A 72,089-nucleotide genomic window follows, 5' to 3' on the forward strand; every position below is an offset into this window, starting at 1 on the left:
TCTTGCGTGGTGCAGTCGAATTCATATCTACTCAGTTGTAGCCACAGAATCTCCTGCACTGGTTTCAGTTCTTGCTACTGCACCATTAAATCTAGAGTTACCTCGAGGATTTATCCATAACGCACCCCCCCTCCAACCTTTTTTGGACACTAAGGGCAATTTAGCATGGTCAATCCATCTAATCTGCACATTTTTGGACTGTGGGAGGAAACCGCAGAACCCGGAGGAAACCCACAAAGGCACGGGGAGAACGTGCAGACTCCACACAGACAGTGGCCCAAGCTGGAATCAAACTTGGGATCCTAGAGCTGTGAAGCAACAGTGTTCACCACTGTGCTACCGTGCCGCCCATCAGCTTTCCTCTTCACTATCAACATCTTCTGAAAATTTAATCCCACATTTAAGTCCAAATAATTAACATATACAACAAGGACCCCAACACTGAGCATGTGGAAATCCACTGGAAATCGCTTTCCATTCACAAAATCATCCATCAACTATAACCCTTTTGTTTCCTGTCACTGAGCCAATTTTGGATCCATTTCAACACTTTTCCTTTATTCCATGTCATTTCACTTTTTTGACCAGTCTGCCATGTGGGGCCTCAACAGATGCCTTACTGAAGTCCATGCAGACAACATCCACTGCACTACCCTCATCAACCCTCCTCGTTACTTCCTCAGGAAATTCAATGAAGTTAGTGAGACACAATCTTCCCCGAATGAAACCATGCTGACTTTCCTGATCAATCTGTGCCTTTCTAAGTGATGATTTATCATGTATCTCTGAATTTTATCATGTTTCTCAGAATTAATTCCATTTAAAAGGGATCAAGCTTGTTACCTGAAGTGCTGTATTCTGCAAGTCTTTGTAGCAGGAGCTGGAAAGTGGGATTAAAATGAGTGGCTAGTTTTTTTGCTCTTTTTGGCCAGCACAAACAGGAGGGCTGAATGGCCTCTTTCTGTGCTGTAACTTTTCTATGGTTCGATGAATACTTTCTAGATGCTGCCTGGCCTGCTGAGTAATTTCAGCTTTTCTGTTTTCTTTCAGATTTCTGCATCTGCAGCATTTAGTTTAAGTAGAATTTTCGCCCTTCTTCTTTAAAATTTCAGCAGGGAGTTCAAGGTGTGGGACTTCAAAGTAAAGTTGCCAACTTTTGTGAGGGCCACAAAGAATCCAGCACGAGTTTGTAGAGTCAAACAGAAAGCAACTTTATTTACAAGGGCCAGTGGTTCACTATTGGTTCCCTCTCTAGCTGGTACCACACTGGCCAACTCTATTTATACAAATGTGCCCCAGCTCTCTCTCATTGGGGGAGCTCACATTCCACAAGTAGCATGGGGTAACCAATTGTCCCCAGCCAACAGGATCCGGGCAGGTTATAACATCCCTCCCCCCAAAGGTCTGAGGCATCCGCTGAAGACCATGGCAAAGGAAGGTGCGGACTCGCTTGACAACAGGCTGGGCATCAGGCACACGAGGCGCCGGATTAGGCAGTATATAATGACAAGGTGAACGGCACTTCCGGGATGAATGCCGTAACGGCTGCAAGTCAGTGGGTTGTGGAACCGAGGGTTTCCCCTCGGAGGCTTCCTGTGTGTCCATCTTGGAGTCGGAGTCGAAAACCTCGTCATCTCTGTGTCCCTATTTTCGTGGGATTTTGTAAGTGACCCGAGCGGGCCATGAGCGCGGTGCCAGTGGGAGATCTTGAGGATGTGCATTATCCAAATCATCTGGATACTGTAGCTGCTACGGCTAGAGAAGCGTATTCCGGCGACGAGGAATCTGCGGACGAGGTGGCTTCTGAATCTAATGTGGTCCAAATGCTTACATTGAACATGGCCCTGGGCTTGCACCTGGTAAGAAATTGGCCCTGTTTGACAAAGGATAACGGCGGAGACCGACTGAGCGCCGCCAGCAAAACTACAAACAAACATCGGGTCCCCGGGCGCAAACTGCCGGACTGAGTGCAGAAGGGAAATGCCCCTGTCATTCCTGATTTTGGTGTACTTTTGCGTCAATGTCTGGAAAAACTATACTAATGTAGGTACGAAGCCTGCGGCCCATTAGGAGTTCCGCAGGAGCGACCCAAGTCATCGCATGTGGAGTGGTCCTATAACAACAAAAAACTAGTGCCCCTGGACCGGAAGACTGTTTCCTGAGGCCCCGCTTTAATGACTGGACTGCAAAGCCATTGGAAGCTGTCTGGTATGGAGCGGTGCGAATATGTCATATACCGTTCATCGTCAAGAAACCTGAAAACTCCTCACTCGTGAAAGTAGTGCCAAACACCTCAGGGAGGCCATGCGTGAAAAAAGATAAAGCATCTTCTCCATGGTTGCACGGGATGTTGATCCTGCCATCCAATGTGCCTGAAGCCACTTTGAATGGGCATCAACCAATAAGACGAACGTCGATCCTTGAAAAGGCCTGGCAAGTTTGGCTTGTATTCGTGCCCTAGGCTGGCCTGGCCATTCCCAGTGAAGCAGGGGTGTGGCTGGCAGAGGCGTCTGATGCTCCTGGCAAATGGAGCAGCATTGTACCATCTTCATAATGTCGGTATCGAGGCCTGGCCACCAGACATAACACTGCGCCACCATTTTCATTTTGGTCACACCCGGATGACCATTGTGGAGGTCCTTTAGTATCAGCTCCTGCCCTTTATCTGGGATGAACATATGTGTCCACCACAACAGGATACAGTCTTCAACACTGAATTTTGACAGCTTGGAGGAAAATGCCTGCAACTCGCCTGGAAGCTCTTGCTGTCCTTGGATAGGACCGGGTCTGTCTGGGTCCACTCACGGATCCACAATGCCGTGACAGGTAACAAGTCCATAAAATCAGGGTCGCGACTGTGGTGTTGGGTGCTCTGGTGCACAGATGAGCCAACACAGTTGTATGTGGTACAACTCTATTTTATTATAACTCTTATAATACAGTTCGTTCTGGATACTCTGCACGTGCTGTCTCCCTAAGTGTGTTTGGCAACAGATGTGTCCTGGTTCTCCTCTGCAGCTAATACTGACCACCGGGGGTCGTGTCTGTGCTTTTATATCTTTCTGTCATTGGTTGTGGTGTTGTGTGTTCTGATTTGTCTGTTGGTGTGTCTATCATGATGTGTGTGTTTGAATATCATGACATCCCCCCTTTTTACAAAGATATGTGCCTACGTGGTTATAAATATAATTGTGTCGTGAGTGCATCGAAGAGTGTGTGTGTGTGTTATGTACAGCGTGTGTATATGACGTAACTATTTACATGGGGCGATGTCGGGTGCGTCACACTAACAAGGTTGTACCATAACAAAACTTGGATGCGAGAGAAAAAAAACTTGAACATTGGTCTGGTCAGACGATATCTGGAACAATAAACAACAACAGGTTATAATACAGAAGTGTTTGACTTTTTGAACGTATGAACAGCGTTATAAGTCCAGTCTAATGGGTGACCGCCTCAAGAATGGGCTGGTCCTCAAGCCGGTTCAGCTGTGGAGATTTGGTTCTGGTGGCGATGGAAGGGGCATGATCCGTGGCATCTCCACGAAGTCATCCTTGGGAACCAGTGGAGGATCCGGCGTGTGCGTACGGTTCAGTTGCGAGCGTGGAAGGCGGCGCAAAGCTCGCTGATTGCGCCTACGCACCAATCCATCCGCCCTGCATGCCAGGAACAAGGTGGAGTCTTTTTCTTTTTATGTTTGTGGTGGACGGCATCTTGTAGCCGATGGGTCGTCGCCATCGAAGTAGCACCATCACTAATATCATGCAAGGCGATGACTGTGCCAGATGTGGAAGTTGGCCGAGACCGTGTACGCTGGTTCCGGCCACCTGCTGTGCCGGAAGGGCGACTCCGCAGAGAAACGTCGAAGCATGTCGCCTTGGAGAGAGAATTGTTGCTCGCATCAACGTCTGGCGATGGCGCGAATTGGTGTGTCCATCTTGGACCGCCGGTGCTGGTTGCCACTGCCGACCCAGTGGGACTGCCACGCGATCCATTCCCTGTCGCCGTGGCATCCGCTGTCACCCTGAGCGTGCCATCACCGAGGCCGCGACACCGCCCGTCCGGAGCAAGGTCTGGCGTGCGCGAATCAGAGTCGGCGCTTGGCTGCTCCCCATCTGGAGTCCGGTCTGCCTTCCGTCGATGCCCCCCGTCCGGAGTCCCAACAGGTTCACTGGAGGCAGCCGAGATTCCCTGAAGCTGCACTTCTGGAGTCGGAACATGCAGGAATGCACCAACCAGTGGAGAGGGTCGAGCCATCGAGGGTGGAAGCGGTGCGCCGCCACCGCAGTCGTCAGTGGTCCCACCGTGATCGTCGAGTGCCTCGGTACGCACTAGGCGAGGTCCGTCACCTTGCACCTTTTGCATGGGAAGTGGGATGCTGTCGTCACTCGTCTCACATCCCGTGGATAGATCCTCATTAGCAGCTTGCTGTTCACTAGGGTTGGGTAAATTGTCAGAGTTTTCATCTGGTGGTGCACACCATGTCGGTGGACTGTCATTGTCTTGCCGTTGTCCTTCATTTGGGCTTTTCTTCTTTGGAATTTTAAATCTTCCCCCAGACATTGCAGAACCTTGTTTATTACCCCCAAATTCTCCCATAGGTATGGTCTCGAATATAGGATCCAATGTTTCTATCGACATTGTACTATTTTCCAAAGAACATTCCGTTTCACTTTTCTTCTCAGGTGCCTCATATGTATCTTTGTCTAATGTACATGCCTGCATGATCTCTGGGTCTGATTTTGCTGGGACTGGCATGGTCACAGTCTCTCTTTTACTGTTCTCAATTGCCCACATTATACTCCCCATACATAACTGCTTAATCACTGGGGTTAGTGTGGTACAATGGATAATCGGGTCGACCTTATCTGCATCTTCACCATTAGTGGAAAGCACACTTGGTTCACTTGAAACTGCTGTGGGTTTTAAATTCGTTATCTGGCTACTCGATGTCGGTGTCCTCAGGATTCTTGCTCCAATGTTCTGCTCAATAATCAGTGGAGCGTGTATAGGTTCAATGCAATTAATGTTCCCCTCAAGGTTTGAAGAGTCATTACTGACTAACTGCTGGTCTCCGAAGTTGGGATTTTGCGGTGTTGTGTTGAAGGGAGACATTTGTCCCTGCTGTAGATATGATTCAGGTTGTGTTATTTCCATTACCTGAGGATCAATGTCTTGTCCATTTTTTCGATCCGTACTAAAACACTGGCAATTCTCAGTCTGCTCCTTGCAAGTTAAACATTCAATTAATTTTGTTAGCAAATCCTCAGCATCCTTCTGTGGCCGTGCAGCATTATTAATCTCTGTTCGGCTATAATGATCTTGAAGGTCAGCGCATAAACCTTTTTTCTTCGGGCTTGGACGAGGCGATTCCTTTGGCTTGTCTTCAGTTGGGCTTGAACAGTCTTCAGCGCTGTGCCCTTCATTGTAGCATGAGAGACCGTCATGTTCATGCTGCTGTGTAGTGGAGCATGGTAGGCTGTTATAGCCTTGTTGCTGTTCACGTGAGCATGGCAGACTTGCATCGTCTGCCGCTGGTTGGTCAGGAGAGGTTGCTAGACCCTCATGGTCTTGTTCCTGCAAGGACTGCGCTCTGGAGTCTTGCGTTCCTTCCATCGTGGAGTCCGTCCACGAGCTCTCTGTGGAGGCTTGTGACACTGGAGTCACTTCTTGTTCGTGCAAGGACTGCGCTCTGGAGTCTTGCGTTGCTTCTATCGTGGAGGCTGTCCACGAGCTCTCTGTGGAGGCTTGTGACACTGGAGTCACTTCTTGTTCGTGCAAGGACTGCGCTCTGGAGTCTTGCGTTGCTTCTATCGTGGAGGCTGTCCACGAGCTCTCTGTGGAGGCTTGTGACACTGGAGTCACTTCTTGTTCGTGCAAGGACTGCGCTCTGGAGTCTTGCATTTCTGCAATTGTGGAGTCTGTCCACGAGCTTGCTGTGGAAGCTTGTGACACTGGAGTCACTTCTGGTTCATGCGAGGACTGCACTCTGGAGTCTTGCATGTCTTCTTTCATAGAGTCGGGAACGTTGAGCGGGACGTGGACCACGCTCTGTGTGGCAGCAGGGCACTCTCCGTGTGCTTGCACCGCTCCCTGTCTGTTAATGTCAGGCTGCAGCATCATCCGGTACTGATAAGTTGGAACGTCGTATCTGCTGGATTGAAGATCCTCAAATCCGAAAAATGAATCCGCATCTGCGTCGGATTCAATGTGGGGGCCGCCAATGTGCAACACGAAAGGTTCGTCCGAGTCATAGTCATATAGGACCACGGAGCTATCATTGGGCTCGCGAGGTCCGGAAACACTGTAAAGATCGTCATCGAAGTATTCAAGGTCGGAATCATCGGCTTGTGCGTAGGTAACTGCTTGTCGGAGGGTTCTTCGGAGGTCAAATTCATCTCCTGGGTCAATTTGCGGCACTGTGCTGTCATTCCAGGTGAGGGAAGGTTGTTTTACAGCTTTAACAGATTTTTGTTTTTTTGATTTGGGACGTTTCCCTTTTAAATTGGATTTGGGACGTTTCCCTTTTAAATTGGTGCAGTCTGGGGCCTCTGACATCCTGACGCTCGGTATGTAGCACGTAGGAAGCGACTGCGCATGCTCAGATCGCTGTTCCTTTACCGATGGCCGTTTTCTTGACTGCGCATGCGCAGCATCTCGCGCATGCGCAAACGAAACGTCCGGTTCTGCGCACTGCTCGCGCAACTGTGCTAGCGTGATACCTTTAGCAAGATGGCCGCCGACCTCGACCCAGCCTTCTCTCAGGCCCGGGATTTCGGCCTCTGGGAATTCGGGCTCCGGGATCCCAGCCACGAGGTGAGTACTGCAGCTTTTCTTACCTTTATGTGCCGATTGGATTGCGTTTTCTTCACAGTACTTGGAGAATTTGCCCAGGACTGCCTGGTAATCGTACCTTTGCTGCCTCCTGAAGAACCTGAACCTTCTGAATATTTCTCTTGCCCTTGCACCGGCGATGGTGAGGAGAAATTCAATTTTTTCCCTATCATCCAGGTCTTGGAGTTCAGCTGCCACCAGGAACAATTCGAACATTTGCCGGAATCGCCGCCAGTTTTCGCGGAGGTCGCCGTGGCACTGGAGCGGCTGCGGAACCGGGAGCTCGTACATCATGCCTGGGCACTGCTGGTTGTCTGTGTACACGGAGGTATGCCGGCAGGTATCGATCCACTCCTGTACCATGTGGTGTTGGGTGCTCTGGTGCACAGATGAGCCAACACAGTTGTATGTGGTACAACTCTATTTTATTATAACTCTTATAATACAGTTCGTTCTGGATACTCTGCACGTGCTGTCTCCCTAAGTGTGTTTGGCAACAGATGTGTCCTGGTTCTCCTCTGCAGCTAATACTGACCACCGGGGGTCGTGTCTGTGCTTTTATATCTTTCTGTCATTGGTTGTGGTGTTGTGTGTTCTGATTTGTCTGTTGGTGTGTCTATCATGATGTGTGTGTTTGAATATCATGACAGCGACCACCTCGCCCATTGTGGGGGTCAAGAAGGGGCCAGTTGACAAAGGCAACCAGCTCAGTACATCGGCATTTGCAATTTGTGTCCCTGGCTTATGCTCCAAAGAATACCTGCAGGCAGCAGCGGATCCCGCAGCAAGGCCCAGTGCTGGATCCGCACGGAAGCAATGGACAGGCGGAATTGGCTAATCCTTTCTAAAATGTCTGAGCAGAGTTCACGATAGTAAAGTGGCAGCCATAAACATATTGATGGAAACATTTCACCGCAAAGACCACCACCAGGCCCTCCTTTTCAGTCTGTATGTACTTCTTTTCTGCTGCAGTCAACGATGACCGGGAAGCACCCCGACTGGTGTCCGTAAGTGACAGGGGTCATCGTAATCCCAGCAATGTCTAAAGGTTCCCCCGTATAAATGGCCAACCTGGCCTGTGTATCAATCAATGCAAGGGAGGCAAATCTATCAGCCGCTCCCCTCTGTCTTCACCTTGTGGGACAGGACGGCCTCAATACCATAGGGGGAGGCATTGCACGCAATGAGCAAATTATCATAGTGGGTTAGTAATCCGGATGACAACAACTGCTGCTTTACCGGCCGCAGTTTATTGCGGCCGACCCCAAACCCAGACGTGTTTCTTCTTCAACAAAAGGTGCAATGGGGCCAGCGTGGTCACCAGATTGGGGAGAAACTTCCTGTAGTAATTTACGAAGCCTAGAAAAGAACGAAGACTTGAAGCATCCATTGGGGTGGGGGCCTGTTGGATTGCACACACCTTCTCCACGATGGGGTGCAATCCACCTGATAACCAAGGTAGATCACTTCCTACGCCTGAAAGATGCACTTTGAGATATGTAAACGGTCTCCAATCTCTGAGTAGCGTTTAAGCACAGCCGCCAAAATGCTCTTGCTCCGAAACTCCCGAGTTCAAGACGTTGTTGAAATAAACAGCAACACATGGCAACCCTCGCATCTTGTTCTCCATTGTGTGTTGAAAAATAGCACAGCAAGAGCAAACTTCAAAAGGCAACCTGTCACGTGAGAGTACCCTTTAAGAAATGGGTGTTTAAGAAATGTACCAAAATGGAGCTGCCCATGTTACTGGAGTGATGTCAGAGTGTGGGTGGAGCTGAGCTCTACTTCTGCTTTTTGTGTTTCAGTTTGAGAAAGAGCTTGTGTGTGTCTGGGTTTTTCGGTGAGCTGAATCTGAAGTTAAAAGTGAGCTGCACTGCTGTTGATCTATGCTATCCAAAGACTATCTATGGATCATTTGGCGAACTCAGAATTGTAAAAAGGTCTCAGTATTAAATGTAACCCTAATGTGTTCCTGTTTGAAGGTTTGTTAAGTTTTTGGATGTTAAAAGAACAGCATACAGATTCTCAGTGTTGTATTCTTTGGGGGGTGTATTTGAATTAATGGTTGCTACGAGATTCACTGTTTTAAAAAGGTTAACTTGAGTTCATAGAATAAACATTGTTTTGTTTTAAAAACCACTGGTCCATGTGTGCTGTACCATACCTGTAGAGTGAGCCGTGTGCTCCCCATACCACAATCTATTAAAAGTTGTGGGTCAGGTGAACTCCATGATACACTTTGGGGTTCTCTAAACCCTGGCCCATAACAACCGTGTATACTTATTCAGACTCCTGTGCGTATTTAAAGTAACATACTGTCGGGAGGCAGGATCCAAATCCAACTGCAGATAGGTGTGACTCATATCCAATTTTGTGAACGAGAGTTTGCCCACAAGCTTCGTGAAGAGATCCTCTATGCAGGACATGGGGTATTGGTCAAGCCGGCAATCTGTAAGTTTATAGTCGCTGCACAAGCGAACCGTGCTACCTGGCTTCATTACCGGTAAGACTGGTGCTGCCCAGTCGGTGAAACGGACAGGTCTGATAATACCCAGGGATTCCAAAAGAGTGAGCTCTGCTTCTACCTTCTCCAGCAAGGCATAAGGAACTGGGCACGCCCAGAAATACCATGGCACGGCTTCCGGGTCAACCTGAATACTGGCTACGGCCCCTTTTATCTTCTGCAAACCAGGCTAAAACACGTCTGGTATCTTCCTAGTACCTCAGTCAAACCACCAGGACGCTTTTGAAGAACATGTTGCCAATGCAGCCACCTATGGCGCAACCAGTCCCAACCCAACAGGCTGGGTCCATGACCTTGCACCACGATGAGTGGAAGGCATCCCGACTGGCATCCGTAAGTGACAAGGGTCATTGTAGTCCTAGCAATGTCTAAAGGATCCCCCTTATAGGTGGCCAACCTGGCATGTGTATCAGTCAACGGAAGGGTCTGTATACCCCGCTTGATGCAGTCAAACGTCCTCTGTCCAACCACAGTAACCGCTGCGCAGGTGTCCAACTGCATTTCAAGCGAGTGACCATTTACCCATACCGTCACCTTAATGGGTGCCACTGGGGGGGGCAGCCACGCAATGTAGTTGCAGGCAGTCATCCTCCCTTCCCTCAGCCTCGGGTTTATCCAAATGGAAAATTCGGGCACTGGGTTGGCCCCGGCTTGTTTTTAAAAAAATGTTTTCATTGAGTTTTTGGTACACAAAACAGATGCAAATATGAACAAACATTAGGAGATTAAAAAAAGGAGTAAGCAAAAAAAAGTTAAACGAAAACTATTTACACATAGATCAGCTTCGACTATTTACATACGTACATCGCAGTTTCCTTTCTTTTTCCTCCTTACAGTATTTGCAGTGGCAATTGTGGTCCCCTGCATTTCGCTTCCCACTGGTTTTCTCTGGTTTTCTCCTCCCTTTGGTTCAGGTTGTTGCACCTGCCCCCCCCCCCCCCCCTCCTTTGTCTCATGTTTCTCTTGTTGGGCTTGGTTGAGGTTCTTGTTTTCCTGACCCCCCTCCCCCCACCTTCCTTACTATCTCGTGGCTATCCCTCCTGTTCTTTGACTTTGAGCTGTTGGCTACAAACAGGTCTTGGAACAACCGAGTGAATGGCTCCCACATTTTGTGGAAGCCTTCTCCCGACCCTCCGATGGCGAATTTAATTTTTTCCATTTGGAGAAATTCCGACAGGTCGGACAGCCAGTTTCCATTTTGAGTGGTTCTGCTGAATGCCAGCCGAGCAGGATTCTCAAGCATGAACCAAAGCATAGGGCAACAGAGGCGAAAACTTGAAAAGGGAAAGCAAAATAAGATGATGAACAAAATGTCAATTATCTGAATAAAGTGTGAAATGTTTTAAATAATGTTGAAAACAAAATAATTCCAAAAATTTGAAGAACGAATTTCACTTTATTTCTTTTTGATTTTGAGATAGTCCTAAAAATGCCCAGGATCTCTAACCAATCGTGCCAACTGTAATTAGCTTAACTGTGGATTCATGTCCAGTAGGAATTGGGTTAAAGTTGGCCAAATGTATTTCACTTCCTGACCATCATAAACAAGAATTAATTTTATGCGCGTTTTATGCCAGGGATTTTGAAGCAGAATATGGTCAGGTTCACAGTACATGTCGACTGAGTTTTCCTCCAAGAGAAATGAGAAAAAAAAATTCAAAACAGAGCCAACCCTCCCCTGACGTACTACCACCTGTAATAATGATACAACTACCAACTGATTAGAATGGCTATGGTTGGCACAGGGCGAGCACTCCTGTTTTGTAGTACTTGGATGTGGAAAACATCAACACCAAGCTTGTGGAAATTCGAACATCCTTTTGGATTGTATATGATGCACGATCAATTGCACAAAGACGAGCGTTGAATACAACTGAGGTTTTATTACTCTAAGATGTGTGGCCTCCCACAGCAGCTGGCGAAACTGGCTGCAGCATGGAGGACACACATATTTATACTCAGCCTATTGGGTGGAGCCAGCAGGCAGGGACTACCGTCGTACCTGTAGTACAGGTCCTACCGTACACCACCTGATAGAGGTGCAACAGTGGTTTACCACATTCACCCCCTGTTAAAATTGAGTCCGGCGGGGGTGGTGGAGAACTATATACAACAAATGTTTTTTTTTCTTTTACATGTACATTTACAATCTTTGACAGACAGAAAAGAAAAGTGTCTTTTGAAGTCCAGTGGACCAGCTAGAGGTTCAACCGGTCTGGGGCCTTGATGTGCCGCTGGGAGTGACGTAGTGGTGGCAGGCTGATGCTGGTGTGATGTTCGGTGACTCCGGGTGCGTGCCGAAATCCTCTTCATCCTCGGGCGTGGGCAGAGGAGGATGGATGGTCCTGGGGGGGTTGCTGCTGGGAGCGCAGGGGGAGGGTAGGTCGGCTGTGTGGAACCTGCTGGTGCCAGGTCACTGAGGGAGACAGTATCCTGGCAGCCGTCAGGGTACGCTACGTAGGCATACTGGGGTTTGCATGGAGCAATTGCACCCTTTCCACCAACGGGTCCGCCTTGTGGAGTCGGACGTGCCTACGGAGAAGGACGGGTCCTGGAGCTGTGAACCAAGTCGGGAGCGACACCCCGGATGTGGACTTCCTGGGGAAGGCAAAAAGACATTCATGGGGTGTGTTGTTGGTGGCGGTGCACAGCAGTGACCGAATGGAGTGGAGTGCATCAAGGAGGACCTCCTGCCAGCGGGAGGCCGGGAGGTGCCTGGACCGTAGGGCCAGTTGGACGGCCCTCCAGACCGTCCCGTTCTCCGTCTCTACCTGTCCGTTTTCCCGGGGGTTGTAGCTTGTCGTCCTGCTGGAGGCGATACCCCTGCTGAGCAGGAACTGATGCAGCTCATCACTCATAAAGGAGGATCCCCTGTCACTGTGGATGTAGGCAGGGAAACCGAACAGAGCGAAGATAGTGTTGAGGGCTTTGATGACGGTGGCAGACGTCATTTCAGGGCATGAGATGGCGAAGGGGAATCTGGAGTATTCATCGACCACACTGTGAAAATACATGTTATGGTCGGTGGAGGGGAGGGGCCCTTTGAAATCTACGCTGAGGCGTTCAAAGGGGCGGGAGGCCTTCACCAGGCACGCAAGGTCCGGCCGGTAGAAGTGCGGCTTGCACTCCGCACATATCCAGCAGTCCCTGATGATTATCCGTACTTCCTTCGACGGAGTAGGGCAGATTGTGGGTCATTATAAAATGGTACAATCGTGTGACTCCCGGGTGAAAAAGGCTGTCATGCAGGGTCCGGAGACGGCCTACCTGTGCGCTGGCACATGTACCTTGGGATAGGGCATCTGGGGCTCATTGAGCTTACCGGGGCGATACAAAATCTCGTAATTGTAGGTGGAGAGCTCGATCCTCCACCTCAAGATCTTATCATTCTTGATCTTGCCCCGCTGTGTGTTATTGAACATGAAGGCTACCGACCGTTGGTCAGTGGAGAGTGAATCTCCTACCGGCCAGGTAATGCCTCCAATGCCACACAGCTTCAACGATAGCTTGGGCCTCTTTTTCGACGGATGAGTACTGAATTTCTGAGGCATGAAGGGTGCGGGAAAAGAATGCCACGGGTCTACCTGCCTGATTGAGGGTGGCGGCTAGGGCGATGTCCGATGTGTCACTCTCTACTTGAAAGGGCAGTGTCTTGTCTACTGCGTGCATCCCAGCCTTGGTGATATCGGCTCTGATATCGGCCGTCAGGGGAAAATGGGTTGACTGTATGAGTGGGCGGGCCTTGTCTGCATAGTTTGGGACCCACTGAGTATAGCATGAAAAGAACCCCAGGCAGAGTTTGAGGGCCTTGGGGCAGTGGGGGAGGGGGAGCTCCATGAGGGGATGCTTGCGGTTGGGATCGGGCCCCAGAACTCCGTTCTGGACCACATAGCCGAGGATGGCTAAGTGGGTCGTGCTAAACACGCACTTCTCCTTGTTGTCGGTGAGGTTTAGGAGAGTGGCGGTGTGGAGAAATTTGGCAAGGTTGGTGTGTGGTCCTGCTGATCGTGGCTGCAGATGGTAACATTGTCTAGGTACGTAAAGGTGGCCCGCAAGCCATACCGGTCGACCATTCGGTCCATCTCCCTTTCGAAGACCGAGACCCCATTGGTGACGCCGAAGGGAACCCTGAGGAAGTGATAGAGGCGACCGTCTGCCACAAAGGCAGTGTATGGACGGTCTGATTTACGAATGGGGAGCTGGTGGTAGGCGGATTTGAGGTCTACCGTTGAGAAGACCCAGTACTGTGCAATCTGATTGACCATATCAGATATACGTGGGAGGGGGTACGTGTCGAGCTGCGTGTACCGATTGATGGTCTGGCTGTAGTCCACGACCATTCTGTGATTCTCCCCAGTTTTAACTACTACCACTTGGGCTCTCCAGGGCCTGTTGCTGGCTTTGATGATGCCTTCCCGAAGCAGCCGCTGGACCTCGGATTAAGGTCCTTATCTGGGTGCTGTACTGCCTGCTCCTGGTGGCGACGGGTTTGCAATCCGAGGTTAGAATAGCGAAGAGGGAAGGCGGATCGACTTTAGGGTCGTGAGGCCACACACAGTGAGGAGTGGTGGGGGCCCGCCAAATTTCAGGGTCAGGCTCTGGAGGTTGCACTGGAAGTCCAGGCTGAGTAGTAGGGCAGCGCAGAGGTTAGGGAGGATGTCGAGGCGGAAGCCGCTGAATTCTATGCCCTGGACCGTGAGTGTGACCGTACAGTACCCCCCGGATCACCACAGAATGGGATCAAGAGGCCAGGGAGATTCTCTGGTTGGCGGGGTGTACCGCGAGGGAGCAGCGCCTTACCGTATCCGGGTGGATGAAGCAGCAGGCAAGGGGTCACGTGTCCGTTGATTTTAACGCTGGTCGACGCAGTGGCCAGGTTGTGCGGACGAGACTGGTCGATGGTCACTGAGGCAAGTCGTGGTCGGTGGTCGCTGGCGTCGGAAGACGGGGAGCCCGGGGGGGCACATGTCCTGGAACGCTGGTGGTGCCCATGTGCCATGGGGAAGACAAGATGGCGGCGACTGCAGATCTTGAGGAGGACAAAATGGCGGCGCCCATGGGCCGCACGTGGTGCTCGGAGGGGAAGATGGCGACGCCCACTGGCCGCGCTTGGTCTGAGGGGGAGAAGATGGCGGCGCCCACTGGCCGCGCGTGGTCTGAGGGGGAGAAGATGGCGGCGCCCACTGGCTGCGCGTGGTCTGAGGGGGAGAAGATGGCAGCGCCCACTGGCCGTGTGTGGTCCGGGGAGGTGAAGATGGCGGCGCCCATTGTCCGTAAACGAGGGGGGTGGGGGCGATAGCGGCGACTGCATGGGCCTGGCACACCGTGGTGAAGTGCCCCTTCTTCCCACAAGCCTTACAAAGGGCAGCACGGGCTGGGCAGCGTTGGCGGGGGTGTTTCTGCTGGCTGCAAAAGTAACATCGGGGACCCCCGGGGTTGGCTGGCTGGTGCGTGGCGCAGGCATATTGGCTGGGTAAGGCCCCCTCTGGGGTGGCCGTCTGTGGGGTCCACGATGCGTAGGAGGAGTGGGCCGCGCGGCTGGGGATGTAGGCCTGAACGTTGCGCGAGGCGACCGCCATAGAGAACGCTAGTTTCTTTATCTCTGCTAGGTCGAGCGTGGCCCCTTCTAACAGTCGCTGGCGTATGAGGTCCGACCCAATCCCCATAACAAACGCGTCCCGCATAATGAGGTTTGAATGTTCAGTGGCCGTAACGGCCTGACAGTCACAGTCCCGGACGAGTGGGATTAGGGCCCGCCAGAAGTCTTCTATGGACTCACCAGGGATTTGAGAGCGAGTGGCGAGTACGTGCCTGGCGAAGAACGTGTTCGGCTTCTGAGCGTAATTCTCTTTGAGAAGTGTCATGGCTTTGGCGTAGTTCGGCGCATCCTAGATTAGTGGAAAGACGCTGGAGCTCAACCTGGAGTACAGGATCTGGATCTTCTGAGCCTCCGAGACAGGGCTGGGCGCTGAGTTGATGTACGCCTTGAAACAAGCTAGCCAGTGTTGAAAGTCATTTTTGGCATCGCTTGAATGCGAATCCAGCTGCAGGCGATCAGGTTTGATACGGAGGTCCATCTTTTGAAAATCTTCGAGCAATAAATTGATACACGATCAATTGCACAAAGACGAGAGTTGAATACAACTGAGGCTTTATTGCTCTAAGATGTGTGGCCTCCCACAGCAGCTGGCGAAACTGGCTGCAGCATGGAGGACACACATATTTATACTCCGCCTACTGGGTGGAGCCAGCAGGCAGGTACTACCGTCGTACCTGTAGTACAGGTCCTACCGTACACCACCTGATAGAGGTGCAACAGTGGTTTACCACAGTATATTAAATGAGCATCGTATTTTTCTGATTTTCAAATAAAAAATGCAGGTTTGCATTTTTGTACAGTTATTGCAAATTTACTTCCTCAGTATTTGTGGGAGCGTGCAGTGATGCTGAGCATGCTGACTTTGTTTTATATACAGGCACCCAACGTTAAAATATTTTCATAATTTGATAAATATCATTAATATTGAAAATATCAACACCAAGCATGTGTCTGTTATAGCAACACCCTGAGTACTGTGTCACATTTATACTGGAAATAATAATAATAATCTTTATTGCCACAAGTAGGCATACTTTAACACTGCAATGAAGTTACTGTGAAAAGCCCCTAGTCGCCACACTCCGCGCCTGTTCGGGTACACAGGGAGAATTCAGAATGTCCAATTCACCTAACAGCACTTCTTTCGTGATTTGTGGGAGGAAACCGGAGCACCCGGAGGAAACCCATGTAGACAAAGGGAGAACGTGCAGACTCCGCACAGAAGTGACCCAAGCAGGGAATTGAATCTGGGACCCTGGAGCTGTGAAGCAATAGTGCTACCCACTGTGCTACTGTGCTGCCCATGGAGTATAACTGTGGGGAGAGGAAGGGTGGGTGCAGAATTTCCACCTGGGTGGAGGTGGAGGGTAAAAGTAAACTCATGAAGGTGGTTGAGAAGCAGTGTGGCATTAAGATTTAGGGGGGCATGGTGGCACAGTGGTTAAGCACTGCTGCCTCACAGCGCCAGGGACCAGGGTTCAATTCTGGCTTTGGGTTACTGTCTTTGTGGAGTTTACACGTTCTCCCCGTGTCTGGGTGGATTTCCTTCGGGTGCTCCGATTTCCTCCCACAGTCCAAAAATGTGCATGTAAGGTGGATTCAGAGGGCGGTGCAGATTCTATGGCCCGAATGGCCTCCTTCGGGATTCAATGATGATTTAATCAGTGGCTTAAAAGGGCAATGGGAGCATTGGAAGAGGAGTTGGAAATTCTTAAATGATAGTAGTAACAAGGGTAGCAAGAACAAAAAGTCCCTGTTGTAACGTGACCTTTTAAATTTCGCAACAGCAAAGTCATATCTTTCAGAATTACAAGCTGCCTGCCCTATTTACCTCATATTTCTTCAAGCATTTAGGGCACGGTCCTACGGTCACGCTGCACCCGGAAAGCATCTTACCGTGGCGCAGTGTGGCCGTTGACAGCCGTGAGACACTGCTCCTGGCATCCACCCTGCTCGCAACATCACAAGAGATTCAACGCAATTCCGCGAGATGAATCCTGCCCACAATGGATGGGATCACTTTTGGGCAAATCCACATATTAGAGTGAAGCAGTAAGCCTCACCGTAATGTGCAGATTCCCAAGGTACCTGAGGCTTTGGGATTCAACCCATTCACCTCAGACAAGCGCCTTTTGGTACTGGTCGCCACATACGGGGACCAGAGGGATCGTAACTTGTGGGGGTCTCCAAGGGGATTGGAGGCCCTTAGCTGCATGCCCTTTGGGCACAGTGGTGCTCTGATGCTTCTGGTGCCAACAGGGTATCCTGGCAGTGCCAGCTGATACCTTGGCAGTGCTACCTGGGTGCCGGCCTGGCACTGCCAAGGGGCTGGGTGGCACTGCGAGCTGGTGGGGCATGGTCAAGTGGACAGTGCCATGTTGGCACTGCCAAGATGGCAAGCTGACATTTTGTGCACACGTGCGATTGGCGTGGGTGTTGGTGAGAGTGCGGGGGCTGAGGGGGGGGGGGGGGTGAACATCGTGGATCTTTTCGGGGCCTCGAAGATCAGGATGTCATTTAAAAATGGTGTCCCAATCTCTCACTACAATGGGGAGTTCCAGCGAACGGAGCTCCCCATTGTAAAAGACGGGGCGATGTGCCGCCTCAGCCACACGTCCCCATTCAGACTCCTTATTCAGTGCGAGTTCAGTGCAGCTAAATGCACTCGCTCGGGGACTTTGTTCCTTTTTAAGAAGATCGTGCATTTAGTTTACAAAAAACAGAACTAAAAGAAACTGACTTATAACATCCTAGGTTATCCTGGTCTCTTTCATGAAGCTCTACCTTTCAGTGCCCCAGTATATTTTATTGTCCACAAAATTAGGGAAAATTGCAGAGGCCGGAACTTTCCGGCCATTCACCTCCGGCGGGATCTTCCATTCCTGACAACGGCACATCTCTGCTGCGGCATTCACAGTGACGAGGGGTTCACACAACGGGAAACCCCATTGACAATGATGGGACCAGAAGATCCCGCCGCCAGCCAATGGTGAGCCGCCACTGCGTGTTGTGCAGAAAATTCCGCCCAGAGTATCTGTATTACATTTCTGGATTTAATGTCAGATACTCTGCTGGCATTTAGCATCACCAACTAGTCGCCTCACTAGGATTTACATTTTCTGTAATGGGAGTGTGCCCATTCTTTACCTACATAATATCTCATTATAATGAGAGTCAGAGATTAAACAGATAATTGTTGCAATTGTACGCTCTCTTACCATAAATTACCATGTGATTTTCCCTTTATTGGGCAAGATGACTGAAATACATGCTCCATCAGATAAAAACTCAGACTATAAACCCAAAACTTCCTTATCAAAGAATCTAATGAACAGTAATCAGAATGAAATAGTGGGCCTAAAATTGTCAGAACCAAGGCATAAGTACAGATGCAGCTAATTATGTAGCCTTGGTCTCTGAGTAACAAATCTCTCGTTCTCCTTAAAGGTCAAAAGACAATGGCATGGCTTACTGTGCAGGAAGAACGCATCGTAGCTGCTGACAGGTTTGGGGGCATTCATGATGTATTGTGCATGGTTTCAAACCAATTGCACTTTCATAGAATAGAACCCTTGTGATTGTTGTACAATTCGTTGTTGACATTGGGGGCCCACCGAACTAGGTACGATAGTCGTTGATGTCGTGCAGCAGCAGGAATCCTGTTGTCTTGGCAAAGTCATGTGCTCACTTATCCAGCTTATCGTTAATAAGGGAGCATTGTGGATAGCACAATTGCTTCACAGCTCCAGGGTCCCAGGTTCGATTCCGGCTTGGGTCACTGTCTGTGCGGAGTCTGCACATCCTCCCCGTGTGTGCGTGGGTTTCCTCCGGGTGCTCCGGTTTCCTCCCACAGTCCAAAGACGTGCAGGTTAGGTGGATTGGCCATGATAAATTGCCCTTAGTGTCCAAAATTGCCCTTAGTGTTGGGTGGGGTTACTGGGTTATGGGGATAGGATGGATGTGTTGACCTTGGGTAGGGGCTCTTTCCAAGAGCCGGTGTTGACTCGATGGGCCGAATGGCCTCCTTCTGCACTGTAAATTCTATGAAATAGTGTACTCATCTCTTCTGGAATAGATGTAATCCTTGACTTCCTGAATGTTTTGATAGGTCTGTACTAGGCAATGTTCAGGATGTCACGCACTGCCAGGTGGAAAGACCTGGACACATAAACATTCAATGCACTGGTGGCCTTTATAGCCAGTGGCAGTGCCTTCCACACCTTGATGCAAGCAGGGTTCAAGATGCGTGGGATTGAGTGAAGAATTCCCCCTCAAAAGCCACCAAATATCCTGCAAAACCTCAATGATGGGGGCAACAATTGACAAAAGTCACCCTTGCAATGGGACAGACAGAATCCGTGAGGAGATGCTCGGCCAGTCATAGATTCTGTCTCTCCCATGATCACTGCTCCAGTTCCTCCAATTACAGCTTCCCTCTCCTGCTCTTGAAACTCCTTAAGAAACAGAGAGTGGAATTTTCAAAACAAATGTCATTTTCGGCAAGACAATTGGAGCGATTTCCATTGGTCCCAGAGTCACAATTCAGACGCAATATTTAGCCACTTGGAAGAATTTGTTTTTCCTTATGCGAAAAATGTTGCACCTGAGGCACAAATCGCCTGAGTACTTCAATGAAGTGGAGATGCCGGCGTTGGACTGGGGTGAGCACAGTACGAAGTCTTACAACACCAGGTTAAAGTCCAACAGGTTTGTTTCGATGTCACTAGCTTTCGGAGCGCAGCTCCTTCCTCAGGTGAATGAAGAGGTCTGTTCCAGAAAAACATATATAGACAAATTCAAAGATGCCAAACAATGCTAGGAATGCGAGCATTAGCAGGTGATTAAATCTTTACAGATCCAGAGATGGGGTAACCCCAGGTTAAAGAGGTGTGAATTGTATCAAGCCAGGACAGTTGGTAGGATTTTGCAGGCCAGATGGTGGGGGATGAATGTAATGTGACATGAATCCCAGGTCCCGGTTGAGGCCGCACTCATGTGTGCGGAACTTGGCTATAAGTTTCTGCTCGGCGATTCTGCGTTGTCGCGGGTCCTGAAGGCCGCCTTGGAGAACGCTTACCCGGAGATCAGAGGCTGAATGCCCTTGACTGCTGAAGTGTTCCCCGACTGGAAGGGAACATTCCTGCCTGGTGATTGTTGCGCGGTTACTATTTGAGTTTCGTGAACTTTCCTGGAGCTATCCAGTGTGTGATTGTCCTGGTGTACGCCTTACTACCAACTGGCGAAAGTCTGATGTCATATGACTGATGTCTGACGCCACCAGCTGGTTGGAGGTCGCCTTGCTAACTATAAACAATATTATTCACAGGCATATTACCGCATTCCCCTTCCTTTGGCGATGTTACCATTTATATACAGAACATGACTGGTATCATTATTTAACACCTGTGGCATATACATTCATCCCATATCCTTCATCCCATGGAGGAGCCCAGATACCCCCGGACACCCAAAAGGAATAGATCAACAGGAGCACAGCACTCTGCCTCCACCCAGCCCATCTGACATGCCTCTTCCTCTGAACGACACATCTCTAGCACCACACACCGAGGAAGGCAGCAATGCAACACCCATGCTGCCCGAAAGCAGGTCTGAACTGTCAAGAAACCGGTCTCCTAGGGGCTGCCCACCGAGGTCATATCAGGCAGCAGGGTGTGGAAGTTAGCATGGCACCTCAACCTCAACTATGGATCCTTGGGATATACCTAGACATAGCATTGTGATGAATTCAGGAATTTTAGGTTATATTGTATTATATGTATTTGGTGAAGTAAGGGTTAAAAGCCTTGGTTAATGTGTGTGGCTGCTGCAGTAGTGTTTTAAAAATCCTGGTTTGCAAGACAGCTGGGCTTTTTGGAGCCAGCGGTGCAATTAAAACATTGTAAAAGTTTGGACTGGTGGACTTTTATTTACATTAAGAGGGTTCCCTGGGGAGTAGCTAATTAGAGACATTCAGTTCAGTAAGATGATGCAGCTAATGAGAGGAGCCAAGGGCTGAAGCAGTCAGGTGTTGAGGTTCAGAGTTAGTTTTAGACTGAAAGGGGAGCTGAGAAGGTTTCTGACGAAATACAGCTACATTATTCTGCATTATTCTGACAGGGTGCCAGGTACCTGTCTTTCAAGCAGACTCAAAACATCTCTTTTTCAAAGTGTATTATTCAAGACATCTCTATATAGCAAGTATTCCTGAATGCTAACTGTATTTAAAAGTGAATTGGGATCGTAGATCTTTAATTCTTTGAGTGGAAATAAAGATAGCAATTAGAACCATAGAATACCTGCAGTGCAGAAGGAGGCCATTCGGCCCATCGAGTCTGTATCCCCGTAACCCCTCCCTCACCCTATCCCCGTAACCCCACCTAACCTGACCATCTTTGGACACTAAAGGGCTATTTATCATGGCCAATCTACCTAACCAGCACATCTTTGGACTGTGGGAGGAAACGGGAAAACCTGGAGGAAACCCACGCAGACACGGGGAGAATGTGCAAACTCTGCACAGTCACCCAAGGCTGGAATTGAACCTGGGTCCCTTGCCATGTGCGATAGCAGTGCTAACCACTGTGCTGCTATGCCGCCAGTTAAGGGTTATTGTGTCACTGTATTGATTAAGGGATAATTGTAAGCTATTTTCTTGTGTGAATGTTAAAGATATTTTAATACTGTGTTAGTAATAAAGTTTGTTTTTCCCTATTTTGCATGAAATCACTCCTGGAGCGAGGTATACTTTCCTCACAATCTGACAAAATTAAAATTAAATATTTGGGTTTCTCTCCAGTACCCTAGTCACTGTTGTGGTCTGGTCCGGGATCATAATAGTGGGAGGGTGATGAAGATTAAGCAACGATGGGCACCTTGTGAGCACGGGTGAACTAGTAGAGGTAAATCACCATTGTAAGAACACACTTGTATTAAACATCACTGTTCAGACGCGGGAAGGCTTTCAACCGAGAGGAGTGGAAGTATCTATGGGATATTTTAGGCAGGTTTGGGCTTGGGCAGGGATTTGTGGAGTGGGTCCGGCTATTGTACCAGGCCCCGGTGGCAAATGTAAGAACTAACCGAGTTCGGGCAGAATAGTTTAGTCTTTGTCGGGGGACAAGCCAGGGGTGCCCGCTCTCCCCATTACTGTTTGCCATGCCATAGAACCCTTAGCAATGGCTGTGAGAGCAGCGAATACCTGGAGGGGTATAGTGAGGGGGGTGGGGGGGGTGGAACACAGGGTGTCTCTCTGTGCGGACGATTTGCTGCTTTATATCCACGGACCCAGTGGGGGGGATGACCGAAATCATGCAGGTATCAGGAGAATTTGGGCGATTTTCAGGCTATAAGTAAAATATGGGAAAAGGCGAGATGTTTGTGATTCAGGCACCGGGGCAGGAAAGGAGGCTGAAGGAGCTACCTTTTAAAGTGGTTGGGGAGAGTTTTAGGTATCTGGGGATTCAAGTGGCCAAGGATTGGGGGCAGCTTCACAAGTTAAATTTGGGCAAAGCAGTGGATCAAATGAGAAGGGATTTTTGTAGATGGGACATGCTCCCACTGACGCTGGCGGGGAGGGTTCAGACGGTGAAGGTGACTGTCCTTCCGAGACTGCTTTTCTTTTTTCAGTGTCTCCCGATTTTTGTCCCAAAGGCTTTTTTCAGAAGTATGAATGTGGTGATATCGAGGTTTATATGGGCGGGTAAAACCCCGAGAGTAAAGAGGACACTCCTGGAACGGGCCCGCGGGGAAGGGGGATTGTCTCTTCCGAGCTTTATTAACTATTATTGGGCTGCCAACATATCGATGGTCAGGAAGTGGGTAGTGGGGGAGGGGTCGGGCTGGGAGCGGATGGAGGCAGCATCCTGCAAAGGTACGAGTCTGGAGGCTTTACTGACGGCGCCCCTGCCGTTCTCGCCGGCTCGGTACTGCACAAGTCCTGTGGTGGTGGCAGCCCTGAGGGTGTGGGGGCAATGGAGGCAATATATGAGACTGGAGGGGGCGTCAGTGTGGACACCGATCGGTGACAATCACTGGTTTGTCCCGGGAGGGCTGGATGGGGGCTTTAAAGTATAGCAGCAGGCAGGGATTGAGAGGTTTGGGGATCCATTCATCCAGGAGGGCTTCCCGACCTTGGAGACATTAGAGGAGGAGTTTGATTTGCCGGGTGGGAACGGGTTTCGTTATCTTCAAGTGTGGGACTTTGTACGGAGACAGGTCCCAAGCTTTCCTCGCCTCCCCCTGAGGGGACTACAGGATAAAGTGCTGTCAAAAACAGGGGTTGGAGGTGGGAAGGTTATTGGACATATACAGGGAATTATTAGAGTGGGAAGGGGCCCCTATCAGAGAGGTGAAGAGGAAGTGGGAAGAGGAGCTAAGAGGGGAGTTGCAAACGGAACTGTGGGAAAAAGCCTTGAAAAGGATAAATGCATCCTCGTCCTGTGCTGGACTTAGCTTGATTCAGTTCAAGGTAGTCCACAGGGCCCACATGACGGTAGCTCAGATGAGTAGGTTCTTCGAGGAGGTGGAGGACAGATGTGGGCGGTGTGGGGGTAGCCCGGCCAATCATGTTCATATGTTTTGGGCATGTCCGAAACTGAGGGAATTCGGACAGGGATTTGCAGATGTTATGTCGGAAGTCCTGGAAGGTAGGGTAACTCCGAGTTCAGAATTAGCAATATTTGGGGCGTCAGAAGATCCGGGGGCAAAGGGGGGGGAAGGAGGCCGATATTTTGGCCTCTCCTCCCTGGTGGCCCGGAGACGGATCTTGCTGAGATGGAGGGACTCAGAGCTCCCGAAATCAGGAGTGTGGGTCAGCGATATGGTAGTTTCTCAGTCTGGAGAAAATCAAGTTCGCTTTATGAGGATCAATACAGGGATTCGCCCGGAGTTGGCAGCTTTCCATCGATTTCTTTAACAAAAACTGAACGTCAGCAGTAAGGGGAGAAAAGGAAAAAGGGAGGGGTGGAGAAAAATAGGAGGCATGGTAATGTTAAATAAGGACAGGGAATTTAGTATACGGGTAATTGGGGATAGGGCGGGAGAAGTGGGGTACGTGGTTGTAGCGCACAATGACTCCGTGAGACGAATAGAGTGAAGTCGATGAGGCTTTATTAAGCGTGTCTGTTCCCCCGCAGCTCGATAGTAGAATGGCCTGCGGGGGAGGACTCCGGCTTCTTATACTCCGCCTTCAGGGCGGAGCTAGAGGTCAACGGCCAACCAGGACCCGGGATCTGTCAGCCAATGACATTAGGGCTTCCAGTCCCACATGACCCCTAATACATACTACCACATTCACCCTTTGTCAAAAATGAACCCGGCGGGGTGATGCTTTGTATGGTGGTAAGGGTTTACAGGGCTGGTCCTGGGAGGAAAACATTTATATGGCAATACAGTATGTACAATTTTGTCCTGTTTCAACTATTTACAGAAGGTATCGGGAGAAAAGCAAAATGTTCTTGTGAAAAGTCCATATATTGATTTAGATCGACGCCACGAGTCGGTCGGGCGGTCTGGTCGTCCATGTCGATCGCCTCGGCCCCGGTGGTGGTGGTGGTGCTTGTTCCGGTGTTGTCGTCTCCGGGGGCCTTACGGTTTCAGCTCGGGCTTTATTCTTGGTCGGGCCTGAGGGGAGGGGAACCGATCCTCCTGGGAAGGGGGTGGTCGCGGGGTGTGGCGATGGCAGGAAGGGGGGGGGGGTTGGGTGAATGGTGTCGGGGGGGGGGTGTGTGTGTTGCCGGCGGGCGCCAGATCCCGCAGGGAGACCGTGTCCTGTCGGCCGTCGGGGTACTCCACATAAGCGTACTGCGGGTTCGCGTGGAGGAGGTGAACCCTTTCGACCAACGGGTCCGCCTTGTGTGCCCGCACATGCTTTCGGAGCAAGATGGGTCCTGGGGCCGCCAGCCAGGTCGGCAGCGACGTTCCAGAGGAGGACTTCCTAGGGAAGACAAGGAGACGCTCATGAGGCGTTTGATTAGTGCTCGTACACAAGAGCGACCGGATGGAGTGGAGAGCGTCCGGGAGGACCTCCTGCCACCGTGAAACTGGGAGGTCCCTGGACCGTAGGGCCAGTAGGACGGTCTTCCAGACCGTGTCGTTCTCCCTCTCTACTTGCCCGTTCCCCCGGGGGTTGTAGCTGGTCGTCCTGCTTGAGGCTATGCCCTTGCTGAGCAGGAACTGGCGCAGCTCGTCACTCATGAAAGAGGACCCCCTGTCGCTGTGGACGTATGCGGGGCAACCGAACAGTGTGAAGATGGTGTTCAGGGCTTTAATGACTGTGGCCGCGGTCATGTCAGAGCAGGGGATGGCGAATGGGAAGCGGGAGTATTCGTCCACCACATTAATGAAGTATGTGTTGCGGTCGGTGGAGGGGAGGGGCCCTTTGAAATCCAGACTAAGGCGTTCAAAGGGGCGGGAAGCCTTAATCAGGTGCGCACCATCCGGCCTGAAAAAATGCGGTTTGCATTCTGCGCAGATGTGGCAGTCCCTTGTGACTGTACGGACCTCCTCTAAAGAGTATGGGAGGTTGCGGGACTTGATAAAGTGGAAAAACCGGGTGACCCCCGGGTGGCAGAGGTCCTCGTGGAGGGTTTGGAGGCGGTTAATTTGTGCGTTGGCACATGTGCCGCGGGATAGGGCATCGGACGGCTCGTTCAGCTTTCCGGGACGAACAAGATCTCGTAGTTGAAGGTGGAGAGCTCGATCCTCCACCTTAAGATCTTGTCGTTTTTGATTTTGCCCCGCAGTGCATTATCGAACATGAAGGCTACCGACCGTTGGTCGGTGAGGAGAGTGAATCTCCTGCCGGCCAGGTAATGCCTCCAATGTCGCACAGCTTCCACTATGGCTTGGGCTTCCTTTTCCACTGAGGAGTGGCGGATTTCTGAAGAGTGGAGGGTTCGGGAGAAAAAGGCCACGGGTCTGCCCGCTTGGTTAAGGGTGGCCGCTAGATCTACGTCGGAGGCGTCGCTCTCGACCTGGAAGGGGAGGGACTCGTTGATGGCGCGCATCGTGGCCTTTGCGATATCCGCTTTGATGCGGCTGAAGGCCTGGCAAGCCTCTGTCGACAGAGGGAAGGTCGAGGTCTGTATTCGGGGGCGGGCCTTGTCTGCGTACTGGGGGACCCACTGGGCGTAGTATGAAAAAAACCCCAGGCAGCGTTTCAGGGCTTTGGAGCAGTGCGGGAGGGGAAATTCCATGAGGGCGCGCATACGTTCGGGGTCGGGGCCTATTATCCCATTGCGCACTACGTAGCCCAGAATGGCTAGCCGGTTGGTGCTAAAAACGCACTTGTCCTCGTTGTACGTGAGGTTCAAGGCTTTGGCGGTCTGGAGGAATTTTTGGAGGTTGGCGTCGTGGTCCTGGTGGTCGTGGCCGCAGATGGTTACATTGTCGAGATACGGGAACGTGGCCCGCAACCCATGTTGATCAACCATTCGGTCCATCTCCCGTTGGAAGACCGAGACCCCGTTTGTGACGCCAAATGGGACCCTTAGGAAATGGTATAATCGCCCGTCTGCCTCGAAGGCTGTGTACTTGCGGTCACTTGGGCGGATGGGGAGCTGATGGTAGGCGGACTTGAGGTCCACGGTGGAGAAGACTTTATATTGGGCAATCCGATTGACCATGTCGGATATGCGGGGGAGAGGGTACGCGTCTAGTTGTGTGTACCTGTTGATGGTCTGGCTATAGTCTATGACCATCCTTTGTTTCTCCCCTGTCTTCACTACTACCACCTGTACTCTCCAGGGACTATTGCTGGCCTGGATTATGCCTTCCTTTAGTAGCCGCTGGACTTCGGACCGAATGAAGGTCCGGTCATGGGCGCTGTACCGTCTGCTCCTAGTGGCGACGGGTTTGCAATCCGGGGTGAGGTTCGCAAACAAGGACGGGGGTTGCACCTTGAGGGTTGCGAGGCCGCAGATAGTGAGTGGGGGTATTGGGCCGCCGAATTTGAACGTAAGGCTCTGTAGATTGCACTGGAAATCTAATCCCAGTAATGTGGGGGCGCAGAGTTGGGGAAGGACGTGTAGTTTGTAGTTTTTGAACTCCCTCCCCTGCACCGTTAGGGTAACTATGCAGAAACCTTTGATCTGTACGGAGTGGGATCCTGCAGCTAGGGGAATCTTTTGTGCGCTGGGATAGGTGGTCGAGGAACAGCGTCTTACCGTGTCGGGGTGGATAAAGCTCTCCGTGCTCCCGGAGTCGACTAGGCATGGTGTCTCGTGCCCGTTTATTAGCACCGTTGTCGTCGTCGTCTGGAGTGTCCGGGGCCGAGCTTGATCGAGCGTTATTGAAGCGAGACGTGGTTGTAGTAGTGGAGCGTCTTCCTCGAACCCCGTGGAGCCGTCGACACTGGGGTCCGTTGTTGCCGTCCAAGATGGCGTCGGGGATGAACAAAATGGCTGCCCCCATACATCGCACATGGCTGGGGGGGTCACAAGATGGCGGCGGGGGTGGACAAAATGGCCGCCCCCATGCGTCGTACAGGTCTGGGGTGGTCCAAGATGGCGGCGCCCTTCCTCCCCTCGTGGTGGCCGGGACCCAATATGGCGGCGTCTGCAGGTCGCACATGGGGCGCTGGGGGGGTTGGGGAGCGTTAGGACCGCGCGGCGCTCCCTCATCTCTGGGGACCGCGGTGGTCGGGACCCAAATTGGTAGCGCCGGCGGATCATATGTGGGGACGGGGGGGGGTTGGGGAGCGTAAGCGGCGTGCAGGGCTCCCTGTTCTCCCGGGACCGCGGTGGTCGGAACCCAGACTGGCTGCGCCTGCGGGTCGTACATGGGGCGCTGGGGGGGTTGGGGAGCGTAAGCGGCGTGCAGGGCTCCCTGTTCTCCCGGGACAGCGGCGACCTCGCGGGACCGGCACACGACCGCGAAATGGCCCTTTTTCCCGCAGCTCTTGCAGATTGCTGCGCGGGCCGGGCAGCGCTGCCGGGGGTGTTTCGCCTGGCCGCAGAAATAGCAGCGCGCGCCCCCGGTGTGACTTGGCGTTTGGACCGCGCAAGCCTGTGGGGTGTCCGGGGGGGGGGGGGTGGATTTGTCGCGACGGGTACGTACGGAGCCCAATGGGCTGCCGCGCGGTCGGGGCCGTAGGTGCGGGTATTACGCGCGGCCACGTCTAGGGAGGCTGCTAGGGCCCGTGCCTCTGAGAGTCCTAGCGACTCTTTTTCTAGAAGTCTTTGGCGGATTTGGGAGGAATTCATACCTGCCACAAAAGCATCGCGCATTAACATGTCCGTGTGTTCATTTGCGTTCACCGAAGGGCAGCTGCAGGCTCGTCCCAAAATCAGCAGCGCGGCGTAGAATTCGTCCATCGATTCTCCGGGACCTTGCCGTCTTGTCGCGAGCTGGTAGCGAGCGTAGATTTGGTTAACTGGGCGGACATAGAGACTTTTCAGTGCTGCGAACGCCGTCTGGAAATCCTCCGCGTCTTCGATGAGGGAGAAAATCTCCGTGCTTAACCTCGAGTGCAGGACCTGTAGTTTTTGGTCTTCTGTGACCCGGCCGGTGGCCGTTCTGAGGTAGGCCTCGAAACAAGTCTGCCAGTGCTTGAAGGCTGCTGCCGCGTTCACTGCGTGGGGGCTGATCCTCAGGCATTCCGGGATGATCCTGAGCTCCATAGTCCTTTTTAGGCACGCTTAATAAATTGTAGCACACAAAGACTCCGTGAGACGAATAGAGTGAAGTCGATGAGGCTTTATTAAGCGTGTCTGTTCCCCCGCAGCTCGATAGTAGAATGGCCTGCGGGGGAGGACTCCGGCTTCTTATACGTCCCACATGACCCCTAATACATACTACCACAGTGGTTTATTGTTTGTTGTTATTTTAGAAGGTATTTTGTGCGTTGACCCGCGCGGTTGATTTGGAAATGTCAATCTGTTAAATTGTGAAAATTACAAATGCTTCAATGAAATATTTTCTAAAAAAAAAACATCACTGTTCAGTTATCAAGAACCTTCATGCTGCAAAGATTATTATTATTATGCTCTGCAAATGCCCGCGCTTCATTCCTATGCAGTGTGAGAATGGCAGCGCTCAGTCTCTCCCATGTCCCACACTGACGACGCTGTAACGAGGCAATTCCCCAGTTCACCCCCCAAACCACATCCATGGAAGGTCCCACCCACATCAATGCTCAGGCCTCTCAGGTCTGCCAGCATTCCCTAGTTATGAGAAACTCAAGAGTTGAAAACATGTGAAAGTCTGTCCACCGCGTCAGTAAATTGAGAAACACGCTGGGATTCCTGACCTTGGAGGAGGAAGTAGTAGCTGAGATATGTCATTCAGTCTCGCTGGGCTCTTAAATCACCCCATTTAGCGGCAAGTCGCACTCGGCTCTCAGGCAGGCAGGAGTCAGACATTTTGCATAGGATAAAAAGAGCGTTGTTCTGTTCTCACTACAAGTCATAATCATGTTCAGCCAATCGCTTTAACACCCTGCCCATGAATGTTCCGATCATGAGGATGACCTCCCACAGACACCACAGTGGTGGGAGGATGTCAGACCCCCATGGTGGTAGAGGTTTTCAGCCCCAGTCCTGGTCATCCCCAAGGTGAAAAACTGTAAGGGCGTCCATAGCCCTGCACCCCATGCGGGCCCTGGCCATCATCCGCGAACTTTCCTCTGCGGGTTGCCCATTCGTGCCCTCCTCCTCATCCGAGCAGACGTGGCGCTCTTTCCTTTGCTCCTCGTCCAGCTGCTCACCCCGCTGCATTGACAGGTTGGGTAGAGCTCAGCACACTATTATGATGCGTAACACCTTCTGGAGACTGCATTAGAGGGCTCCCCCAGACCGGTCCAGGCACTGGGACAGCATCGTAAGCAATCCAATTGCCTATCTGAACAGGGGGTTCTTGGTCTCGTACTAACGATTCCCAGTCTACCGCACACAAGTGCATAAGGGAGATCACATTGACGCTCCCTTGTAGCGACTCTCAGCAGTTCTTTGTGGCCTCCGTACTGGAGTCGTCAGCCACCTTCTGAATGGGTACCATTTTACCCCGAGGAGCCATCCCTCCAGCTACTGTCATCCCTCAAAAATGGCTGGGATCTCCGAGCATCCCAGTATTCAACTGTCATGGATGCTCCCCGGAGAATGGGCACATACCTGCATGATGCACATCACATGGTCACAAACTATCCAAGCATTGAGGGGCATGGTATCCCTTGAGGTTCACAAATGGCACCCCATGCTGCCATGGTTAACGCAGAGCAATGTGGGTGCAGTCAATGACACCTTGCATCTGGGGCATGCCTGCTATGCGGGCAAAATCCATGCCCTGGCGTCTGGCTTGCCTGTTCCCGGTCCAAGTTGGAGTACATGTGAGTCCTCACGTGCGGTAGACTGGGATACATTAACGGCACGAACAAGAACACTGTGCTCAGTGCGATGCACCACACTTCATGGAAAATGTGAAGGCTTTGGTGAGGACACAAAGAGATTTACTAGAATGGCTCCAGGAATGAGATTACAGTTACATGGATGGACTGGAAAACGTGAGTTTGCTCTCCTTAAAGCAGAGAATGCTTTAAAGTGGAAATGTTTTTAATACCATAAAATTTTTAGATAGAGTAAATGAAGAAAAATTGCTTCCAGTGTTGAATGATCGATGACCAGAGGGCAACAGATTTAATGTGATTGATAAAAGGACAGTTTCTCTGATGGCTGCAGATTGTAGACTGACATTGGAGGTGAAAGCCGGTAATCCAGTAATTTCAAATCCAGACCACAAAATAGTCTGACAGAAGGATTGCAAAGAATCATGGGACTATCTCCACTCACAGGCCTGATCCACACTTTATTTCTCTACATGACATTCGAAGAAACACTGGCCAAAAATGCCCAGATTCTTTGATCTCTGCCAGGAACTAGCAACTATTCATTCAAGATCTTTTGAAGATATGCCAGGCCAAAAGACATTAAAAGAATGAGCTATTTTCATTATCATTACCATTCAATCTTAATTTTAGCTCAGTGGGCTAAATCGCTGGCCTTTAAAGCAGACCAAGGCAGGCCAGCAGCACGGTTCAATTCCCGTACCAGCCTCCCCGAACAGGCGCCGGAATGTGGCGACTAAGGGCTTTTCACAGTAACTTCATTTGAAGGCCACTTGTGGCAATAAGCGATTTTCATTTTCATTTCATGTTTGTCCCCTGTAAAAAAAATCCAAATAGTTGGAGCCAGGACCACGCAGCTCCAGACCCCACATGTTGTTCAAGCATGGGAAAAAATTCTAAATTCCAAAGGTGAGGTGAGAGTAGGTGCCCTTGACATCAAGGCAGCATTTCATAATGTTTGGAATCAAAGAAACGTTGTAAAATTGAAGTCAGTGAAAATCAGGGGAACAACTTTCCACTGGCTAGTTGTTGGAGGCCAATTATCTCAGCCCCAGGACATCACTGCAGAAGTTCCTCAGAGTAGTGTCCTAGACCCAACCATCTTCAGCTGCTTCATCATTAACCATCCTTCCATCATAATGTAAGGAATGTTTGCTAATGTTTACAACTCCTCAAATAATGCAGCTGGCCAATCCTATATGCAGATTGTAACATTTGCCACATAAATGCTATGCAATGACCATCTGGAAAAAGAGAGAATCTAATAAAAACAGTAGGTCGAAGATGGGAGTTCTGTGACTAGTAACTCAACTCCCGACTCCCCAAAACCTGTCCACCATCTACAAGACACAAGTTAGGAGTGTGATGGAATACTCTCCACTTGATCCACTACATTAAATATTCGCTCCCTGTATCACTAATGCATAGTGGTGGCAATGTGTGCTGTATACAAGCTGCATTACAGTAACTCACAAATTTTTCTTTGACAGCAATTTCCAAATCTGCAACAACTACCACCACCTAGAAAAACAAAGGAAGAAGGCACATGAGATTCCACCACCTACAAATTCCCCTCCAAGCCATATGCCATCCTGACTTATAAATATATCATTCACTGCGGCTGGGACAAAATACTGGAACCCCCTCTCTAACAACACTGTGGATGCAGCTACACCACATGGACAGCGATGGCTCATCACCACATTCGCAAGGGCAATTAGGGATCAGCAATAAATAATGCCACTGATGCCACATGGCAAGAAGGTAAAAAAATTGCAACATAACGCTTGATCCATTTAGTTTTGCTACAGGTACACCCCAATGCAAAAACAACTGGTAGCATGATAATCCCAGTATATATAAATAAATAGATAATTAAACACAAATAGAGAAGTCCATTGACAGAAAATGAACTTTCTTCATAAGGATGATTTTTAATTAGTTTGACAACCTAATTGGACCACATTTCTTTCAATGATGTCCATGAAAAAAACTCGCAAAAATATAAAGATGTGTAATTTTGTTTGAAATGTTAATGGTTTACTTATCCATGATCAGCACCGACAGAGGTTTCTGAACCATCCAAAAATAGATGAATAAATAGTGTGAAATGAATAAAAGCACGATCTTTGCTTTAGAAATTATGAACTTGCAGAGCATGGTGTGCATTTCAAAATTGGATTAATTTTTTTTGACATTTAAACTGATTAGTTAGCTTATTAGCTGCTTGAAAAGTATTAGGTTATTATTAAAGGTAAATACTAATTGGCTGCTGTTTTATGTCATTGCTAACAAAATCACATTTTCATCTATCATTTGTTTCCAAATTGCTTTTCCACAATTTGGTTAATGGTTTATAAATGGTGGGAGGAAAAAAAACAGCAATCTGCCTTGGAAGATCTTCTTTCTTGTACAGAATACGTTCCTTTGACACCAAATACTCATGTCGAAGTTAGAAGATTACGGGTCAAGTTCCACTCCAGGACTTGAGCACAAAATCTTTGGCTTGGTGAAGGGCTGCTGAATTTTCAGAGATGTGTCTTTCCGGTGAGACATGGAAGCCAGAACTTCACCTACCTGTTCAGGTGGATTTAAAAGATCCCATTTGGCACCTTTTGAAGAAGAGGGAATTCCCCTTCTGACCTGGCCAACTTTTACCCCTCAGCCATTTGCTCCAAAGAAAAAAAAGAGGGACTGGTCATTCATCTAACGGTCTTTTGGCAGGGCTTTCTGTTTGCAAATTGGCTACCCTGTTTGCATACATAACAACAATCATTCACATCCATGGCTGTGATGTGCTTTTGGATGTCCGCAAACTATTACTGACTCTCAATATTCTAGGGGGAAAGAATCATAAAAGGATTAACCTCCCTGAAACACATACTGCCTTGACAGAATTGCCCCCTATGTTACCAATCTCACTCAGACACAATGGCCTGAATTTTGCAGTTGTGGAGCAGGTGCACGCCGCTGCCCTAATCCTTCATGAAAAAAGGGCGCAATGTCATCAGGAGGGTGGGGTCCAATATTATCGCGCGCCGTCTCACAATATTTTGGTCGGCGGGCAGGAGCGCGCGCGCCCGCCCGCCAACAATTAAAGGGCCAATTAAGGCCATTTAGACAGCATCTGGTTTCCGTTTCTGAGTGGCCCATACACGTTTACTGTCAGTGCATAGGCGACTTGACTTGGCCAGGTGGCCTTCAGGTTTTTTAAAATTTCTATATCCAGGACGGGATGAAAGGTGTACAGCTTCTTGGCAAGATGAGTAGATAGGTGTTTTGATGTGAGTTGTTTGGATTACAGATAGTTTCTGGTGTTCTGCAGAACTCTTTGATTTCTCCACATTTGCAGAGGCTTTCCTCCAAGAGACCACTTGAGTGTACAATCTTGCGCAACTATCTTTATGACCATGGGGATTGTCTATTCGATCTGGAGGGACCTCCTCAAACGAGGAAGAGAGGGCCATAAGGCAGAGAAGGCCAGTTGCCTGCAGGGACCGTCGCAGAGTGGGATCTTGGACCGGGAGACGCAGCGGAAAGGATCCAGGGCCAGCAGGAAGTGCAAGCCAGAAGGGACAATAGAAGGCGCTGTTATCCAGCAGGCAGGATCTACAGCCATCACTCTTGCTACCAGGACATGTTTGATGTTCTGTGCTGAAGAAGGCTCTGCTTCTTCATGTAAGATGATTGGTCTAGAGATTGCCTCCAACTGAGCAGGTGGTCACCCTATGCCAAGTGGCTCTTCAGGTTACTGGCCCTGAACATTTATGCCTTAGGTTCATTGCAGGAATCAGTGGAAGAGCTGTGTAGTATCTTGCAATCAGTTGCAGCAAGCTTGTCATGGACGCCCTGTTCCGAAGGGTCATCACCCTTCATTTCTGGACAGATAAGGCCAGACAGGCTAAGTATGCCAGAGGCTTCTGCTGCAATATCAGGATTTCCCCAAAGCCAGGGAGCCATCAACTACACGCATGTGCCCAGCCAGCGGGGAGCTGGCTGTCTTTGTCAATAGAAAGGGCTCCCTTAACGTGGATTGTGTGTGACCAAAACATTAGATTTTGGAAGTTTGTGCCAGGTATCCTGGAAACTGTCACATTGCCGCCATCCTCCGTCACTCCCAAATGTCATGACTTTTCATTCCTCCAACTCGTCTGATGGTTGGTTCCTGGGGGGTCAAAGAATATCTGCTAAAAAGGTGGCTCATGACTCCACTGAGACACTAAAAGCTGGAACTGATGAGATCTATAACTGCAGTTACCTCTCCATAAGGACAGTAATTGAGAGGACAATAAAGCTACTCCAGAGGAAGTTCTACTGCCTGTACTGCTCATGGGGGATCATTTCAATATCCTCCTCAGTGTGTTTCACTTCTTGTCGTCTGCTGTGCACTGCACAATCTGGTTCTGTCGAGGGGAATCCACTGGGAGATGAAGGTAGCAATCCTGCTGTACAGGATTGCTGGGTCTGAGGAAGAACCAGAGGAGCTCGAGTGTGAGGAGCAGGATCTCGATTGTGAGGATCCTGATGGGAGGTAGGTAGAGCAGCGACGCCTTGATTCAGAGGACGTACAGCTAGGCAACTAAATCCAGGAGTGATGGAAAGGAAACGTCACCTTAATGATCTTTCCCAATGAGGCACTCACGTCATCCTTAAGTCAAGATTCAACCTCTGAAATAAAATTTCTAGCTTTTCCTCTGTGTCACATGTGACTCCCAGGCCTATTCCCTATCAAAACGATAAAGCACGCTACGGCCATTATGTACATGATAGCACAGTGGTTAGCACTGTTGTTTCACAGCGCCAGAGACCCAGGTTCGATTCCCGGTTTGGGTCACTATCTGTGCGGAGTCTGCACGTTCTCCCCGTGTCTGCGTGGTTTCCTCCGGATGCTCCGGTTTCTTCCCACAAGTCCCAAAAGATGTGCTTGTTAGGTGAATTGGACATTCTGAATTCTCCCTCAGTGTACCAGAACAGGCGCCGAGTGTGGCGACCAGAAGATTTTCACAGTAACTTCATTGCAGTGTTAATGTAAGCCTACCTGTGATGCTAATAAAAATTATTATTATTATAAGATCCTTTTATAATGAAGGCAAATATATAAATTAGCTAGTGCACTCATGCCAACAAAACATAAATTACCTGTAAGAACCCCATTCGCGATTATAGTGACTTCAATTTTTGTTTGCGATTGCTATATCTTGGTGCCACCCCCTCATTGGGAGCTGGATTGGAGGAAGCTTGCTATCTCTGATGCTCTGTCAGCCTTGATGACCTTGGCAGTCGCCTTCTGGTGGTCGGAACCTGTGCAAGCCCTGTCTGGGCAGGAGAGTCCTATGACATGGCTAGACACTCCCTAGTCATTGCAGTATCATCAGATGTGATGGTCACAGGCAGAGCGTCACAGGAGCTGGTGCCATCATCCACATCACCCTGAGAGGAGACGACAGATGCAAGTCACAGGTTGTCTGCCAACCTGGCAGTGATCTCAGCAGGTTAATGCCACTATGTGGGCTTTCATGTCTGAATGCAACATCAGAAACCCCTGATTGTGTTCTGTGAGCTGCATCACCATGAGAGTCACGACACATTCTATTGAGAAGGCTATGCGTTCACAGCTCTAGGTCAATGAATGAATGAAATGAAAATCGCTTATTGTCACAAGTAAACTTCAAATGAAGTTACCGTGAAAAGCCCCTAGTCGCCACATTCCGGCGCCTGTTCGTGTAGGCTGGTATGGGAATTGAACCGTGCTGCTGGCCTGCCTTGGTCTGCTTTCAAAGCCAGCGATTTAGCCCTGTGCTAAACAGCCTCATCAGCGCAGTGCTCGCACTCTGCATGGACTCCTTCTAGATAGAGTCCATGGCACATAGACCCTTGAGGATCTCTGCTAGGTCTTCCCATGCATCCTGCTAGACATCCAGCATCTGCCACCTGATGGACAACCCCAGAGGCTCATCATCTGCAGACGCAGCATTGTCCTGGCCTCCAGAAATCCACCAACTGCGGTGTGCAGGCCCTGCATCTGCCAGCTTCTCAGGGGAATGTGGTCTGCCTTCACCACTGTGCACTACCATCTGATGCCGAATGCTTTATGTCCACCAACATGCTTGTTTCTGCGCTGGTGCTTGGTACAAAGGAAGGATGTGACCTATGTGCATCTGCTCCTCTTCAAGGGTCACGGGATAGTCTTCCGGGTCTCGGTGACAACAAGAGAATGAGGCAGCATGAGGAAGGACGACAGAGTGTCTGTCATAAATATCATTATGAGGTCACAATACAAGCAATTCTGGTTGCTTCTGTGGTCGAACGGCCACCTGAGATGGCGTCCTGCAAAGGGTGCTGGGAAATTTAGTCAAGTAAAGAACAAGCAGGCTGCAGTTTATTTAAAAAAAAAAGAAATTTAGAGTGCCCAATTCATTTTTCCCAATTAAGGGGCAATTTAGTATTGGCCAACTCTGCACATCTTTGGGTTGTGGGGGCGAAACCCACGCAAACACAGGGAGAATGTGTAAACCCCACACGTACAGTGACCCAGAACTGGGATCGAACCTGGGCTAACCACTGCGCCACCATGCTGCCCAGACTGCAGTTTAAATAAACATTGAAGAGCAAGATGCAGCCTAGACACTACAATACACAGGAAAAAGGCCATCTCCAGGCAATTCCAGGGACAATGAAAACATACTGTGGTAGTATGTATTGGGGGTCATGTGGGACTGGAAGCCCTAATGTCATTGGCTGACAGATCCCGGGTCCTGGTTGGCCGTTGACCTCAAGCTCCGCCCTGAAGGCGGAGTATAAGAAGCCAGTGTTTTCCCCCGCAGGCCAGTTTACTATCGAGCTGCTGGGGAACAGACACGCTTAATGTGTAAAACAAAGATGGACTGTTCAAAGAACATTTTGTTTTTTTTCCTATACCCTCTGTAAATAGTTGCAACAGGACGAAACTGTCCCATACTGTACTACCATGTGAATGTTCTATCCTCCCAGGATCAGCCCTGTAAACCCTTACCACCATACGAAGCATCAACCCGCCGGCTTCATTTTTGACAAGGGGTGAATGTGGTAGTATGTATTGGGGGTCATGTGGGACTGGAAGCCCTAATGTCATTGGCTGACAGATCCCGGGTCCTGGTTGGCCGTTGACCTCAAGCTCCGCCCTGAAGGCGGAGTATAAGAAGCCGGTGTTTTCCCCCGCAGGCCAGTTTACTATCGAGCTGCTGGGGAACAGACACGCTTAATAAAGCCTCATCGACTTCACTATATTCGTCTCATGGAGTCTTTGTGCGCTACACATACTGTCAATCACTAATGTCTACGAGACACAACGGCACCTACATTCCTTTTTTGGAAGGGCCTACGTGCCCCTAACACCTACAGACATGGCCAGTGAGTGCACACCCCAAAATCGATGGGGCAGTCCCTGATTAGACTTGATTGATCAAGGTGAACAAACCCTGATCAATTGATCGGGAATGGCCAGGGACCGCCCAAAAGGGCACAAAACCAATAAGGTTCAAAAGATGCTACACCACCTTAGAATCTCTCTCTGCAGCTACATGCAACAGCAATGGAACAACGGTGATCTTCACCAGCCACCACAAAGAGGACCTTCAGGCCACCAGCAGAAGGAAGACCGGAGCTGGAGCATCTGACCAGACCAAGGACCGAACGTCGAGGGCTACCAAAGTCGAATATAGGTAAAGGCCGTTATCTGTCTGGGTACTCGCTTGTCATGTCAAGGTCTAGTATGAACTTTAGTATTCTGTAAAATAACTTGTTTGACGTTGTGATTGATTAACGAACATTGTGTGAGTGTGAATAAACACTATTTGATTAAACAAAGTCGACTCAACATCATTTGTCCATCGCATATGGGTTAAAGACACACCATGGTAACACTTCTCACAATGTGAACGCCTCAGATAGAAGAGTAAGCTGGACAATTGGCTTTCACACCTTAGTCCAATAGCCACTGCCCTACATCGCCGATATCCTCCCCCAGTCTCTCTACTGTCTCCTTGAAGACACCTGTCTCTCAACAACCAATGGATCAGGCTACACACTCTCATGCCATCTTTAGAGCTTCTTCTTCCACCAGAGTTAATATAAAATGATTTGCCACACCATGGTCCATCCATCCTTGCTCCTGCACATTCTGACTCCTCTTCTCCTGCAAGGACAAAAATGCTTTCAAGACTTCCCCATTTGGGCGGCTTGGTGACATCGTGGATAGCACTGTTGCCTCACAGCAGCGCCCGGGACCCGGGTTCAATTCCAGCCTCGGGTGACTGGCTGTGTGGAGTTTGTACGTTCTCCCTGTGTCAGTGTAGGTTTCCTTAGGGTGCTCCGGTTTCCTCCCACAGTCCAAAGATGTGCAGGCTAAATTGCCCCTTAGTATCCAAATGGTTAGGTGGGGTTATGGGGATAGGGTGGGGATGTGGGCCTAGGAAGAGCGTTCTTTCTGAGGTTCGATGGGCCGAATGGCCTACTTCTGCGCTGTAGGGATTCTATGATCTACATGCCAGAACATACCATCCTCCCCTCCAGAGACACAGGTTTAGGTGCCCATCACATTGTCCCACCTCATGCTTACATACATGTCAGCATTCCTGTATAATTATTTAGTCTTTCATGACACAGAGATGGGTTTAGGAGACAAGTTACAGGCATTGCCATCCCATCTGGAATGGGCTTCAGGTGCTGTTGTCATAATGCTGACAGTAACCGCAGAATGCCTTCCTGATGCAGTGGAACCCACCAAATGTCAATGCAGCTCCTGGACGCTCCTGAACATCTATTGCCAGTCCTAGCAACTTTTAAGCCCCCTACCTGAACCTTGGTACCAGTGCCCGCCCTCTTACCCTCCATAATGGCATCACTGAGCGTGTCTCTGTGTGCAGTTCACACTGGCAGTTAATTGGTCAGCTAGCACAAAATCAAGGTCGGGAGCTAATTGTGCGAGGAAGCGGATTTCGCATCTGTTTCTGGGTCTTGCGCTCCCATGCCACGCTAAAGATTCAGGCCAATAGCTGATCCTGCCTCAGGACATTTTGCCCTAAGGGTTCTCTGGAAAAAGGCATTAGTGACGATTTCATGAACTCAAGCTGCCAGTACATTGCTTTGTGCACAGGGTTGCACATATTAAGTATTTGGGCACAAACTCTCAACAATTTTACAAAGCTCTGCACTGAAATTAGGGAATTACCACTGACATGTCAATTACTTTTATTCTCTCTCAAGAACTAAAGAGACTTGCAGATGGGAGGATGGTGTAGAATGGATGTTCTGTGTAAGGAAGTTTCCCTTCTACAGTTTGCAACCTTCAAACCAAGTAGTGACTAAAAATGAACAGAGGTCCTTGCAGGGGAACATAAACTCTCACTGTCAGATTATCAAATGAAGTGTATATTTGGACTGCTTAAATCAAACAATATTTTGTAACCGCATACAAGTTATTTTACATAGTTTCCTTAGATTACTGTCTTTGGACACCTGATTCAGTGAAGCCAGCATGTAATTGGTGGAAGAATCTTTCATAACCCTGCAGGTTTCCAGTTATCTAAGTGACAAAGATGAAAAAACGAGCTTTATAACCAGTCATAATTTAATGATAGGCTCACCAAGAACATTAGAAACATATGAAACAAATAACTATTGACAGTGGTATTTGATTTGGTCCAAATAATAAGCCACAACACCTTGAGCATCCAAACAAAACTAACTATTGTCAAAATAACACTAAATTCATGAGGAGGAGGAGAAGGATGAAAGCAATGGATCAAAATTTCTCAAGAGAAGTAAAAATGTTTTAAGTGCTGCAGGATCAGTTTGCCTATTCAGATATGGATCACCAATGACCTGTGTCTGAATCTTACTGATTCTTTGTGCTAATGCCTGAGCTATTAATTTTGAAATCTTTCATATCAAATATTTCAGATGGCAGGTGCTAAGTGGTTTAAAACCAGGGCATATTAAAATCTGCGTTATCAAATGTTGGTTTTCGGCTTAATACTAAGAGATACTCTAAATAGATTTAAGGGCTGAAATTTCATTCTCATTCAATCCTGGCACAAGTGTTTTCCACCTGGAATAGTTAATTATCAATAGATTTATACTGTTTTCTATCTTGGTGTCACATTTGATCCTGATTTGAGCTTCCAACTGTTGTATTATGCTGTCACTACTGAGCATCATGTTGTATTATATGGGTTTGTTTGTGGTGTCTCACTTATGAGATCTTGGGTCTTCTATGTTTGTTGTTAATCTTTAACTATTTGCAGGTCTCAGATAGTGCTGCTTCTCCATGCAAGCTGCTTCCAGAATATTCTCTCTGAGCCTATTACCATGTGACTCTATACAGCATTCCGTGGGCGATGCTATTCTCCAGTCCCACGTTAACCCTTGCTCTAACTAGCACCTTTTCATTACAGTGGCATGCAGGCACATAAAACAACATTCCACCTTCTCAATAGAAATATTTCTTCCTTTCCAACAGAGTACAACTATTTGCAGTATAATCTTTACTTGCTATCCCTTCTCCCCCACCTCATGGTCCCCACGCCGGCGTAGAAATGCTGGTGTTTCACTCCCCAGGGGCGGGATCCTCCGCAATCGGTGCGATGTCCGCCGACCGGCGGCAAAAATGGCGCGAATCAGTCCGGCATCGTGCCGCCCCAAAGGTACGGAATTCTCCGCATCTTGGGGGGCCGAGCTCTCACCTTGAGGGGCTAGGCCCTCGCTGGATGGATTTCCGCCCCGCCGGCTGGCGGGAAAGGCCTTTGGCGCCCCGCCAGCTGGCACAGAAATGGCTTTGCCATGCGACGCATGCGCGGGAGCGTCAGCGGCCACTCACGGCATCCCCGCACATGCGCAGTGGAGGGGGTCTCTTCCGCCTCTGCCATAGTGAAGACCATGGTGAAGGCGGAAGGAAAAGAGTGACCCCTCGGCACAGGCCCGCCCGCGGATCGGTGGACCCCAATCGCGGGCCAGGCCACCGTGGGGGCACCCCCCGGGGCCAGATCGCCCACGCCCCCCCCCCAGGACCCCGGAGCCCGCCCGCGCCACCTTGTCCCGCCGTTCGAAAGGTAGTTCAATCCACGCCGGCTGGCATGGGTTGACAGCGGCGGGACTTCGGCCCATCATGGACCGGAGAATCGACGGGGGTGAGCCCGCCGCCCGGTGCGATTTCCGCCGACCGGCGCGGCGCGATTTCCGCCCCCGCTGAATCTCCGGTGGCGGAGAATTCGGGACACGGCGGGGGTGGGATTCACGCCGGCCCCCGACGATTCTCCGACCCGGTGGGGAGTCGGAGAATCGCGCCCCTGTTTCCTGCAAAAAAATAAAGAGCTATTCACTTACCTGCAGGGGGCTAGCAGGGACCTGGGGAACTTCACACAACGTTGGCTGCAGATACGGGCCCCCGCACCTCCGGTTCCGAGTCCGCGCATGTGCACAGCGGCGGCCTCCAGCGGCTACGCCGAGCGCCATGGCGGACTCGGATCGCGGATCATTAAGAAACAAGGTCCACCCGATCGACCCCGCACCCCTACATCGGATAGCCCGATCGCCGCCCCGACCGCCCATAAGGCCCCCCCCCCCCACCGGTGCTGGATTCCCCCGTCCCCCACCATGGCGGCTGCAGACTGAGTCCCGACCGGCCATACGTGGTTAGAACCACGCGTCGAGAAATCGGCCGCTCGGGATCGGATTATCGCTGGGAGGCCTCTGCCAATGGCACCCCCCCACCCCCCCAGCAGCATGGCGTGATTGACGGACGAGCGATTCTCTGGGGCCCGGAGAATCGACGGAGCAGCGCCAGTCACGATCCGGTCGGGAACATCGATTCTCCGCTCCCGTGCCAAACATGATTTTGGCGCGGGACTGCGGAGAATCCAGCCCCATGTTTCTGACTTTAGAAATTCAGATGGTCTTGAGGCTTGACAGCCCTTCCACATCTCGGTCTGTCACATTTGGAGGAAGGTGGTAGTACATTCTATTTCTGGTACTTTGTTGTCTCAATTTGTTGCCCTCCAAGTTGCATTTCTCTTTGTTATCAATGTGTCTGCTTCATTCAGACGTTGTGTGGTCCATGAATTCCTGGAGTGGGCTTAAATTTTCTTTACCCATGATGTCTGTCACGTTCTACCTGAACATTTACAGATGTAACCTTATATTTGTTCCTCAATTTCAGCCAAACACTTGTTTGCTGCTTTATTTTCACATTCATTTGCAAGCTTATGAATCTTTTCACTCAGCTCAATGTTTCTCAGCACATCTGAAACATCCAGTGCTTTTTCTTCTTCGAGTTCCTTGGGCTTCAGTGTCAGATTCACATTTTTCAATCTAATTTCTGACTGTTCTTTCTCTGGCTGCAACATAACTTTGTCCTTGTCCGTCATTTTGGTTTCATTATTAGCCAAGTCTGTCTCTGGCGAATTCTTAACCTGTTTCCGTTCTCCAATTGTGCTATTCATGACTTCATTATCCACTTGCAGTTACGAAAGTTCTTATGGCTTTTTCTTTCAATTTGTCCTTTCATTCAACTGATCCTTCAGTCTGTTTCTCGTAGCTTTTGACTTCCACCTGGAATATGTCACATTGCTGTCAACTGGATCTTCAGTTTTTTTTAGTGACGTTAAATTTATTTTGCTTCTCTTAATTTTCCAGTCGAACAAACTTTGACCTGAGGGATTCTTGTAAACATGAAGGTCTTTCAAGAGTTTTTTCTTTTCTTTGTAAAACTCATTTGCTTCATCTTGAACTTTCCTATAATTGGGGCGAGTCTCCTCGAGTTTCTTCTGCTTTGCTTCATTTTGTTGTTTAAGATAGTCTTCATGTTGCTGAATGGGTGCACATTCCATTTGTATTTTATCTTGAAAGATGATCCTGGGGGGGGGGGCAGAAATGAAGATGAGCTTGGGGCCCCACCAACTGTAAATGTATCTCTGCCAGGGAATTCTGTGTCCAAGGTGCACAGGGATTCTGCGGGGTGGTAGAATCCAAGTTCCCAACCAAATCGGGGGCAGTGCTGCTTTTGCGATGCTCCGCCCCCTCCAAAGCGGTGTACTCACAAAATACGCCACGCCACGTATCGACGGCCTCAGGACATTGCCTGAGGCCCGCCCCCCGATGCTCCGCCCCCAACCGGCCGAGTTCCCGACGGCGTGGGTCGCATGTGGTCTCACCTGTCGGGAACTCGGCATAGCGGCTGTGCACTCAGTCCAGCACCGCCACAGTCAGCGGAGGGCGGATCCGCGGGCAGGGGGGGACATTATTCGGGGCTGGGGGCACTGTGGTAGGGCGTTCCGGGGCGCGCGAGCTGGCCGGAGGGGGGGACTGTTTTGCGTGCCGTGTCTGCGAGCAGCCGCTGCCATGTTGCACGGCGTGGCCGCAGCAGGCCACTGCCGTGCGCATGTGTGGCCATGGAGCCGGCAATTCCCCGGGGCATTTCGGCAGCTAGAGCCCGGTGCTCTACGCTGTTGTCCTGCTAGCCCCCAGCAAAACATGGAATCGGTGGCCGTTTTGCGTCAGTTTTCCTGGCATAAAACGTCACCTTTCCCATGCCGGCCTGGGGACATAGCCCCAGATTTGGAGAATCCAGCCCATTCCCTGTCTGTGGGGTGAGTTTTTAAAAAAATGTTATTCCATCGGGACAGGATCGGCTTTCCAAAGTGTTCAAACATTTGGCAGAAAGCTGGCGGCCCACACACTGCTTTTCCCGCCCGAGTTGATACTTTGAAAAAATCTGTAATTTCCACTCACAACTTATAACTTGAGCAGCACAATCTTTGCTACTCCCTGATTGTGGCCACTTCTGAAATCTCCCCCGTCCAGCAAAGAGCCAAGCCTGTCAATCAGACTGGTCTCCACTTATGAAACCTGTTTATAGAAACATGCACATCATGGAGTTAGAACTCTATGGCATTCAGGAAAACCTAGCCGATGAGAACTCATTGCTCCTGCTTGGAAATTCCTCCCCAATAAGTATTGGTAATAGACTAACGAAGAGCTTGAACAGGTATAATTTTGTTGGAGTGTCAGTAAGGCATTGTGTCGGGTATTTCAGGGCTGACAGATTTAGTTGAATTTTTTGAGGTGGATATGGATGTTGTCACTATGAACTTCCAGAAAGCATTTTAAAAGACATCTTCCTCATCATGATGCAGATATTACATTTCCTTCCAATTCAAATGGCATTAAAACTTTATTGATGCATACTATATTTTGTGCTATCGCTGCACATTATTATTTTATTTCTCAGCAATAGTTCCTCCTCAAATGAAGATGACAATTCATGTTGGTTTTTAATTTCACTGGGAGCAGCATTACTCTGGTGTCTCACCTGAGCCAACGTTCTACAAAATATGCACTTATGTAATTATGTCTTTCTTTTTTTTTTTAAAGTTTAATTTCAGTGAAAAGTGATCTGTTGAACCCAGTAGAAATCTATCAATGCAGTTTTAGGTTGCATTAAAAATAGGGAACTGGGTGGTATTGGACAGAGAAATAGTGCTCAACTCAAAAAATGTTCCATATTAGTCAATAAGATTATTATTTTGTTCATTGAGGGTGATGGCATTGGGGAGTGACACAATTTCCCTATTTCAGGCTGCTTAATAGGAGTAGAGTTTGGCCTCTTGAGCCTGCTCTGCCATTCAATACAATAATGGCTGATCTATGTCAAGTCCACTTTCCCGCCAACTCCCCATATCCCTTGATTCCCAGAGAGACCAACTTTCTTTGCACCAATTGCTCCACTCCCTTTTAAACAGTATAAAATCCATCACCTTTCTCCCTCTCTTTTTGCTTTGAAGAAGAGTCATACAGATTTGAAATGTTAACTCTCGTTTTTCTCTCTCCGCAGATGCTGCCAATCTACTGAGCTTTTACGGCAGTTCTGTTTTTATTTCAGATTTCCAGGATCCGCATCATTTTGCTTTTATTATAGAAGAAGGCTGATAAGTATGCACAATGAAATGCTTGGTGTCTTGGCAAGTGTGGCAAAGCTTGCATGCAATGTCAAAGAGCATGGATGAGTCAGTCCGAAACTTTGCACTGAGACTTTACCCATCTTTTCCAGCATAAAATTGGTGCATTAGCAGACCTGTGGAGCACCACCCCCCCCCCCCCCCCACCCCCACTTCATGCCACTGATGGTTGATCTCTCAAAATTGCATTTCAGTGCGAGCAGAAATCGCTCTACAACAGTGGAAAATCAGACTTCTGTCATGGCTGTGAATAATGGTGCTCAAAAGGGCTTGCAGTCCAGAACAGATTACTCAGATTCTTGAACAGGGAAATGACTTTGTGGAGCATGGAGCTACAAACTCCTCTCTGGATCATAGCATTCGTCCTCCCACCAATACTGCTCTGCCACTACCCTTGCTGTTGGCTGTCAACCAGCCAGCCCAGATTGCTGTCACGTACAACAAAGTGGTGCAGCCTGTAACTGTGTACTCGAGGCTCAGAATTGCTTGAGTTTTACTGCAAAGCATTCAGTAGCCTTCCACGAACACGCTGCAGCCACTTGGGTAGCACGCCATAGGAGCTCTCAGACAAACAAAATAATAGGGAATAGAAGCCTGGATAAACTCAGTAGGTCTGTCAGCATCTGCGAGTTCATGTTTCAGATCTAAATGACCCTTCTGCAGAAACATGAACTCTGTTTCTCTCTCCACAGATGCTGGCAGACCCTCCTGACTTTTACAGCATTTTCTGTTTTTATTTCAGATTTTTAGCATCAGCAGTATTTTGCTTTCAAAACAGTGAGGAAGACAGGCACAGAGAATGCACAATGATGATTAGTAGACATTAGTATGTAATATGAAATGGATTAATTTATAAATTTGTGCTTACTTTTGCATTGTGGTTAAATGGACACTATGGCGGTCCATTAGAGGGAAGGTGTGGCACTATGGATGAATGGGGAATCGGAGGTGTGTTTACTGGTTTCCCCGTCAGATGTTGGAAGAAGCCCAGCCAGAAAAAGGGGCTGTCTATGTTGCCTCCGCCCTCCTGTTCCTCATTTTCTTGCTCCTTCTGCTCCTCAGCTGTTCGCTGTACAACTGTTGGCAAGGGCTGTATCCTCATATTGGCAGCATTGTGCAGCATGCAACAGTCCACTATGAATCTTGACACACACTCTGTTCAGTACAGCAAAGCTCATTCAGAATGGTGCAGGCAATGGGAGCATTCAGCGGGATTCTTCAGCCACATCTGCCTGATGATCGGAAATTTCCGCTCAAGGTTAATGGACCTTTAGATAGTCCCCGTCGCATCTATGGCCATCTTGACGTGGGCTCGGTCGAAGAAACCAGCCCATTGTTTCAGTATGTGAATTGTTTGCTCGACCACATTTCATGTCCGAGTGTGTCTTTCATTTTATGCATGCTGCCCAAGCGTGCATGGGTTGATGTGGGTGTCACTGGCTAGGCCAGCATTTGTCAGTCCATAATTGCCCTTGAGAAACTATACGTCAAAAAAGTACTTGTAAAAAATTCATTCATGGGATGTGGGTATCACTGACTAGGTCAGCAATTATCGACCACCCCTAATTGCCCTCGAGAAGGAGGTGGTGAGCTGCTTTCTTGAACCGCTGCAGTCTATGTGTTGTAGGTACACTCACAGTGCTGTAAAGGAGAGAGTTCCCGGAGTTTGACCCAGTGACACTGAATAAATGGTGAGAGATTTCCAAGTCATAGATTATCATAGAATTTACAGTGCAGAAGGAGGCCATTCGGCCCATCGAGTCTGCACCGGCTATTGGAAAAAGCACCCTACCCAAGGTCAACACCTCCACCCTATCCCCATAACCCAGTAATCCCACCCAACACTAAGGGCAATTTTGGACACTAAGGGCAATTTATCATGGCCAATCCACCTAACCTGCACATCTTTGGACTGTGGGAGGAAACCGGAGCACCCGGAGGAAACCCACGCACACACAGGGAGGATGTGCAGACTCTGCACAGGCAGTGACCCAAGCCAGAATCGAACCTGGGACCCTGGAGCTGTGAAGCAATTGTGCTATCCACAATGCTACCTTGCTGCCCCAGGATGATGAAAGTCAAGATGGTAATGACTTGGAGGGGAAGTTCCAGATGGTAATGTTAGCAGATGTTTGCTGCTCTTGACCTTCTACATTGTGGGTTTGGAAAGTGCTGCCCCAGGAGCTTTGGTGAGTTCCTGCAGTGCATCTTGTAGATGATACGCACTTTTGCCACTGTGTGTCGGTGGTGGAGGGAGTGAATGTTGTGGAAGGGATGCCAATCAAGTGATTTGCTTTGTCGTGGATGATGTTAAACTTTTTGAGTGTTGTTGGAGCTGCTCTCCAGGCAGGCGGACGTTTTGCATCACACTCCTGACTTGTGTCTTGTATATGGTAGACAGACTTTGGGGAGTCAGGAGATGAGTTACTCTGATCTGCTGTTGTAGCTACAGTATTTATATGTCTAGTCCAGTTCAGTTTCTGGTCAATTGTAACGCCCAGGATGTTGACTGTGGGGGATTCAGCGATGTTAATGTCAAAGGACGATGGTTAGACTTTGTCTTGGTGGAGAAGGGCATTGCCTAGCACTTCTATGGCACAAATGTTACTTGCCACTGGTCAGCCCAAGCCTGGATATTATCCAGGTCTTGCTGCATTTGGCATGGACTGCTTCAGTGTATGAAGAGTCGTGGATGGTGTTGAACATTGTGCAGTCATCCGCAAACATCCCCACTTCTGACCTTTTGATGGAGGAAAGATCATTGATGATGCAGCTAGAATTGTTGGACCTAGGACACTACCCTGAGGAACTCCTGCAGTGATGTCCTGGAACAGAGATGACTGACCTCCAACCATCACAAACATCTTCCTTTGTGCCAGGTATGTGGGGGGTTTTACCTGATTCCCATTGACTCCAGTTTTGCTAGGGCTCCTTGATGCCTTACTTGATCAAATGTTGCCTCGAAGTCAACAGCCGTCACTCTCACCTCACCTCTGGAATTCGGCCCTTTTGTCAATGTTTGAACCAAGGCTGGAATGAGGTCACAAGCTTAGTGAACCCAGTGGAACCCAAACTGAGCGTCAGAATTAATGCATGGTGATTGCTGTCAGAATACCAGACGTTGATATATATCATTAACTACATAAGACTAACTGAATAATAAGTGAGTAAAATCCCTTGAGTTGTGTCTTGGAGTTGCGACCAAGTCAATGGCACCCTGCACCATCTGTAATCTACAGGGAGCCATGTGTTCGCTCTGCCTGCTGCTCTCTTGCAGTAGAGGATGGTATATAGTAAAGTATAGTCAGCTCACTTCAAATATAAAACATCAGTGATCATCACCCTTATGTCACAGAGGACAGAAACGGTGAGATGTTGTAAATATCTTCGGCTCACATTTGGCTCATGGTCACCTTCACAGCCTTAGCAGTGGGATCTTCACCCTGCTCTGAGGTTGCAGTCACGGCTGCAACAAGTGCCTGGGTTTACTGAAGTTTAGATGTCTCACAGACTGTTACTCACTGTTTTGGAAGATGCTCATTGTGTGTGCCCTAACATCCTCAAAATATAGCGATGAGTGCAAGTCATACAGGATGTGTGCACATCCGCCATAGACACCATTGTGGAACTTCAAGGTCACTGGCAGCACCTGAAAAACGGGAACCATGCAACTGCATTTTCTGTTGGCAGGGAGGCCAGTTTTCTTTCTGTAGTTTTTTTATAATTCATTCGCCGCACATGAGATCAATGACATGGCCAGTATTTACTGTCCATCTCTAATTGCCTTAACTGGGTGGTGGTGAGCCCCCTTCTTGAACTATTGTAGTATAAGTAGTAAAGATGCTCTCAGTGCGGTTCGGGAGGACCTTTCAAGACTTTGACCCAGTGATTATGAAGGTACAACCATATATTTCCAAGTGTTTTGATGTCTGGCTTGGGGAGTAATTTGGAGGAGGAGGCATTCCTTTTGCCAGTCTGCCCTTATTTGTATAAGTGGCAGAGATCGCAGGATTTGCAGGTGCTGTTGAAGAGGTCTTGGCAAGTTGCTGCAATGTATCTAGTAGAGGTGCACCAGTAACTTGAGGGAGTGAATGCTTAATATGGTGGATGGGGTGTCTATCAGGCAGGTTGCTTTGTCCTGCATGGCATTGAGTTTCATGAATATTTTTTAACTGCACTGATCCAGCTAAGTAGCAAGTTTCCAATTACACTCCTGACTTTCATGGTGTAAGTGGTGAACAGGATTTGGGGAGTCATTCTTACCGCAAAATTCCCACCCTCTTCCTTGCTCCTGCAACCATCGAACATTCCTGGTCCAGTTCAGTTTCTGGACATTAGTGAATCTCTAGGATGTTGATGGTGGGTCATCAATGATGGAAACACCATTGGCTGTCAAAGGGAGAAAATTAGACTCTCCGTTCGAAATGATTGCTGGGCCTAGGACACTGACCGGAGGAACTCAAACAGCAATACTCTTGAGGCTGAAATGGTTGGTCTCCAACAACCACAACTATCTTCCTTTGTGCTAAGTATGACTCCAGCCACTGGAGAGTTTTTCCCCCTAATTCCCATTAACTTCACTCTTTGTTGTATTCCTTGTTGCTTACTCAGTCAAGTGGTGCCTTGTGAAGGGCAGTCACTCTCAATTCACCTCTGGCATGCAGCTCCTTTGTCAATGTTTGGACCAAGGGTGTAAGGAAGTCTGGAAGTGCATGGTCCTGGAAGGACCCAAACTGTAGATGATTGAAGGTATATCGATAAGGTAAGAATTGGTCAGATTAAATTTGTCGTGCTTTTTGTGGACAGCATATAACAGGGCAATTTTCCACTTCATGTGCACCTCAGGAGAGATCCAAAATGAATCATCCACTTGACACTTCTGATTGAAGAAGTCTGCAAATGCTTCAGTTTTGCATTCTGCATTCACATTCTGTACTGGTCAGTCTTTGCTTTATCCACTGCACACAGTTCCCAATGCTTAGCATGAATGTAGTCATGTGTTGGCTTCACCACCACTTTTGGGTATGCCTGGGTGTTGCTCCGGCAAGTTCTTCTAAATTCTGTTCACTGGCTTGATGGTAATGATAGTGAGAAAGGTGCCAGGCCAGGAAGTTACAGAGTGTAGTTTAACACAATTCTGCTGTTGCTATTGGCCCACAGCACCTCATGGTTGAATGAGTGGCAATCAATACCAGACACGATATGGGCAACTAAGTTTTGAGCTGCCAGATCTGTTAATTTATCCCATTTAGGACAAGTGGTAAATCCACACAATACAATGTGGGGTTTCCCTCGTCAGAAGATGGAACTTCATCTCAACTAGTATTGTGCTGTGGTCAGCATCAGTTAGCCTGGCTATTCACATTATATGAGTAATAAAATTGTAAATCCACTCTTTATAAATGGGCTAAGATTCTACTGCACGTAGTGTATCAAAAGAATTCGCTTCCATTATTATGTGCATCACAGATGGAAAAAGAAAAGTGGGAATGAGGTGATTTGTTAGTAAGGCGACAAGTAGACACTTTGTGACTTTTCTATGTTTTCCTTCATTTTGACGCTTTCTACTTCCAACTTTATTCTTTATCATATTTCAAAATGTCTTACTTCAATGTTTTTTAAGACAACCTTTGTATATGGCTAGCATTTCATGGGATGTGGGTGTCATTGGCTAGATCAGCATTTATTGGCCATCAATAATTACCATTGAGAATGTGGCAGTGAGCTGCCTTCTTGAACCGCTGCCATCCACGTGGTGTAGATACACCCAGAGGGGCGATTTGCAATCCGCATTAGACGTCAATGAGAATGGTAATTTGTGCAGAAAGACCCACGAGACTTGGACAACGTGATTCTTGGCAACAAGAACGTGTTTTCCGATTTTCCACCCACCCCCCCCACCCCACCCCCCCCCCCCCCCCCCAACCCCACCAGAGCCATAACGAAGTTAATTCCAATGAAGGGCAGGAACATCAAATAAATATGTTTTAATATACTTCCCCATGCTCCACCCTCACTGAATATTCATACCGTACCGACGTAACGTCATGTTGGTGGGGTTTACAACACGTTCTGAATCAGTCGAGAAAATCCCCCTAGGGACACAAATGTAAGTCTAGTCCCTGGGGAAAGAGACGTGCCTGCCTAGCACAGGTTGGTACTGCCAGGTTGGCATTGTCAACCTGTACCGGGGCAATGCTGGTGAAGACTCTCTGGGCAGTCCCATTGGGGACGGAGTTTGCGTTATGTTTGCTGGAGGGTGGAGCTGCTGATGCATGGTTGGTGCGTGGGTGGTAGGGTTGGGGAGATGAGAGCCCTGTGCTGTTGGTGTGAGGGGACCCCCAATACTGATGGTGGGCACCCCGTTCTCTATGGAGCCTGCCTTGCCAGCTCTATAATGCCCCACCCCACCACAAAGATAGCATAAAATGCCTCTAAATTATATTTTCAGAGAGGCTCAAAATCTGCACTAAAAACTCAGCTGTGCAGCTACACACTGGGTTTCAGTCAGAATCTGATACTCTGGAAAATTATGAGAAAATTCCACTCATACTACTTTTAGGAAGGAGGTTTCAGCATTTTGACCTAGCGGCAATAAGGGAACAGTAATAGTCATGTCAGGATGGTAAATATCTTTCATTATATTTGGCCCAATAAAGATATTTGCTCATCTTCCAGTTCTGAAAAATGTTCTACAAATCAACAGCAGTGTTTTGTTTTTTTCGGTATTTTTCCATTTTATGTCAGGAACAACAACCATATGCATTTATATAGCATCTTTCACATTCAAAATTAAACCAAGAAGCTCTACAAGGAGAAAATAGGAATACATTTTCCTGGCAAGTGAATTAGGAGAGGTGAATAACATTATTCATTAATCCTGAGGATGTAATGTGGCATTAATACATTAATGTTATTTAGCTTTCCTCTTTTATGTTATTCCGGGAGCAAAGAGTGGTAATGGGATTGTAGGAAACTGACAGAGTAGTGGATAATGTCACTGAAGTACATTGGGTAGTTAAGGAAAAATAGGAATCCTGGGAATCACTATTTGACAGCAGGAAAAGATGTTGCTGGAAATTTTCTGATTGCATTGGGAAAGATTGGGTAGGGACCATGAATGGCGAATGAAAGAGAGGTGCTGGAGAAGAATCGGCTGGTTGATACTGTCATTGCAGAGTGAGGAGAACAAGGTTGCATAACTTATTGCAGTCATAGTCAAAAGCATTCGATTTATGCCTTGCCAGATCAGCCCACGTGACATAAACAGCAAATAAACTGGACCGTATAGGGGAAAACAGGTTTTCAAAAACTCAGCTGGGAGATAATGACACATTCAAGAACCTTGCAGATGAAACCCATTAAGGATTCAACACTAGTTGGAGGACTGATGTGTTGAAGATTGATATGCGAGGTGCAGATGCAAATAGTGGCTCTAACAGCAAGATGAAGGTACTTTGATCAAAGGCAGCTATGAAAAATGTTCTTCTTCCCATGTTCATATTTTGCAGAGCTGTGTCTAGATCTAAATTAAGCTGGATAGACTGATGGGTTATTTTCATGACAAAGTTATATAGGTTGCTGGCGTTGATGTATAAATGAAGGAACAATAACCATAGGTTTTACACACTTCACTTAATAAAGTAAAAAGCCTATTGGATGATTGATATTTCAAAATAACCACGATATTCCCAAGATTCTTTTGTGCAGAAACATTATTGATGGTTGATATCAACTAGAATGTTCTTGAACAGTTGCCAATGTTGAACTTCCATATTCATAGAATCATAGAATCTCTACAATGTGGAAAGAGGCCTATCAAGTCTGCGCCCATCCTTGGAAAGAGTACCCTACCGAGGCCAACGCGCCGACCCTTTGGCATAGCCAATCCACCTAACCTGCACATCTTTGGACACATTCTTTGCATTCAGTCTCTTTTTCTCCACTGCAGTGGCGTGAGAACATTTCATACTATCAATGCTGATAAAGATACGGCTGCTGTGCACGGTGTTCTGTGGGTATAGGTTAACAGAAGTGAAACTGTTCAATAACCTTTAAAATTAGAGAATGAATTAGCTCGTGTTAAGTGGTATAGTATTTTACCTACACTGCAACCACACTGCTTGTGAGGTTTATCTTGCTCTATTTGCATCAAAGCAGGATTTTAAAATGTTATCAATACTATGCGAACGTTTTAATACTGTTGAGAGACAGATAAGTAAATGGTTCCAAGTATTTTATAATGGGTGCTAAAATGCACAAGTCGGTGTGGCTTTTAGGGGGCTAAATGGCTTTTCTTGTTGCTGTTCTTTTGTTTTAAAAGAGCTTGAATATTCTTTCATAACAAAACCCACTTTTACCACTGAACATCATCATCAAAGTATTCCCACCTTTCTCTCAGTTTTCAGTTTTTTTAATTTTATAGAATTCCAATGTTCTACATAAGAATGTCTCTGAGGATCAAAGTAATTTGAGATTGAGTTCCACCAAGATAGCTTACTGTGCTTAGAGTTAATGTGATTATCGCCTTCAATAGCTGTAGCTGTGTCTTTGAATAAAGACAGTTCTTTAATTAATTACTGTGTTATTATACAATCATACATGACCTCAAATTAAATCACCAAATTAAAGTTAAGTCACCTGAATTGAAGGCGGGAGACTCTCCTGAATTTAACATCAGGATAGATAGAAGTGTCAATGCTTAATTTCTAGCTTCTTTCCATCCTGTATAAGTTTGCACATTATCTTCAATAATTTAGTGTGCGATTAACGAAAAACATTACTAAGAGTGATTTTGGGCACGTTTGGTGTGTTTCATGATGACCGTTTTGGTGAGATCGCGGCCCATATTTAACGGCATTTAGTCCCGGAAATGAGCCCAACCAGCTTCTCGCCATTACTGGCAGTCTCTCCATCTGATTCGCCTGACTCGCACCTCAGCCTCTCGCTGCTAACAAGGGGGAGCTGCTTTTAAGCGCTCTCTCAGCACTCACTCCCAGTCAACACAAGCATGGCAGCGCACAGACCTGTTCCTCGCTTTGGAGATGCCGATCTGGCCAGGCTTCTCTACGTCATTGATGCGAGACGGGACATCCCGTTCTCCTGAGGGAGTCAGATGATCAGCAGCAGAGTTACCAATACTGCCTGGGAGGAAGTGGCAACGACTCTCAGTGTGGGCAGCATAACCAGGAGGACCGCTCCCCAATGTCGAAGAAGTCTGCTGACCTCTACCAAGCTGCTGCAAGGGAAGTTAGCACTTCTCCCCCAGCATCAGTTCTACCTGCCACCCCTCAAATTTCCAACCCCCCTCACCCCACCCCCAAAATCACTGGCTGATACCTCGGCGTCCCTACATACGATCTTTGTGCTTGCTCCTCAGAACCCACTGGCACCCACCAGCACATCACCTTCATGTGCAGGGGTGGTGCCAGTACATGCCATCTGCTATAGACCCACACCCTCCTTCCGACCCATCAAGCCTGCTCACAATGCCCTCTCTTTGCCTCTGCAGGAGAAGATAAGTCATAATAAGCGGGAAAGAGCCAAGATGGGGGGGCAGAGTACGAGATTCGAGACTTCATCCAGTATGAAGAATGAGCCCTGGAGACCGCAGAGGTGAGAATCCACTGCCCCTTCACCTGGATGACCTGTCTCAAGTGAAATGTTCATGTCAGATAAAATGATCCTTCCCTCTCACTGACCACAAGTCCATTCAGGGCTGGTTTAGCACAGTGTGCTATACAGCTGGCTTGTAATGCAGAACAAGGCCAGCAGCGCCGGTTCAATTCCCGTACCGGCCTCCCCGAACAGGCGCCGGAATGTGGCGACTAGGCGCTTTTCACAGTAACTTAATTGAAGCCTACTTGTGACAATAAGCGATTATTTATTTTGTCTTGTAGGACCTCCATCTGATGGGGCCAGATCATCCGGAGTCATTTGACCTCCCGTCATCTAAGAGACCACTCAGAGGAGAGCTCCGAGGAAACCACCGCCAATTCACCACAGCCATCGACTGCACCTTCCATTAGCGCAGAAACACACACTTCGGTAGGTGACATTAGTGGACAGGCTTCTGGAGCACAATCTGGTGAGCAGCACAGAGTTCCTGACGCACACCAGGGGGAGCAAAGAACATCCAAGGGAGTCAGCAGTCAAAGGTCTGCTGGATCCCAGGGCTCAGCTTTGTCTCAGTCAGGTGACAAGCCTCTGGACAAGGTTCTCCCAGAGCTGATACAGATGATAGGACTAATTTGTGAGATTCAGGAAGGGATGTCAGCGACATTCCAGCAAGTGCATAGCCATTTGGAGGAGTTCCAAAAGCTGTAGGCGCAGGAGAAGATGCCAACAATGCATGGCACCGAGGTCAACACTGCTAGGGTGGCGACCGCAGTGAAAAACCTGGAGCATGTCAGTGTGTTGAGTGATGGTGCCCAAGTAATGGCTCAGTCCGTGATTACCATGGCTGAGGGCCTCAATATCATGTCCCGGTTGCTAAGGGTCATATCCTTGACGCAGGTGGTCATTGCTGAGGCACTGCGGAGCATGGCCCAGTCACTGCGGAGCATCGCTGAGGGCGTTGACATTATGATGCAGAAAATAGGGAGCCGCCAGAGCCAGCTGACTCAGAGGCCTCTGGAGCTCACCTCAGCTGCATCTCCATCCCATGGAGACCCCCAGGACCCTACAGGCAACGTCAGGAAGGAGGAAGCACTGGCAGCCAACTGGGGCCTTCCACCAAGGAGACAATGGCAGTCTCCAGTTCTTCCGAATCTCCCCCTTCTGACACCGGCGCGTCGCAAGAGCAGCGGGCAGAACAGGGTGGCATAGGGATGCCAGTGACACCTGTAAGTCGGCCGAGGTCTCCCGGCTCCAGCTCCTCCAGAGGATGTTCGCCAAGGGCATCAAAGGCCACAGGGCGTGGAAAGCAGCAGGCTGTCTTCAATTCCAATGTGCATCCTAGAGTCACACCGAGACCATGAAAGATCAAGAAGAGTGAGAATCACTGAGTGGCCACTAGGAGAAGGGGGGTCACAATCTGTAGCTAGGGAGAATGGAAATGTAAAATGTACAAAATTAAAACATGTTACACCTGATACATGTGAAGCTTCTGTCATGTTCATCTTCACAGCAGGCCTGCCAGCACTTCCACCCACTGTTGCATGCCGGACCTTTGCCGCTGCCTGTCCTCCATTCTTTGGCTCCTCCTGCGGGTCCTCCCCAGACTTGTCCTCCATCCCCTCCTGGTCCGCCTCCTCCTCCTCAGACGAGACTATATGTCCCTCCTCCTCCCCGTGCTGCACGCCGCCTCCGCTGCTGTGCCATGTTCTGGAGAGCACAGCAGACTACCACAAAATGGGAGTCCCTCTGGGGGGTGTATTGCAGTGCACGACCAGAGTGATCCAGGTGTCAGAACTGCTTTTTGAGCTGTTTAATGCACCTCTCAATAATAGCACGGTGGCAGCTTGGGCCTTATATCAGGTCTCAGCCTCTGGCCTCTGCACTGGTTTCATCAGCCAGGATCTCAGCTGGTACCTCTTATCCCCCAAAGGCCAACCCATCATCTTGGAATGGTCCTTGAAGACATCGAGGATCTGCATCCCAGGATCTAGCTGTCAGGATTGCTCCCTGGAAGCGTGCACACACGTGCATGATCCAGAGGTGGTGGTCGCACACGAGTTGAAGATTTAGGGAGTGGATCCCATCCCTGTTAATGAAGGGCACTCCCTCATGCCCTAGTGCGCGTAAGCCGACATGTGTGCCATCTATTGTCTCCGAGACCTGAGGCATCCCGGCAATGGCGGAGAATCCTGTAGCCCGGTCATCTTGGTGGGCCTGGTCCAACTGTAAGTTGATAAAGTCTAATGCCCGGCATACAGGACATCAGTGACCTCATGGATGCACTTGTGGACTGCAGCTTGGGAAATGCCGCACAAGACTCCGCTCGAATCCTCGAATGAACCGGTTACATTGAAGTTCAGGGCTGTGGTGTCCTCCTCCTCTATGGGGTGCCAAGTCCACGAGGACGTGACACAGGTGCTGCACTGTTTCTTTGTTGCGATGGAGTCTCCTGCGGCATATGCTGTCCATCATACCCTCGAAAGACCAACAACGCTTGTACATCTTTGGCCGTTGCTGGTGTCCCCCTCTGGGTTCTTCCTCGACCTGATGGACAGCCGGTCTTCAGGGTGTGCGGCGGCCCCCGGCACATGGGGTGCCACCTCCAGCCTGCATCGACGCCGCTGACGTCTTCTCCGGTGTCTGCCTGCCTCGGCCGCCACCAGCAAAGTGAGGACAGTCTCTGCAGGACCGACATAACCAGCCATATTGTTATATCTGTACGGAATTGGAGAAGGAGAGAGACTGACAATCGGTTAGTGCTCGCCCAGCCACAGCAGGAGCCCTTAGAACCTGGGAACATTAGGAAGACCGTTCAGGTGCTCTCCCCAATCCACACACTTACCCTTTGCTCATGAGGATATCCCGAGGATATCCCTAGTACTGAAGCCTAGCTCTTGACTGTTTTATTGTTGGCTGCTGCCACTATGGTACTGATGCGTCTGGAAAACTGTTCAGGCTTCAAAATTTGATTGAGGTGCAATGCAATAATCGTCATCTGAGACGTGGCACGTGTACGCACGACACGAGAAGCCAATTGAGAATATTTTATTGGCAAAAATGGTCAACATTAACAAAGATTTGAACATCAACTGCATAAGATTTCACACATAAGACTAACTATTAATCAACAAGGAAAAGTTACCGTTCCATATTGGTGCCAATGCAAAGCTATATCAGCTCATTTTCATTAAAAAACCAAACACACGGTATCACCCCTCACCGGTTCCGCAACAGAAATGGAGGATAAGCCTGACAATGTGTTATATGTCCAGAACTTTGTTGTAAAAATGATCTGTCCATCAATGTGTTACTTGTTCCCTGTATTAGTGCCATTCCTTCTCCAGGAGCCACAGCTGTGCAGGCCCTCCCACATGGCTCAAACTCGCTGGGACCAAATCCTGGCATCCACATATTCCACTGGCGAACAAGGGACAATTGAACGTCCTTTATTTCTAGTGTGTTGAACTCACGGTGACGTGCCAGTTACATGCAGAGCGCCCACACCAGCAACAAAAGCATCAGCAAACTGCAAAAGCATATCTTCAATATCTGCAGCAGGTGGCCCATTGGGATCAATGTCACGCACCAGGTCCCTCAGCGTCTTCTTGCTTCAAACCTGATTGCTTTCTGGACTCTTCCGTCCCTAGAGCCCAGTATTCCAGGTATCTTAGAAAAAATTGTCTTTTTTTCCAGCTACAGAAAAGGGAAACAGCAACTAGAGCCTCCAGGCATCTGCATCCACAAGAAGCAGCAAACACAACCTGGCTGAAGGCCAATTCCTCATTAGCAATAGCCTTCAGCTGTTAAGCTAGAGGATGCTCACAGTCAAAGGGAGTTAAAGTGACCTTCAGAATCGAACCAAGACCAGGGCTTTGTCCTGAAGCGTTTGGTTGGACAGACAGGCATCAGCAGCTATAGTTGTTGCTCTTATGGGTATTCTCAATATTTAAAGGTGGCTTGAAAGTCTCACAGAGAAAAGCCCCCCACTCACCTCAGCACTGGGGCAACCGGATATTGGAAATGGCTACTCACCCCTCAGTTCCCCTCAAGCAGCCATTGCGCCAGCTTCACGTTTTAAAAATGTTACTAAATGACACCCGCGTGATTTCTCACTGGGGATCCCGTTAATTCCCGGGAGACCGTTGCATTTGACTTCAATCTCGCTAACGAGATGGAAAAGCCATTGTGACTTTCTTTGTATTGTAAGATTTCAGATTTAACCAAAAATTGAGGTGCCAATTTTCAGCAGTGCATTCAGGTGGCAAGGAGCTTCTGATGGAACGGAACTGAAAAAAATTGCCTTTAGCACAAGACATCAAATTAGGAAAGGAGTTCAAATCTGTGCCAAGAATGGCCACCAAAGGCTCATTAAGGGCTTTGTTCCCACTTAAAATGTCTGTTAGCATTCACTAAGGAGGATGCGTGGCATTTTGTCCATATGCTGTCTCTTAACAGCAACCAGTTGTAAGGGTGTAACCAAGGCACTGATGTGGATTTCAAGGGTTATCAAAGCGGTACTCACCATTTTATGTTCATATGCTGCTGGAAATGTGAAAAAAAACTTCTGAAAGCTGTAAGTCCTGGGACAACGTGTCAAGACTTCATCATTACACCGTAACAATAATTATTCAGCAAATTCTCTAAAGGTTTCATCCAAAGTAAATTTTCTGTAATATTGCACTTCTTGAACACCTATTAGGAGTCGCCTGGTGAAAGATGAGTGCTTGGTCATGGGTATCTTAATATGAGTCCCCCTTTAACAGCACGGTAGCATTGTGGATAGCACAATTGCTTCACAGCTCCAGGGTCCCAGGTTCGATTCCAGCTTGGGTCACTGTCTGTGCGGAGTCTGCACATCCTCCCCGTGTGTGCGTGGGTTTCCTCCGGGTGCTCCGGTTTCCTCCCACAGTCCAAAGATGTGCAGGTTAGGTGGATTGGCCATGATAAATTGCCCTTAGTGTCCAAAATTGCCCTTAGTGTTGGGTGGGGTTACTGGGTTCTAGCGATTAAGTGGAGGTGTTGAGCTTGGGTAGGGTGCTCTTTCCAAGAGCCGGTGCAGACTCGATGGGCCGAATGGCCTCCTCTGCACTGTAAATTCTATGATAATCTATCTATGATAAAACTAAAATGCCCACCATGTTGCAATCTTCAAAACAAACTTGATTTGTACTTAGCAATTTAGTCAATAAATTAATTTGAGTACATTTCCAACGCAAAGTGGTGCAATTCTGTTAAAAATGTGATCAAATAACAATGCCTAATATTAGAGGAAATAATCATCATTAACCAAGTGAACTTAAAAAAAATGAACTGGAGAAACAGAAAGAGAAAAATTAACCAATGAAGGGGTAGGAAGAATGATGAAGAGATGGCGGCTGGAAAATATTTGATGCTGCAAAATATAAAATCCATTGCATCGTGATGGGGCAAAATGACACTGGAAGAAGTGGGCAACCTGGGTGTCACGTTTATAACAACAAGATCAAATAAATAGTGGCAAACATCAAAGAGCCAGACCTGCCTGCCTTCATAACAAATATGTAGAGCAGACAATTGGTCTGTTGGGGTAAGGGATGGAGCCCTGACAAAGATGTGGCATATTCACATTGTGGAAGGAAATGTGAACCTCAGCACTCCATAGCAGTGCAGATGGCACTTGCAGGCATCATTTTCACTGAGCGATAGCTGATTGAGTGCATTGCCTACCGGATGTAGAAACTAATTTTCAACCTATTGGTCCCTTTGTCAGACTATTGCCCACAACAACAACTAAAACAACAGTAAAATGTTCCAGGGTGCTCATCAGAGCATTGTCAAGTAAAATTTGACTTCCAGCCGCATTAGAGATACTCTGGCAGATGAACAAAAGTCTTTGTCATAGAGGTAAATTTAAGGGGTGTCTTAGAGGAGAAAAGGTAGGGAGGTGAAGAGGTTTAAGGAGGGAATTCCGGCGCAAAGGGCCTCAGCACCTGAAGACATATCCATAAATGGCAGGGCAATTAAAAGCAGGGATGCACTAGAGGCCTGAACTGGAAGAAGGCAGATATCCTGGAGAATTGTAGGGCTGTTGTCATCAGCTGTCTCCTCAGAAAAAAAAACCTTTGGACCTTCCATCCTTGCTAATTACCACACCATTTCCTATCTCCCTTTACTTTACAAATCCATGCCCAACAGTACCAAAATTACTCTTTTCAAAATCACAAATGGCATCTTGTGTGACTGTGATAATGGTAAAATGAAGGAGAGGTTTCAGTACCTAAAAAGAAATCATGGTTAACAATATCAGCTATCAGGAGAATCAGAAAGGACAGTGGGTGCTCCACAATTTATTGGAATTATCATCAAGGGAGCAAGATTCCCAAATATTGAGTGGAAACTCTTTAGATCAAATAGTTTGGATGGGGTGGTGTTTGTGCAGTGTGTCCAGGAAGCTTTTCTGACACAGTATGTAGATTGTCCGACCAGAGGAGGGGCAATATTGGATTTAGTACTTGGTAATGAACCAGGGCAAGTTATAGATTTGTTAGTGGGGGAGCATTTTGGAGATAGTGACCACAATTCTGTGACTTTCACTTTAGTAATGGAGAGGGATAGGTGCATGCAACAGGGCAAGGTTTACAATTGGGGGAAGGGTAAATACGATGTTGTCAGACAAGAATTGAAGTGCATAAGTTGGGAACATAGGCTGTCAGGGAAGGACACAAGTGAAATGTGGAACTTGTTCAAGGAACTGGTACTACGTGTCCTTGATATGTATGTCCCTGTCAGGCAGGGAAGAGATGGTCGAGTGAGGGAACCATGGTTGACAAGAGAGGTTGAATGTCTTGTTAAGAGGAAAAAGGAGACTTATGTAAGGCTGAGGAAACAAGGTTCAGACAGGGCATTGGAGGGATACAAGATAGCCAGGAGGGAACTGAAGAAAGGGATTAGGAGAGCTAAGAGAGGGCATGAACAATCTTTGGCGGGTAGGATCAAGGAAAACCCCAAGGCCTTTTACATATATGTGAGAAATATGAGAATGACTAGAGCGAGGGTAGGTCCGATCAAGGACAGTAGCGGGAGATTGTGTATTGAGTCTGAAGAGATAGGAGAGGTCTTGAACGAGTACTTTTCTTCTGTATTTACAAATGAGAGGGGCGATATTGTTGGAGAGGACAGTGTGAAACAGACTGGTAAGCTCGAGGAAATACTTGTTAGGAAGGAAGATGTGTTGGGCATTTTGAAAAACTTGAGGATAGACAAGTCCCCCGGGCCTGACGGGATATATCCAAGGATTCTATGGGAAGCAAGAGATGAAATTGCAGAGCCGTTGGCAATGATCTTTTCGTCCTCACTGTCAACAGGGGTGGTACCAGGGGATTGGAGAGTGGCGAATGTCGTGCCCCTGTTCAAAAAAGGGACTAGGGATAACCCTGGAGATTACAGGCCAGTTAGTCTTACTTCGGTGGTAGGCAAAGTGATGGAAAGGGTACTGAAGGATTTCTGAGCATCTGGAAAGACACTGCATGATTAGGGATAGTCAGCACGGATTTGTGAGGGGTAGGTCTTGCCTTACAAATCTTATTGAATTCTTTGAGGAGGTGACCAAGCATGTGGATGAAGGTAAAGCAGTGGATGTAGTGTACATGGATTTTAGTAAGGCATTTGATAAGGTGGAGGAGCAGAGAGATCTTGGGGTCTATGTTCATACATCTTTGAAAGTTGCCACTCAAGTGGATAGAGCTGTGAAGAAGGCCTATGGTGTGCTTGCGTTCATTAACAGAGGGATTGAATTTAAGAGCCGTGAGGTGATGATGCAGCTGTACAAAACTTTGGTAAGGCCACATTTGGAGTACTGTGTACAGTTCTGGTCACCTCATTTTAGGAAGGATGTGGAAGCTTTGGAAAAGGTGCAAAGAAGATTTACCAGGATGTTACCTGGAATGGAGAGTAGGTCTTACGAGGAAAGGTTGAGGGTGCTAGGCCTTTTCTCATTAGAACGGAGAAGGATGAGGGGCGACTTGATAGAGGTTTATAAGATGATCAGGGGAATAGATAGAGTAGACAGTCAGGGACTTTTTCCCCGGGTGGAACAAACCATTACAAGGGGACATAAATTTAAGGTGAAAGGTGGAAGATATAGGAGGGATATCAGAGGTAGGTTCTTTACCCAGAGAGTAGTGGGGGCATGGAATGCACTGCCTGTGGAAGTAGTTGAGTCGGAAACATTAGGGACCTTCAAGCAGCTATTGGATAAGTACATGGATTACGGTAAAATGATATAGTGTAGATTTATTTGTTCTCAAGGGCAGCACGGTAGCATTGTGGATAGCACAATTGCTTCACAGCTCCAGGGTCCCAGGTTCGATTCCGGCTTGGGTCACTGTCTGTGCGGAGTCTGCACATCCTCCCCGTGTCTGCGTGGGTTTCCTCCGGGTGCTCCGGTTTCCTCCCACAGTCCAAAGATGTGCAGGGTAGGTGGATTGGCCATGATAAATTGCCCTTAGTGTCCAAAATTGCCCTTGGTGTTGGGTGGAGGTGTTGAGTTTGGGTGGGGTGCTCTTTCCAAGAGCCGGTGAAGACTCAGGGGGCCGAATGGCCTCCTTCTGCACTGTAAATTCAATGATAATCTATGATTAATCTAGGACAAAGGTTCGGCACAACATCGTGGGCTGAAGGGCCTGTTCTGTGCTGTATTTTTCTATGTCTATGTCAAGAGATGAATTTCAGGGACAATGTGAGCATAGAGACAGCATGAGGGGTGATAGGGGAGAAATTAAACAATGATATTAATTCAGGGCTAGGGCAAGGAACAGAAAGTTTAGTCCAGTGGGGTAGTGAAGGGAGAGAAGCAGCAGAGGCAGCTGGTCAGATGCCCTCCATGTGCTCCTCACACTCATGTGAGGTGAGGTGAAGGAAGGGAACAGATGAGAGGGGTTTAAAAAGACACGATGGGTTATTACTGCTTCCAGGGCGATCCTGGAAGTGCTTTAGGTGGTTCAGTCAAAATGGCTAACCCAGTTGTTTGCCATAACATTCACATCTGTATCCTTTAAATTTAAGGGGATGGAGATGAGAACCACAACAGTGGAATGGAGTTGGACAGACTAATGATAATCAGGGCAACAAAGGCGGACAAGAGGGTATGGTTCAGCACATTGGTATACGCAGAAAAGTTGTGATGAATGGAGGGTGTTAAGTTAGGCAGTTGGAATTTTGAAAGTGCGATTGTAATTAAATTGAGGGAGAGTTTCCTAATGGGCAACACAGAAGGAAGTCGGGTTGGACAAGGGAAGAGAGCGGAAGAAATGAAAATCGCTTATTGTCACAAGTAGGCTTCAATGAAGTTACTATGAAAAGCCCCTAGTCGCCACATTCCGGCGCCTGTTTGGGAGGCTGTTACGGGAATTTAACCGTGCTGCTGGCCTGCCTTAGTCTGCTTTCAAAGCCAGCGATTTAGCCTAGTGTGCTAAACAGCCCCTACAATACAAGGAAGTGATCGCAGATAGTCTTAGCTGTGATATACATAATAGAAGTAGCAAGACTATGTGAGATGGTACAGTCAAGCAGTCCAAGTGCTGACCATGTAGATTGTCAACCGAGCTGACAAGATAAGTTGCATGATACTCTAAACCTTCCTTGTAGTCTCTTTACATGTGCAGCATTCTCTTACTCATACCCTTATGGTGGTGAAAGTGTGATCTTAAAAAGGGAAGCAGAGGCTTTATATAAGTCAGCCCCTGGGTCTGAGTCCAAAGCCTCATATTTCTGGGGTTCTTACATAGAATTATAGAATTTACAGTGCAGAAGGAGGCCATTCGGCCCATCGAGTCTGCACCGGCTCTTGGAAAGAGCACCTACCCAAGGTCAACACCTCCACCCTATCCCCATAACCCAGTAACTCCACCTAACACTAAGGGCAATTTTGGACACTAAGGGCAATTTTTTATCATGGCCAATCCACCTAACCTGCGCATCTTTGGACTGTGGGAGGAAACCAGAGCACCCGGAGGAAACCCACGCACACACGGGGAGGATGTGCAGACTCCGCACAGACAGTGACCCAAGCCAGAATCAAACCTAGGACCCTAGAGCTGTGAAGCAATTGTGCTATCCACAATGCTACCGTGCTGCCCATCAATAGATTACAAAGAATGCTAGACGACCATCACACAGATGGGCCAGAGTTTAACAATCGTGGTGTGGGCTCACAGTAGGCCCAACTATTTGTGAAATGGGGCGCAATGACTTTGGGAGGGTGCCTCAGTTGGTGGATGCATTCATCAATCAGAAGCACATCCACTAACGGTTACAGGGCCAAGTAAGCCCATTAAATGTCCAATTGACCACGGTTTTGAGTGGCCAGTGCACTTTTACACTCGGCACATGAACCAATCGGCCAGGGAGCTTTCAGATTTTTAATTCTTTCTACACCAGAATGGGATTAAAAAGCCCAGATGTTGGTACAGTGACAAGTTAGGACTTTTGCTGTAAATTGTTTGTAGTTGAATTGGAGATCGCTCCTGGCATTTTTTAGGTGTTTTGGATAATTCCCGGATTACTAAACGTTTGCAGAGGCTTTCTGCAGAAAGGCCCCTTCAGTGGAGAAATCTGTGCAACTACATGGACAAACACGGGGATTGTGTACTCAGCTGAAGGGACCTTCTCAGAAGAGGAGGTGAGGGCCAGAAGGAAGAGGAGGCCAGTTGCCCGCTGACACCATCCCAGAGTCTGCCCTCCAGATCAAGAGGCGCAGCCAGAAGAGATGGAAGGCCAGCAGGATTTGCAAGGGAAGAGTCCAGGGAGGATGCCAATTCCCAGCAGATAGTGTTCAGACAGTGCTACCTGGACATGTCAGAGATTCGGTGCCTCTCCAAAGGCAGATTTGCCTCTACCTGCAACACAATTAGCCCTGAAAAAGCCTTCACTTGAGTAGGTGGCCACCCTTTGTCAATCTGCTGCCCATAACTACATTAAGTTGATTTTGATGCACTGTTCTGAAGGATCAACATCTTCATTCACTTCAGGACAGACAAGGCCAGCCAGGTGGTAGGAGCCAGAGGATTTGCTAAAATTGCAGATTTTTCTTGAAGTCAAGGAGCCATTGGCATGTATCCATACAGGTACCAGCTGGGGAGCCAGGTAAAAGCTAGATAATGAGCAATATAGATAAAGGGGAATCATTAGATGTAATATATTTGGATTTCCAAAAAGTAATCAATATGATACCACATCAAAGGCTACTTAATAAGGTGTTGGTGCTGGCATATTAGCATGGCTAGAGGATTAGCTAACTAACAGATAAGAGGGGCATTTTTAGGATGGCAACTACTGGGATGCCACGAGGATCAGCACTGGGGCCACAATTATTTACAATATACTAATGACTTTGATGAGGGAAGTGAATGTACTATTGGCAAGTTTGCGAATGACAGAAAGATAAGTGGGAAGACAAGTCGGGAGGATGTCACACAGAGTCCACAGAGGAATATAGATAGGTTAAGTGAATGGGCAAAAACATGCCAGATGGAATATAATGTAGGAAAATGTGAAGTTATGACCGTTGGTAAGAAGAATAAAGAAACTGAATATTATTTAAATGGAGAAAGACTGCAGAAAGCTGCAACAAAGAGGGATTTGGGAGGCCTCGTGCATAAATCACAGAAAGCTAGTATGTAAGTTCCACAGGTAATAAGGAAGACAAATGGAATGTTGGAGAATACAAATAGGGAAGTCCTACTAAAACTATACAAGGCACTAGATACACCATACCTGAAATACTGTGAGTAGTTTAGTCCCCTTATCTAAGGAAATATATACTGGCATTTGAGGCAGTCCAGAGAAGGTGCACTAGGTTCATCCTGGGTATGGAAGGATTTTCTTATGAGGAGAGGTTGAGTAGGTTGGACCTGTAGTCATTGGAGATTAGAAGAATGATAGGCGATCTTATTGAAACATATAGGATTCTCAGGAAGTTTGACAGGGTAGGTACTGGGAGGTTGTTTCCTCTTGTGGTAGATGCTCGGACCAGAGAGCATAATAGAGCACGGGGTCACCCATTTATGAGAGATAAGGAGGAATTCCTTCCCTCAAAGTGTAGTTAATCTGTAGAATTCTTTACCGCAGAGGGCTGCAGAGGTTGGTTATTAAGTATGTTCGAGGCTGAGACAGATTTTTAATCAGTTGGGGAAGTAAGGGGATAGCTAAGGCAAGAAAGTAGAGTTGAGAATTATCATATCAGATCAGTCATGATCTCATTGAATGGCAGAGCAGACTCTATGGGCCAAATGGACTACTGCTCTTATGTCTTATGGGTGCATTTGTCAATAGAAGGGGCTTCTGCTCTCTAAACTTCCAGACTGTGTGTGACCACGAGTGAGATATTGCAGGTTTGTACCAGGTAGCTAAGAAGCTGACATGATGTCGATATTACTCTTTCAGGTGCCATGGCTGTTTTCTGCACGAGCACGTTTGGATGTCTGACTACTGGGGTACAAAGGTTATCTGCTGAAAAGGTGGCTGGTGATGTGATGCCACTAAGGCACCCAAGTACTCAGTCAACGAGAGCTACAACCACAGTCATGCCTCCACAAGGGCAACAATTGAGAGCACAATAGACCTGCTCAGGATGAGGTTTCGTTGCCAGGACCGCACATGGGATCAATGAAATGTCTTTTGGAGCATATCTCCATTATCGTAGTGTGCTATGTCCTCGACAATCTGGCTCTCTCAAGGAGGGACCCATTGGAAATGAAGAAAGCGATGCTGTTCCAGAGGGCATTTCCAGAGCTGATTCTGAGGAGGTGCCTGAACAGCCCCAGAGTGAAGAGCAAGAGCCCAATATAAGGATGCTGACATGAGGATTGTTTGAACCTCACTGCTCACCAGAAAGGAACAGGATGCCAGCAGAGTCGCTCGATGTCTCATCCATCTCTCACTTTGGCAGTGACATGTTGAGGTCACTGCCAGTGTTGTGAGCACACGGGTCTGAACGTAATCCCTTAAACCCCTGACTGAGTTGCTGGAGCTGCCTTTGTGTGAAAGTCACCACTCTCTCTATGGAGGAAGCTGTGTGTTCAGAGCTCTGGGCCAACACAGCGCTCACGCCCCACATGAACTCCCCCAACACAGAGTACATGACATGCAATTCCCTAGGACTCTTTGTTAGGTCTTCATGTGCATCCTGCTGGATATCCAGCATCTGCCACCTAACAAACAACTCCAGAGGCTGATCCACTGCCTTGGGTTCAGCATCGTCCTAGTCTCCAGCAATCCTCCGACTGCCTGTGCCCTGGAATCTCTCTGCCTCCGCCACCTCTTTAGGTGAGTGTGATGTGCCTCTCCCAATAATGTACTGCCATCTGCTCCGAAGCATATATGCCCACCAATATGCTTGTATCTGTGCTGGTGCATGGTGCAGAGAGGGTGTGACACAGGAACATCTCTCTGCAGGTCATCCTGGGGTCAATGGAGGACCTTCTGTATCTTTCTGGTGTCTAGGGAATGTTCCATCAGAGGAAGGAAGAAAAAACGTCAGTCTCAAACAGCATTATGAACTCAAGAGTGCATGCAGTCTGGTTGATTCTCAGAATGGACATTGGCTGGGCAAAGACCTCTGAATGGACAAGCAATGGGATTAGTGAATTTCACATGTCAGTCTTACAACAACTGCCCTACATCTCTCATGCCCTGCCCCAATCTCTTCCCCATCCACTGGACTCTTACCCTCCTCTGAGAATTGTATTTCTCGGTGACTAGTCGACCTGGCTTCACTTTCAAATGCCATCTCGCGTGCTCGTGCCTCTGTCAGACTTAAAACAGATTTGGGACAGTATCACCCATCTGTTCTCGCTCCTGTACATTGTGACTCCACTTCTCCTGTAAGGGCACAAGTGCTTTCATTCATCGCGCCCTCTACTTGCCAGAACATAATCAGCCCCCCCACCCCACTCCCAGCTTAAAAGAAGCAGGTTTAGGTACCCATCATATCCAGATCTCATCGTTACATACATGCCTGCCACCTGGTCTAATCACGTGTAGTGTTTCAAGCACAGCAATACGAGCCAATTTACACTCGATGTTTCACATCCCTAAGCACCAACAAGTGCTGCCACTCAAAACATACCTCTTCACAGTTCCAACTGGATTCAGTACTCACCCTGGCAGAGTGCATAAGTTCACTGAACCTCATTGTGCACCTGGATCCAGGTCCTGCGCACTACATCATATCCACTGACCTGATCCATCACCTCCATCCAGGCCTTCTTTGTTAAGTGTGGTGGCCACCTCTTTTCATCTCATGGCAGCAAGATGTCGCACAGGCACTGACTGCCTCCCTAGAACCCGCAGGCACTCATCAGAAAAGTAGGGGGCAGACTGGCTCTGGACATTTCCACCCCGCCTGGCATGGGCTCCAGATGTGGATGACATATTGCACAGCACTGGAACTGAAGAACCCGATAGTCAGAACCCGGGAAATTCAAAGCAGCTCCCGGAGGCTGTTGAACAATGATTGTCAACCTTCAGGGAGCTCCATTTAAACCCCCCCGCCCGCACACTCATTTGACCTGATGCCTGCTCTCTTCCTACCCCCGCAGCAGCGCTGAGCTTGTCTCAGCGAGTGTTTCAGGCTGGCCACAAGTTATTTGATTAGCCAGTGTGATATTTCTGTCGGGAACTGATAATGGACAGGAGCGGATTTCACATCTGCCTCCGATGCTGCCAATCATGCTCGCAGGCCAATTCTAAAATACAAGCCATGGCAACATTAAGGACCATTTAAGAATTTTAAATTCCAAAACAAATCACAAGGAATGCTAAAATTTTACAAATCTCTGGTAAGTTTTCAGCTGGAATGTTATGTACAATTCTGGGGAATATATTTTGAGAGGGGATTTGCCACTGTGATACCATGGGTGAGGGATTTCAGTAATGTGACAAGATTGGACAAGCTGGGATTGGTGTTTTTAGAGCTGAAAAGGTCAAAGGAAGACTCAATAGATATATTCAAAATTGTGTGGGGCTTTGAGAGAAGCAAGTAGGAAGAAATCCCAGACAACCAAATCTGTGGTATGTGGCTGTAACTTCAGCAATTTTGGCTTAGAGTTATTAAACTGGAGTCTGTACTGTAGACATTGTAAGGTATCAGGAAGGGGGAGAATTACCTGGACATCGTGGTTGACATCTAGATGGCTCACCAACTGGTTCCTGGGGTGGCAGGATTGTCCCAAGAGGCGAGATTGAGGAGGCTGGGCCTGTATTCTCCAGAGTTCAGAAGAATGAAAGGTGATCGTATTAAACATACAAAATTCTTACATTACTCGAGAGTAAATGCAGAAACAGTGTTTCCCTGTCTGGGGGGCTAGAACTAGGGGACACAGTCTCAGGATAAGGCACAGGCTATTTAGGATTTATATGAGAAGGAATTTCTTTTCTCGGAGGATGGTGAACCTTTGAAATTCTCTGCCCCAGACAGAAGATTTTTAGAATTAAAGACACCAAGGGATATGGGGATGGTGCCAGAAAATGACAATCGGCAACAGATCAACCATGATCCAGTTGAATGGCAGAGCAGGCTCATGATACGGAATGACCTACTCTTGCTCCTATTTCCTAAGTTTCTATGTTGTGGTAAACCCTTCAAAGTGGGGGTTGTGAAAGGAATATGATAGTGATAGGGGACAGTAAAGTCAGGGGATACGTAGTCAGGGGTAGGATTCTCCATCGGCTGATGCCAGAATCGGGAAACACGATTGGGCAGAGAATCGGTTTTGACGGCAGAATCGTGGTGGGCACCGAGTTCACGCCAAATCAGAATTCTCCGGTGCCTGAACAGCAGCGTCAATGCGTTCCAGAACACATGTACAGTAAATGCCATTTGAGTATCATTAGAGGGCCTGACCAGGAATTCTCCGGGGGCTCCGAGATTCTCTGCCTCCGCTGCTTCTAAAAATCATGAAACAGGAACTTTGGCAGCTGAGGGAGAGGGGTCACGGAAAGTGTCCCATAGTTTGCTGACAGTTGTGCTGCTGGCTGGAGAGGGCTTCTGCCAGGGCCGGGGGTTGTGGCAGGGGGTGGCCAGGTGGTCGGCTGTTGGGTTGTGCTGGACGGGCACGGAACACCATTGCCATGGCCTGCAAGGCAGCCATGTGGCTGCGCTCGCCGCTCACTGCCGATTGTGAACCTAGGGCTACAGTTTGTATGGGTGTCACCCCAGGGCACCCCGCCTAGGTGCCCACTGGCCCCAGCTGACCCATCAGCGGGATGTGCGTGCTCCAGCGCAACAGGTGCCATCTTGTTGGCGAGGATTAGTGCGTGTGGGGAGCGTAATGTATATATGCGGCTGCAGCTTGTCAGCCTCCCGAGTGCCAATCACGGACCCGGTGAATTTCTCATTGGAATCGATTGTGTTCCATGTGATGCCGATGCTAGCCCCTCCACGGTCCCTGACTTGGTCGAGGTGAAGTGCCAGTTTTGCTGTCGTGGAAGTCCACGAATCCTGCCGCAGCATCAACACAGTCTCAGGAACGGAGAATCCCGCCCATTGTTCTCTGCAGCTGCAACCAGGAATTTCAAACATTGTGTTGCCTGCCTGATGCCGTGATTAAAGACATCTCCTTGCAGTTGGAGGAAAACTTGAATGGGGAGGGGTGTGATCTGGTAGTCATGACCCACAAAGGAGCCAACAACATAGCTATAACCAAGCATTATGCTATACTGAGAGTGTCTGAGGGGCTAGGGTCCAAATTAAAATGCAGAAGCTCGAAGGTAATAGCCTCTGGGTTGTTACCCAAACAGCTTATTAATTTACACGGGGTCCAGCAGATTAGAGAATTTGATACATGGCTCAAAGAATGATATGGAAAGAAAGGGTTATGATTCAAAGGGGAACTGGCAGCAATCCTGGGGAAAGAGGAAGTTGTTTGCTCCATGGCAATGGACTCCACTTAAATTGGGCTGAGATCAGTGTCCTGCTGATTTGTATAACTCAGACTGTGGATAGAGCTTTAAACTAAAAGTGGAAGAAGAGGTGAGGTGGAAGGAGAGTTAAAAACCTAAAAGATGAGGCAAAAGAGTAGCATAGCAGTTTTGGTACAGGCAAACAGTGTGGGATGGGGAAAAACAGAAACATTAACGTCAGATAAGATCTATATAAAGAACAGTAGTAAAAAAAAAAATTTGAAACTCTTTATCTGAATGTGTTAAGCA

The sequence above is a fragment of the Scyliorhinus torazame genome, chromosome 7, assembly GCF_047496885.1.
Source record: "Scyliorhinus torazame isolate Kashiwa2021f chromosome 7, sScyTor2.1, whole genome shotgun sequence".
In the NCBI taxonomy this organism is placed as follows: Eukaryota; Metazoa; Chordata; class Chondrichthyes; order Carcharhiniformes; family Scyliorhinidae; genus Scyliorhinus; species Scyliorhinus torazame.